We start from the raw sequence: 63061 nt of genomic DNA, 5'->3' as shown, positions 1-63061 counted from the left end.
ATTCAATTCTTAAATAACAATATAATATTTTTTATTTATCAATATTAATAACATTTTGAACTTCAGATTTATAGATGAAGAAAAACTAATTGGAGGAAAGACTACAATAAACATAATTAAATTGAATTTTTCATGATCCAAATTAATTATAGATAAAATTCATAAATATTTTTTTAAAAAAATAACATAATTATAGAGAATATATTCAATTACTTGACCTCTAGTGGCTAAAACAATTCTTAATATTATTTACTTACCTCTCCAATTTTTTATTATCAAACCTTATTTTCTTTCAAAATCAAAGGTTCAGACAAAAATAATATAATATGTTTTGCTTATGACATTAAATTTATAATTATTGAAAGAAAAAATTAAGTTATAAATTAAAATAGTTAAAATTTTAAAAGACTTTATAAAAAGTGTACTTTTAATTTATATATTAGTTTTGTGAAAATGAATTAAATCCATTATAAAATTTTAAATGATATAGAATCAATTGATTAAATTATCTACTATTTATATACATACATAAAAAATAGATGGGATTTTAAAAATATGGTATAATTATACGAGTTAAACTGCAATATAAAAAACTTAAAAACAACAATAATAATAATAATAATAATAATAATAATAATAATAATAATAATAATAATAATAATAATAATAATAATAATAAGCAGAGAGAACAAGTTTGTTTCCAATACCACAACCCCGTAGCTATCATCTTTGAAATTTTGTTGGTTTCGTTCATAGATTTAAATTTAACAGCGGGTGTTTATTTTTCATAAAAAAAAAAATTGAAAATTTAGCAGATCTTTTTATTTGATTAAAAAAAAGGAAAAGTGTATATGCAGAAAAGAAAACGAGAAAATTGACCACTCTTTGTCAATTTTGTACATAGATACATATGCCATATATGCAATTGGAGTGGTTTTGTTTGGAAGTACCAACTCTATCATAAAAATAGAACTTTGAAAACTACCAAAGCTTAAGATTCTCTCTCTCGTTTTTCTATTTTCCTCTTTTTACTATTGCCTCATATTATGTGTCTTATTAAAAAATAATTTTTGTTTTAAATTATTTATTAGTATTTTATAATATATCAATTACAATATTTATTATCTTTCCTAATATTTATTAAAGTGGGTTACAAGTATATGATAAACAATTAATAAAATATAAATTTAAAAACAATTTATAAAATATAATCTAAAATATAAAAATATAAATCTAATCAAATATAAAAATAATTAATAAAATTTGATATTAAACTTAAAAATAAAATATTAATAATTAATTTAAAAAATGTTTACGATTTTGTTATCTTTTTATATAGTTTAATAAATTAGTATTCAAAATTATAAAAATATAACAATATAACTAAAATTTTAAAATAAATATAATGTCTTTATAAGAATATTTTTGTCATTTACATATAATATATATCATATATTTATTTACTAACAAATAAAATAGAATTATGTGATTATTCGTGATTTTTTTTTAAATTTAATTTACTATTTAAGTAGACACAATAGATAGTGTTAAATATAAATTTATTTTATTTTTTATTTAATTATTGTTAATTTATAATATTTAAAATATAATAAATTAATTTTAAAAAATTAATATATAAATATTCACGATAATAATTTTATTATTTAAATATAATATATCATATGTCATATCATAATAAAATTTATATCAAATATATGATAAAATAAAATATTATTATTGTATTAATTATGTATATCAAATATATAATATAATAATATTTATTTTACCAACATATATTCTTATATAATTTTATGTTATATCATATATTTATCTTATCAATCATATGAAATAAGCCCGATAAGTTAATTACCCTCTTTCTTCACCCATTAACTTCAATGAAAGTATTATGTCATATTTTTTGGTTCCAAATTAATAATTAAATATTCGCTACATATTATTTGAAAGGTTTTGTAATTAATTTGGTGTCGGTTATAAAACAGTAAAGTATTATTATTATACTACTTATAACAAATATATATAGGTGATATTAATATTATATCAACACTGATACACTAAATTTTATCACAATTCTGCTGTTAAATGTGTTCTGGATGAAAATAGTATCGGATGAGTGATTTATTGATGTAGTAAATCACTTTCTTCTATTAAATTTTTAGTAGGTTAATAAAAATGATTTGTTGATTACACTAATACTAGTTAATTATTTTATAATATTTATTTAATTGATTATATATAAATATATGTAATTTTCAAAGTAATATATATTTTCTCAATTATTAATATCATTTTATTTATATTTCACAAACTCTCTCTTATAAAAAATTTAAATTAATATCCATAATATTTTTTTCACAATTTTTTATATTTACAAAGTCATTTTATTGTTCCATCTCATGTATATATGCAATATCATAGTTTTGAGAATTGTTTTTTTTAATCTTGTGTAAGTTTTTCACTATTTTGTTGCGAGTTTAATTGTTATGTGTACTAAATATAAAATATTTTATATTATCAATATATTATAATTATTTCTTAAAATAATATAATTGATAAATTTAATAAAATTTAATATTTTTAATAAAACAATTGTGATTGACTGAAAAAATATAAATAATTTTTTTTATTATTTATTTAATTTCAATTTTCTGAAATTTTAAGTTTGCAACAAAGGTAACATTATTTATTGAAAGCGAAATCATTGTCTGAAAGTATGCAATTACTAATCTCTCGTAGTCCCCAATTCACGACTACATTCAAGTCAAGTGTCTTTAAAAAATTATTAGCATATATAAAAACATTTTGTTTAAGCAAAAGAAGAAGTCACTTACAATAAAAGTAGTTAGTCTTTATCTTTTTTTTTCTAAGAGTATTTTTTAGGTAATATCACACTTGTAAACCTTGAAGTTAGGTCTAAATTATGTATAAGTTTTTGAAACTGTGTGTTTTTCCGTTAGATCATTTAAATTTCATTCCTTTAACAAAATTATCTTTTTATGCTAGAATTTGTTTGCATTGTCCTTTCTTTATATTAAAAAATAAATAAATATATTAATTTCATCACATGCATGATAAGATTGTTCAATCTTCATCTCTTTTCTCTTCAAATCTAGATAATTTGACTTTGTTTTTATCCTCTTCTTTTGTGTTTTCTTCTTCTTAATAATCTTCATCCAACATCATAGGTTTTATTATCTTCTTCTTAATGTCCATTCACAAATTGAAAACCTATGAATTTCAACTAGACTCATAAGTGGAAACCATAACAAATTGGAAATCTAATAATCTCACAAGGTTGATTACAACAACAAAATAGACTAATTGAGATAACACATATATTCATTGTCTCAAGGTTTTCGGTAGACATATAGCATCAAAGTCTCTCATGGTTCTAGAACATTTGACTCAATGCTCTTGTGTTTCTCAAACTCTCCTTATAAATGATATCAGAGCTCTGATTCAGTTTAATAAGGAATGGGAGTGGATCCTGGTGTTTCTAGCGGTGTAGTCAAAAGGCATATATCGTTGATAAGAAAGATAATACAAGTATAGGATGTGGGAGATTCACATTTGAGAGGAAATATTGAGCTCAAATGTGAGTGATAAGTCTCACATTGACTATGAAAGAACTAAATGTTGTATATATAATAAAAGTGATTTATATATCCATTGCCTTAAAATTTTGAATAAATATATCACATCAAAATCTCTTATATTCTTAGAGTATTTGGTATGTTGTCACTTTCATACTCCTCCAAGATTCCTCAACATAGTTAGAGATTTGGCGTCAAGGTTAATATCTCAATTTTAAAAAACTATTTCTTAAGAGAACTACTAAAAAGAGATCGAAAAACTTTTCTTTTCCTATTTTTTATTTGATTTTCAAAAAGAGAAGAAATATTTTTTTGTTCGTTTTGTTAATTTATTGTAATATATTGTTTTCATCTCTTGTGCGTTAGATTTTTGTTTCTGTTTGTCTTTGCAGAGGGTGTTAGATATATGATTTCTATTAAATGTCTAAAATTTTGAATTTTTTATGTTTTAATTTGTTTAAACTGATAAAAGTGATGAAGAAGAGGAATTTTTCTGGATTTCAATTCGTTAGCAATTTGTTTAGATGGATTTCAAATTTTTCTTTTTGACAAAATATATTAGAGACTTACATTATAAATAAAATGAAACTTAATTAACTTATAAAAAAAAAACGAGCATATCCGAAATTTGAAGCTAACTTAAATGTATTTGTTTAAGATTTTTTTTAAAGAATTTAATAGTATTTTTAGTTTTTGTTAGAATGTTTTTCAAAAAGAATTTCAAAAAATAAATACTCAAATGAAAAACTAACTTGAATAGTTTATTTTAAAATATCATTTTAAGTATTTTATTTATCTGCTACAAAATTTTTTAAATAATAAAATTTCCAAAAGTAATTAAAATTAAAAATCATTTTAAGAAGCTTTTCATAAAAATTATTTTCAAAAGATACATTTTAAAAAAATATATAATTTTTATTATATTAAAATATTTAATAATAAATATATCACTTATTGAATGTTAAAATTACTTTTTTAATATATAACAAATAAGTATAAAACAATTTCTACTATTTTAAACAATCATCATAAATATCATTTTTTTTAAATATATAGTAAAAATCAATTTTTTAAAATCTTAAACGAACAACGTGATAGTCTATTTTGTATTGTTCTACCTTTGCCCCATTAATTAGTGAAACGAAGAGAGATCAATGGAAGTTGGGGAAACCGCGTGAACGTAAGTGCAAGGATAGTAGTTAGTGATACTAATAACATTGTTTTGTGATGTATCCATAAAACTAATTGTAAACTTAAACACGACGTACGTAGAATTAGAGAAAGAGATAGAAACACTAATGCACGGTACAACATAAACAAGCAAAGCCACAATTTTGACATCTTCTAAATACGCAATCGAAACTGAAAATTCCTTCAGCCTCTGGATTTGCCAGCACGGCATTGCATTTGTAGATGGCAGATATGATATAATTAATCTTATAAACAAACACCAATACTATTCATACCACATTACATTTACCAATATTTACATCAATGTTTTTAGAATTTAATCAGCAGAAATCTGTTGAATAGTAAACCAACACTGTCTATGTTTTAGTTATTTGAATGGTTCAATTGCAATTTCACCCTATCACATTTATGACTTTTAATCATTAGGAGTTAGTTATACCGACATATATAGATAATTACACGTAGGCTAATATTGACTAGAAGTTAAATTAAGAGTTGTTAATTAGATTATGATCACTATGTAAAATATATGTATCATATAATCAATTTTTCTAATTAAATAAATTTTAATTCATTCAATTATCCTAATTAATCTTCTTTTTTTTTTTTGAGTTCGACCGTATTTCTCAAGTTGTAATTTTGTGGTTTATTTATTATAATATTCCATTTTTTTTAAAGTAATTAAAATATTCTTAACTCTATTAGGATATCCTATTTTTTAACTCTATTAGGATATTGAAGGTTGCATCCCGAGGACAAAATATATTTTTTCTTCAATTTAATATATATTTTATCTTCGAGTTAATGTATTTTTTTTATGTTATTAATATAATTTATTATTTTTAATTATAATTATTTTTATTTATTAGATCCAAAGAAAAAATAAGAGAAAATCATTAACAAAATAGAATTAAGTGGTTAATTTATCATCAAAATAGGAGAGATGTGTTATAATAATATAAATTTATTTATTATGGAGTTATTAAAATAATATAGCACGTTATTTGTTTTGACACTCTATTCCACCGTATTTTTTTTCAAATTAATGTATTTTATTTTATTAATAGCATTTTATTTTTTAAAATATTTTTTAATTATTAAATAATTCATCATTCAATTGTTAAAATAAGAAAAACAATTAAAAAAATATATAATTGCATTCTCGAAATATAATTTTCTATTATACCAAAAAAAATTTAAGATAGAGATGCGACCTTCTGAAGTATTTAAAAAGTAGCACATTTTAATATGTTTTTTTTCTTATAATATTTTGATTACTTTAAAAAAAAAAGTATGATATTATAATAAATAAACCTAATTGTGTACGTGCAATTCAACTTCTAATTTCAAGGGTATATTAAAGAACAAAAGTTAGGAAACGGAAAGAAAATGTCATAACCAAACAAAGTAGATGACATTAAGATATTGCAGAATTTGTGTGGGCCCTACTGTTTGAACAGTCGGTCGTTTCTTATGTGTGACGGTCTTTTGATGGCTTGAAGTTATATATGCTGAACTTAGTGACCATAAAATACTAGTCATATTAACTTTTTGTCTTAAATATAAGATTGACTCGTGACAAAAATTGCAAGAAATTTGATTTTCGTATTACAAAATAATTTAGCTTTAACACGTTATTAGTTTTTAATGATTGAATTATTAATGATTTTAAATTTAATTCCTATATACTTAACAGTGTTACTTCTTAACGATTGTAACTTTAAATTTAGTTTTCGTAAAAATTAAGAAATTTAGTTTTAGATCTTACAAAATATAATGAATTTGATTTTAATTTTTACATAGTATGAAAAATTATTTTACTCTTGTGTATTGTTTTTATAGTAAATTATAACTAGTGTATTATAATAATAATAATTTTAAAAAATTAATTTAAAAGATTATTATTATTATTATTATTTAAAAGATTAATTTTAACTAATTGGTTATTAAAAATGGAAGCTACTTTTAAATATCTAATAACTGCATTAATATTTAAAACCACAACGAAGAATAATTTTTTTTTTGTTTATAGATAAAAAATAAAATAATTTTTAATAAATTTTAGATTTGAATACCAAATATGAAATTCAACTTAACAATATTAACATAGTTGACTTAAATCTTACGAATAACAAAGAATAATTTAAATTGCAAAAACTCGTGACTATTACTACCAGTATTTATAAACGGGTAATATGCATACTAAAAATCCATTTTTATGACTAACTAACTTGCTAAAGATCAACAATTGCTTCTCTCGACCTAAACTTTAGGTTATGTTCTTATTTATCTACTTGAAAGCGATAGCTTAAAATAATATTTTGATCTATAATTACTCTTTTTAAATAGTTTTTATTTATTTAAATAAGTTAAATTACTCAATTAAAACTAAAGCCATAATTGTGTTATACATGGATTAATAACAAAAATAATACAAATAAAATAAATTATTAACTAAGTTTTAGTTTTTTAAAATTTTATTTTTAACCTCTATAAAAAATCATATTTTTTAATCATTGTAAAATTATTATACAATCAATTTTTTAATTAATTTATAAACTCAACATACATATTATACAAGAGAAATAAATATTAAGGTTCTTGATTGTATCAAAAATTATAATGATATATACATAATGATTTAAATACATCATATGATTATGTAGTGACATGTATCATGTCACTATTTCATTAGTAAGTAAAATATTTTTATTGAGATTTAGCAGCTTATTAAAGACATATCACATATTTCACACACTACTATGTATTGGGATTTTATTAAATGACCTAAGTCTAATAAGCTATCTAGCATATTTCACACACCACTTACTTCAATTTCATCCTATTTCTTTTAAATATATATCTCCATGTTACACTAACTTTCATAAATATATATTCAATTTTTTATAATCACCAAATTAATTTTAATTTGACTCAAATTAATATTTATTTTAAAATATATTTACATTTTAAAAAAATATTAATCGAACTTTTAATCCTATCTATGTTAGATATATGGTATACTAGATACGATTTAATTTGATATTCGATTAAAATTGATATTTATTTTATTTTAAAATATATTTATATTTATCAAAAATGTTAGTTAGTCGAATTTTTAACCCTGTACGTATCAAGTATATGGTATATTAGATACAATTTAATGAGATATTATCGATAATTATTATTTAGGACAAATATATATGTATTAAATATTATATTTTAATATTTAATTATAAAATATATATTTACTTTTTAAAAGCTATATATATCTCTAATTTTTTCCCATAAAATTGGATTTAATTTTATATTTTTTAATACTATTTCTTCATCATAGTAATTTTTATAAATATAGATCCAATTTTGTTTTCTTTCACTAAGATATATACTCAAATTTATATTAAAATATATTTGTATTTATAAATAAAAAATTAATCAAAATTTTATGTCCAGTAAAAAATTATTTTAAATTTTAACATGTGATTGACACAAGTTTAAAATAAAATAAAAAATTAAAGTTTAAAGACATGCCAATTGACATTAATAAAAATTAAATTAAATTAAATTAAATGATTGCATGTAGAAACAAAAACAATGACATATATTTTGAGTTTATCAATGAAGTCGATATGTTTTCTTTGACATTTTTTTCTTTTATAATAAGCTTGTTTTCTTTTACCATACTACAATTTATAAGTCTAAGAAATATTCGCAACTATATTAGTTTTAGATCCTGAACTAACAACCTTAATAAATACCTATGAAAATATCCATTTAGTTATTTATGATTTTGAATTCAATTAATGTAAAAATGATATTGATTATTGAAAGACATATAACTATATGTATTGACTAGATTTTTCCATCATACGCAACCATTCAACATAACCCGGAGGAGTTGGTTATGAAAATCGATTTTTGAAACTATTAGACTAACATTCTAATTGACCTTAATTACATTGGCTTCTTAGTATAGAAATCACTTTGCTACAAACAATTTAGATGCATGCAAAACAACCTTTTAATTAATGAAATCCTAATTGGTAAAGGAAAAACATCATAACTTTTGGGTGGAGTTCGCATGGTTTCAAGGGGAATGAGTAAAGTCATGGTATGAATTTGTTGTAGCGGTGATTAAATAGTGTTATGATTACTAATGTCACTAAGGTTTATTATGATGAGTGTATTGTCAATGTGCATGAGCGGCTATGAGCATTTAATATGGAAGTCATTCATTTTTTCACCATATTCGAAGTACATAATTTAGTATCTAATACTACATAGTCACGTGAATTGCACGCATGAGTATATATTTAGTGGGCTAAAAGAAGTTTGACGGAATTTTCACTTTTCATTTTTTAATAGGATTATATAGTAAGATATATTCTTATTTTGAATACCAAATTTGAGGAATTTAAAAAACAATGAATTTGTAATTAGAAAATTTTAGGTGCTACTAAAATGTTAAGAATTTGAAATTCTGATCTTTAAATTATTTCAAATTATTTTACAAATTGATTTCTGTATATTTTAAATCGTACATATTAGTTTATATTTATTTATCAAATTGGTGCTTATAAATTTTCATAATTTGTAAATTGGTTTCTCAATGTTTTAAACTTTTTCAATTTGGTCAAAATTTATAAAAGTGGTCCAACAAAGTTTAAGATTTATGAGTTTTAATGTTTTTTTTTTGGCACAACGAGTTTTAATTATTATATTCAAATAAAAAATTATAAATAAAAAAAATCAATTAAAACATTTAATTTTTTAGAATTTTAATTATAATTTTAACTCTTTTCATATATAAAATTAAAATATTAACAAAGATCAATTTCATCCTGAATTTCTAAGACATTTAAGTATTATGTTTTAAAAACAAAAATGAATGGTTAAACTACCAAAGATTTAGAATGGATGAGTATGAATAATTAAGCGTAGCCTATGTGAATACAAAACAATCTCATATCCCAAGAAAAGAGAAGAGATGTCTTAAACAAACGATCAATGCAAACACACTTGTAAATAAATCTTCTTCAAAAAAGTATACTTAGAGAGGCGTCAAAAGTTTGTTGAAAAAATAGTCTCTATCTTATATTATATAAATACTCTAGTAAAGAAATCATTTGACAAATTTAAAATGAATTAAACTTTTTTAATGAGAATATTGAATAAGTTGTCTTTTTTAAAAAAAAAATTGAATTATAATTAATTAAATTTTGTCGATAGTTCTTTTTTATTATTGTGATGATTTCTTATTATATAATTTATCAATCACCATTAGTTATAGTATGTTCTCACTCTAATTAATTTTTTATTTATAATTTTATTTCATGAAACTACTTTATTAGATATTTAATCTTATGTTAGAAAAAGAGCCTCCGTCAAAAGAGTTTGTTAAATAGCGAGAGCATTGAGTGTTGAAATTGGGTGATGAAAGTAGCACTACCGATATGACATATTGTATGAGATGACCCATTTAAGATTATAATTTAAAGGCAAGTATGAAAGGTTTGAACCAATTTATATCGAACAAGTGGAGATGAGAAACACCATATATGGGGGCAAAACATAAAGAAATATTAGGAAATACTAGAGTTAAATGTTTGAGCATTAGATTAGCTAGTATTCATTAAATTACTGATCAACTAATGTGGGGAACAAGCAGTGGTTGGATACGCGGATATTCAAACAGAATCATCCATCCTTTATGAATGTGATGTGAAGTCTATCTGCTATTGCTCCTTCTTTTATTATTATTATTATGACTAATAAATTTAGGTGAATTCAACTTCAAAACTTCACTACAATCATTAAGTACAGACAAATTTTTATGTGAATTTTTATCAACGGAAACAATTTATAATAGTCTTAATTATAGTTTTGGTTTCCTTATTTTAGTTGAATCACGAAAATATTATCTTCATTTTATTTATCTTCAGTTTTAGTTTTCAAATAGAATTTTGATCTAAAATTTGATGAAATGTCATTTTTAAAACACTATATGATAATAGATTTCAGGTACAATTGTTGCACCACGAGATTTTGAGATATGATGTGACTTAAATAAACGCAACAAAATAAAATTTTATCAAATTTTGGACTAAAATTCTGTTTGAGGGACTAAAATTAGAGAGAAATAAGATGGAAGAACTACTTTTGTGATTCAGCTAAAATAAGAGGAACAAAACTACAATTAAGTCTTTATATTAATTGTATTTAGAGATAGATAGAGAGAATGGCAACTAGTGGTCTGACTCGATCATCTCTTATACTTTAGTTTTAATATATATATATATATAACCGTTGACTATTATGATAAATGAGAATTATTAATAATAATTATTGGATTTAATTAGTGTATGAGATTAAATTCTTTATTAAATATTATGTGATTGTATCTCCACCCAATAATTTTTAGATATTGTATGTTATAATATCTTTAAATTTATTTTCTTTCTATTTTTGTAATAATTTGAATTAAAAACTCTTTAATGTTGTATTCAAAAAAATAAAACTCCTAGTACTTGTGAGATAAAATTTTATTTTTATTTTTTTATATTTTCTTAATTCAAGTGTTTTAATTTTAATTTTATTAAACTTGCGTTTTTATTGTTTATCAAAATAAAAACTATTCTTCAATCATCGTTTTTTTAATAAAAATAAATCTGAAAACTTTTGTATTTCTAAAAAACCCTTGAAAAATAATTTTCAAAATTAAATATAGAACTAATTAAAAATCGAATTTAGAATATCATAATTCAAACTAACAACATCCCTTGTTTTATTAAAATATACAAATTAATGAATTTATCAATAAATTTTTAATAATAATTAATTCTAAATTAATAATGCTTAAATAAAAAAAAAGTTGTTAGATTATATAAACTCCAAATAACATTTTCGAAAAAAAAGTTTGAAATTTGTGACAATTGAGTTAATAATATTACAATAAACAATAAAATGTAGGTTTAATAAAAATAAAATTCTTAAGTCAAAAAAATATAAAAAAATAATAATATATTTATTAAGAGGTTTTTAATTCAATTTATTACAAAAATAAAAAGAAAATAAATTTAGAGATATTATAGCATACAATATTCAATAATTATTGGATGGAGATATAATCACATAACATCTTTAGTGAGTAATTTAATCTTATGCATTAATTAAATTTAATAATTATTATTAATAGTTCTCGTTTCTCATAATAAATCTCAATCACCAGGTACACTTCTATATATATATATATATATTATTTTTAAAAGCAAATTATTAACTAAACTTTAAAGTGTATTTATCGAATTTGTGGTTGTAATTGATTAATTTATATCAACTAAAAAAAATAACGAAAAAATTTACAAAAAGAAAATTCATTTATAATTTTATTGCTAAATGTTAGATACACAGAATTGATGGTCGAATTTATATTTTATATTTCTGATTTATATTGCTATTTTGAATTTTTTTAATAAGATAATATATTATTAATTATTTTAGATAATTTATTATTAATTACTTTAGATAGTTTATTATTAATTATTTTGGTCTTCTCATATAATAATATGATTCTAGATCCGTCCTTAATTACAATCGCTCCAAACAATTCATCGAAAGTGTTATATCTACTATTTCTTTTAGTACAATGTTTCTACTTATTTTTCATTTCTACTTATTTTTGAATTTTAGAGTTGTAAATAATTTGATTAATAGATGGATACTAAGGAAAATCAAGCATTTCAAAATGGACGGAATCAAGGGAATGGTTCATATCATATATAAAATGAAAATTGAGCATTTCATTGAAGAAAATATAAAAATATAAGCCGGCAGTTCCGTTAATTTGGTCAAGCAATCACTTTTAGTTTTTATTTTATTTTATGAAAAGCATTGAGAAAACTTTTAGTAGTTAGATTTGCTTTAAATGTGTTAGGTAAATTTTGAAATGATTGACTTATTATCACAAACGTTTTGCTTTACTCCAATTTCCCCTAACGCCTCAATCAAAATTTAAAGCTATAATCTCACTTTTAGATAATGTTCTGACTAGTTAAGTGTTTGTGTAATTATGTGTATAGAGTTTGTAGAGTACAGGTATATTCCTAGCTAGTTTGAATATTTCAGTCCATATCAATCTAAGTTTTTGTTGAGCAGTACAAGTTCAAGTGTTTAATGATGTCGGTCCATTAAACGTTATGGCTGACAAATTAATGCCCATATTTAAATATGATTGGCCCATATATTGAAATGTTAGATCATTGTTAAATATTAATTCTATTTTTTTAATTATAAATTATGTATCTCACACACGTATTTGTATAGTTAACTCATCAAGTAGAGTAATTAATATCACATAAATCGTAAATTTTCCTTTGGTATTTTAATACCAATTAAGCTAAAAGATTTATTAATTATTATCTAAATATAATATTTGTTTATATTTTATTTATCTCATAATTGAAAGTTGAATTATAAAAACTTTTTTCTTAAAAATAGAAGAGCTAAAAAAAATTTACTTTATCTCAAAAATAAAATATATCCATAATGGCCACGATGGCAATAACTAACATGTAGATATATTTATAAACTTGAAGATTAGTGTTGATGACAAGGCCACGATGGGAATAGCAATCTCCAAAATTTTCCAAGTGCCCATGGTGTTGGACTCGGGAGGGCAATGTAACTTGTAAATAAAAGATTCAAGCAAAGAAATTAAGAGTAGAAAAAGACTTTTTAAATGTATTCATACTATTGCCTTCGCTCTTAATTATAAAAAATTGAAGATTTTTATTTTTATTTATAAAAAAGAATTATTGATTTTAAATGTATTTATTATTTAAATAAAATTTTATTTTTATTTAATATTTATCTTTTAAATATAGTCGATATGTTTAATGTCTTAAACTTCTCTACGAAAATACTATTCTTGAATTTGAAATAAAATATAATTAAAAAACATAATTGAAAAGTTAATTTATTTAATTTTAATTTTTAATTAAATATATTAATTTTTTAATTAGTATTTTTATTTATATTTCAGATGAAGTATATTTATAAAAATATTTAAATAATAATAAACAAATATTTTTATACTCACGATTTTTTCTTCTTATAATTGACATAAGAGGGAGTATACAAGAGCAGCCTATAATTATGTTTCTATAAAGAGTTTGGTCCTATTTGTCCATGTCTTTCGGCGGTAATTAGGTAGCATGGATTTATATTCTTTGTTCACGAACGTACGCAGCCTTAAAAAGAACTAATCTAACCCTTCGAAATGGACAAAAGAATTAAGAGTCGCTCTGTTAAATTAAGGAATATACTAGACCTTTACCAGTCCTCAATATGGTAAGTGACGATATGTTAAAAATTATTTGTTTAATATAAGTATTTAATTAAATACAAAACAAAATAAAAGTATGTGAATAAAAATGAAAGTTGCTTTAATATAATTCATAATCACTTAATTCTTTAAAATACTTCTTTATAAAATACATAAAAAATAATGTTTCAGTCTTTTCTTTTATCATCAACAATTAAAATCTTCAACCTCTCGTGATATGACTCTTGAAATAGCATCAAATAATTGTGGAAGATAAACTCTAATATGCTTTAAAGATTGACTTTTATTTATAATCATTGCAAATGAAATCACCAAAGGAAATTGTCTTCGTTGAAATTTGAAACAAACTCTTGGATCGGAGAGTATCAACGATAATTTATGTATAAACACCTTATTTCCAATGTTACTTCCATATATAATCAGTCCTTCAAGTACACATTTGTCTATTTTTGTAATGATGAATCGAGTACCATTCCACAACCCCGAAGCTTGATTTTTGCAAAAAGATGAGGAACATGTATGAGTGTGCTTATATGAGTAACAAGGGTCTTCGAATGTGTAATTCTTTGATCATAATTTTGATAGTTTTATTCTTCCTTATTTTTGGACTTTTACATTTCTATTGGTTAACATTGATTTCCATATTTTTTTGCTGAAACTTCCATCCCTAGCTGAAAGTCAAATGGTCCATTTTCAGCAAGTCTATCAACCTCCTCTTTAGTTGGCTTGGGTTCGGGGGTTTGGCCGCCTTGACAATAGGATGTCTTTTGCGAGCACTATTAAGTGCCGAGGAAATGGCTCTTTGGGGCCCTGTAGGCCACCCAATGCGTTTGGGCTTTCTTAACGTGGCTCATTTTACGACTCAGTACATGAATGTCACGAGTCTATTGGTATAGAATATCAAATATTTTCCTCGTAAGCGAGCTGGTTGTACAAAGTTTGTTTGTTCGACAGTGTGACTGAGGGAGATTTTGTTTGCTCTGCAAGGTCGCCAGAGCCAACCAATTTTTCATTAAAGAGACATGATAGAAAAGTAGTGCAGAGAACTAGCCAAAATTGTACCTGCCATCAAATTCGGTGACGCATGGTGGGATTCCTCTACCACTCTGTAGAGCCACCAATTGAAAAATGCAACTTAAATACTCAACTCTATTTACAATCTGTCCGAATGTGTTTTGATTTTGACAAGAAAAATTCTAACTTTAAGATACCTCTAATATTTAATGTTATGAGTGGGTGTAAAATGTTGATACTTGTTATGTCTGTGATAATTATAATCTAATTATGTTAGTTATAATAATTTAAGAATTATAATAAATATAATTTTCAAATTTATTTATATATATATAGGGAGGGGTGGAGAAATTCGACTCCATCAGAGACAAGAACGAAGATTGGAGATGGATTATTGGCAAGGAAAGGGCAGGGAGAAAGAGCCTAATTAATCGATGGATCACATAAATTTGTTGAAAAAGTTTTAGGGTGTGGTTCTTGTTGAAAAGCTAATTGTATGCTATAATTTGATAACAACGTGGTATTCTTTTAAGGAGTAATGTATTGTTACTCTATGTATTTGACAAACATCATAATAGGTAAGTGTTGAAATATATAAATCAAATTATTTCGTTAGTCACTTTTGTTGAAACAGCTTTTTGTCAAAAAATTTTATGTATTGGGCAAATTATATTACTAGAGTCTCATTTTTATGTGAACCAAATAATTAAAAAAAAAAATTTAATTCGTCACTATTTCATTCTTCCTAACAATTAGCATTCCGGATTAGATATTGTGGTGACTTTAAACAAATAGTGAGAAATTTTTCCATAAAAAATTCCAAGAAATGTTTGGTCCAACATGCATGTTACACCGTGGGCTTAATTATCTAATGACTCGTGAAAACATTGTGTCCATGATTTGCGGTTGCAACTATGGGCTGGGTTGTGTAGCCGTACAAGTAACACTGTCTTGTTAAGTTTTTTTGTTTTTTTGTTTTTTGACAGAGTCTCGTATTCTTATTCAACGTACGCAAGAGAACTTACCAAACTCACTTTGACTTTAATTGATCTTTTTGAATTAATTTACTTACCAGTATAAAGTAGTGTATGTTTAACTCCTAGATGAAAACTTGCATTGGAAGTCAATTTTGAATAAGAGTCTTTCATCAATTAATTTGTATAATGGAACTGTTAGATCAAATATCATTTTATCATATTTTTCTAATAACAATCAAAAACCTCTAGCCAACTATTGTTATATTGTTGTGAGTTTATATTTTTGGTTTTTTCAATCTCTTACTCTCTCTAATTTAAATGGGATACATTTTGAATGGATGATGAAAACAAGCTTTAGCACCAAAAGTTATTTATAGGCTTATTCAATCATCAAGAGGTGAAAATCACCGTTACTTGTATATTGTATAATAGTCATTGAAAACCATTAAGCAACAATTAAATTTGAAGTCATTCACCAACCAATTTTTTTAACCTATAGATCACCAAATAGTGAATTTTAATAGCTAATTAATTTTAAATATTAAAACTCATAATTATTACATGAAATGCTACTTTGCATTAGAGTTTGGTTTTTTTTTTTATTTTTTTTTTATTTTGTTTAAGTTTTTGTTGATTCCTTAACAAGTGTCATTGGACACTTATTAGTATTTTTCTAATAATAATTATATTAGTTATTTCTCAATTAACTAGTAGTTTTAATTGATTAATGATAAAATTAAGTAATTAAATTAAATAAATATAAGAAATGATATATACGCATTTGACGTAAAACAATTTACACTGATATCTAATAGCAACTATGTATTTCACCAAATTACATTATTTCAATCACTTTAACAGTATATCATAAAAATAAAAATAAAAATAATTTATATTAGTTGTCGGTGTAAAATTCTTTTACACTAACATTACACGGTTGTTGCACTCAATGAATATTTTGAGAATATAATTTTATAAAACGTGTATCTCATATTTCTTATCTCTAATGCAATATTAAAATAAAACTGTGAATGATAAAAATGAATTGCATGGATTAAAAATTAAGGTTATGGTGCAAATTCAACCGAAATCCATCATTTTTTTTAATAATTAGTGTGTAAATTTTGAAAGTAGTATATCTGAAGGGTGGTCAATATGGGACATAACCCCTTCTTCCTCAAAACTTAGTATGTATTGTATTTATATAATTACTATGTCCTTAATATTAAAAAAATATATAAAAGAAAAATTGCATTTATTTCTCTTTAAATGACAATAACACACTCTCTAATTTTGAAAAATCACTCACCTCCCAGCTCACTACAAAAATTGTATCAAATATTTTTGTCACACTTACATTTTTCCATATCATTTACTAGATGACACAACTAGAGTTTTCGCTAAGACTATTTTCTTAGTAACACAATTAGAGTGTCTATTCTAGTTTTTGTTGTTGTTGATAAATGACAGATAAAATTGAAATAGTAGCAAATAACAAATGTTATGCATAATATTTTTTTTAATCAACATAGGGGATGTGTGTGTTTTTTTAAAACTAGAGGGAGTGTTAGTGTCATTTATGGTGACATCAGGGGAAATAAATGCAATTTTCTCATAAATAAATCATCAACATACATATATATTATTTAAAAGTTCACAAAAAACATTATTTAAATTTGAAAAATACATTAATACATCTCTCAAATATTATTTAGATGATTAATATGTCTCATTTTAAGAAGAAAAAAAATACATTTTTAGTCTTTTAGATTTAGTTCAATTTTCTTTTAAATTTATTTTTTCTCAATTCGATCCTTTAAACTATATTCGTTTACAATGTTAGTTTTTAAGATATAATAAACTACACATGTGTAGTCTTTAAAGTTTAATTTTTTTCTTGAATTAGAATCATAAAATGTTAAATTTAATCAAAACAATATAACAAGTTGATTGTTCAACCTACTTTATATAAGAAGGAATTTAAATATATTGATTATGTAGATAGACATTTATTATCTTATTTTTAAAATTATACACATGTTTAAATTGTTGTAGAGAAAATAAAAAATATATAGACCATTTATAAGTTTTAATAAATGTTTTCAAAATGATTAGTGTGAGAAACATATTATTGCAATATTTGGTAGAATTTTAAATTATTAAAAAATTTCAATTAAACTAAATGATTAAAAAATTTCAATTAAACTAATTGTTGTCGATGATTGAGATAAAAGACTCATGATACAAACTTCAAAAATTAATGATGCAAACTAAATATAACTTAAAAACCTAAATCGATATAAAATAAACTTAAAAAATTTAAACAAAAATTGAATTAAACTTAAAAAACTATAAATATAATTTTCTCTTTTAAAGTAAAATTATCTCATTAATAGATAATGTGTTGAAACATAAATCAGTTAACTTCAACTCGATTTAAATAAAATAAAAAACTATTCATTCAAGATCAACACCATGTTTCACCTCAAACAATGTGAAACATAGAACTTTTAAAATAGCACTCAAAATCAATATTTTGAAAAACTAAACAGAAATTGGCAAAACTTCTGATCATGGTTCAAATGTTTTTAGTTGAACCACTCAAATAACCAAACCATAGACAATAACACAATGCTATAAAACACACACAATTAGTTAATTTCCACATTAAAAAAAACCTATTTTTAATGTATGCAATTATATGCATAATCTTCTCCTTTTATATTATTAACATAAAAAGTAAGCCTCATAATGTAATTTAAGTTTTGGATAGATACAACAATACAAAAACACCAAATTAAAAAAACAAGAATCTAAAAATAGAAACAGAGGAATGAAAACAAAAATTCCTTTCCTCCAAGTACACTAGCTGAGAGCATAAGTGGTTATTTTGTTATCTCCTTATCTTCCCCTTTTAAGTGATTTCTCAGCAACTTCAACTTCCTCCAAAATCCTTGCCCTTCTCTTAGCAGGAATAGGAGCCGTTGGTCCAAAACTAATATAATGACCCGAAACAGCATTTAGTGCAGAATACATATCTCTAAAAGAAGCTCTTGCAAGAAGTGCTTTTTCTCTCCTATACTTAGCAACCCAAGAGTTTGAACTATCTCTTAAATCAGCAACAGCAGAAGCAACATTTGGGTCAGTTTTATCCATTGTTATGGTTGTTCTCACCTTGCTTATTACTTCCTCTGTTTCTTTCACGTACTCTTCATCTGTAGCAGCAAATGCAGGGGTCACGTGGATGACAAATGTGGTGGCGATGATGGAGGAGGTGGTAGATAGGAATTCACGCCGGCGTTGGTGTACGGTGGTGGTGGTGGTGGTTGGTGTTAAGGTGACGGAGATGGTGGTTGGTTTGGTTTTGATGGGTGGGAGAGATTTGGGTGTGGATGTGGGAGTTATGAGTGTTGGAGAGGCCATGGTGGTGTTGAGAGAGAGAGAGAGAGAGAGAGAGAGAGTGGGAGAGAGAGATTTTGTGATGTGTTTGTAAGAATTGGAACAAGTATTGGGTTATTGCCACGTGGGCTTATCGTCTTATCTTTGGTTTTGGTTTTTGGATGAGAAAGCAACCAATGGTTTGTAAGGTATAGATCCATGTTCTAACGTGTCATCATAGACTTCTTGTGATGGAACAAATCAAATTCAATAATTCAACTCTACTTCTAAATTCAAAATAACATTAACTATGTGTAGATTAATACTTTAAATCGTTTGAAAGTGTAAATTTTTTGAATAATTTTAAGTTAATATTTATATTTTTTAATTGATTAGTTTAGACAAATTCTTTTGTTTAGTTTAAAGAAAGTTAAAATTGACAAAAAGAAATATTTATCTCAATATTATTATAAAGAAAAATATTACTTTTATTATTTATATAAAAATTAGTTAAACATAATTAATGTTTACAAATCAATTTTATTAAATTATTTTTTTAATGTTAAATGTTTGATTATATGCATTAAATACTTTTGAAATAAATAAATAATATATTAGAAATAATAACAGTAAATGATGTCAATTTTTTTTTATACTAATGATCAAAATTTAATTTTTTTTGTTTTTTTTTTATTAATGGTGACCCTATTTTTTAGAAGTTTTTCTTTTCTTTTCTTTTACTCTAAGTATTGGAGGAGTTTTGAGATTGTACCATATGATTGGAAAAACTCTCTCATACTCAACATTTTAGGAAATTTTATCTTGGGCTACCACCTTATATCTATACCCTACAAAAATTTTAGAATTTCAATTTTACCTTTGAAATTCTTTATTATTTTATACATTTAAATTTATCTTTTTTTCATCATTCGAAATTTTTTGGATCAATCAATCTAAATTTTTCAATATGTAAAAGATTTTTAGTAATTAGTAGAATTTTTTTTATAAAATTTCTGATATAAAATTTTGAAAAAGCGCGTATCAAAAATGTATGGTTTCAAGTTTGTTGGTAGTTATCAAAAATATTTTTTAAATTTTTTGATAGTTTTAAAAAATTTTAAATTAGTTTGAAGGTAAAGAGGTTTGTATCAAAAAAAAAAATTCTGGTTAAATAAAAAAAAAAGTTAACACTCATTTATGTATCAGAAAAATAAAATGATATTTTAAATAAAAATAACAACTTTTAATATTTATATAAAATCAAATATATCAATTCATTACATTTGTGGGGTAGGAGTCTAAAATGGGAGGTACATGTTATAATTTCCAATATTTTATAGACAGAAGAAGGCCCAATTGTTGCTTCCCTCAAATATTTATTTATTGGGTCCACTTAAAAATATAGCTTAAAACATTGAGACCTATTAGTATCATATTTTTAAAATTTTGTATCTCATACCCCACTACCCCACATTTTAGTTAAACTACTTATTTTTCTTTTTATTAAAAAAAATATAATATGTTTTTTCACTCCACCAAATTCAACTTTGTATTTTTATTATTTTTTCAAAATACAAATTTGTATTTAAAAAATTCAAACTTTACGTTTGAATTTTTTTTTAATAAATTTTTACATAACACATTGTGTTTTGAATAACTTAAAAAAATTCAGAATACAAATGTATTTTGAAAAGTTTAAAATTTGAGTTTTTTAAAATTAAAAATGTTAAAATTGAATTTATTTTTTAAGTGGGAGCAAGGTATAATTTAGTGAATAAGAGGTAAAACTTTCCATTTTTCTAAATGTCCTTTTAAAAACTCCGAACTACTTTACCTCAAATTAAATACCAAATATTTATCACTGGAATCTAATGCAAGTAATTGACATGTTAACAAAATTAAGTATTTAGATTACATTAACAATCTAATATTGAACTTTGTTGGGTAAAAAGTGGTTTGTAGGTTGTGTTGCAGCTTCTGTTGTTGGTGCATCAATCTGTCCCAACCGTGTGTTTGCCCATGATGCACACATTCGATGAGAAAGGTAACGTTGGGTGGCGATTGGCTCAACTGGTTCGGAATTAATATAGTGATACCAAAGGTAACGTTGGTTTGTTTTTACAATGGATCAAACCATCTATGAGTCCATTGAAATATAATATTGATGCTCTTCTCTCGCCATACAAACTATGTTGGTTTAGGTATTTGAATTTGGGACGAGATTGGTAGTTTTGATTTGACTAAAATAAATTAGATATTTATGAATTTTTTTTGTAAAAAAACCGATATAACATTGCACAAGTCCTCTAATTAGGAATTAATCAGTTTTTGCCTTCTACATAAATCGAATTCATAACTAAGAGAAAAGTAATCTCCATTCATTTTTACTACCAATTTCAGTATCATGTAGTATCTTATATAAACAAAAAAAGTGATTCACCATCTTTTAAGAAAATTAGTTGAGTTTATCTATTTTTCTCATACCCTACAAAAATTTTAGAATTTCAATTTTACCTTTGAAATTCTTTATTATTTTATACATTTAAATTTATCTTTTTTTCATCATTCGAAATTTTTTGGATCAATCAATCTAAATTTTTCAATATGTAAAAGATTTTTAGTAATTAGTAGAATTTTTTTTATAAAATTTCTGATATAAAATTTTGAAAAAGCGCGTATCAAAAATGTATGGTTTCAAGTTTGTTGGTAGTTATCAAAAATATTTTTTAAATTTTTTGATAGTTTTAAAAAATTTTAAATTAGTTTGAAGGTAAAGAGGTTTGTATCAAAAAAAAAAATTCTGGTTAAATAAAAAAAAAAGTTAACACTCATTTATGTATCAGAAAAATAAAATGATATTTTAAATAAAAATAACAACTTTTAATATTTATATAAAATCAAATATATCAATTCATTACATTTGTGGGGTAGGAGTCTAAAATGGGAGGTACATGTTATAATTTCCAATATTTTATAGACAGAAGAAGGCCCAATTGTTGCTTCCCTCAAATATTTATTTATTGGGTCCACTTAAAAATATAGCTTAAAACATTGAGACCTATTAGTATCATATTTTTAAAATTTTGTATCTCATACCCCACTACCCCACATTTTAGTTAAACTACTTATTTTTCTTTTTATTAAAAAAAATATAATATGTTTTTTCACTCCACCAAATTCAACTTTGTATTTTTATTATTTTTTCAAAATACAAATTTGTATTTAAAAAATTCAAACTTTACGTTTGAATTTTTTTTTAATAAATTTTTACATAACACATTGTGTTTTGAATAACTTAAAAAAATTCAGAATACAAATGTATTTTGAAAAGTTTAAAATTTGAGTTTTTTAAAATTAAAAATGTTAAAATTGAATTTATTTTTTAAGTGGGAGCAAGGTATAATTTAGTGAATAAGAGGTAAAACTTTCCATTTTTCTAAATGTCCTTTTAAAAACTCCGAACTACTTTACCTCAAATTAAATACCAAATATTTATCACTGGAATCTAATGCAAGTAATTGACATGTTAACAAAATTAAGTATTTAGATTACATTAACAATCTAATATTGAACTTTGTTGGGTAAAAAGTGGTTTGTAGGTTGTGTTGCAGCTTCTGTTGTTGGTGCATCAATCTGTCCCAACCGTGTGTTTGCCCATGATGCACACATTCGATGAGAAAGGTAACGTTGGGTGGCGATTGGCTCAACTGGTTCGGAATTAATATAGTGATACCAAAGGTAACGTTGGTTTGTTTTTACAATGGATCAAACCATCTATGAGTCCATTGAAATATAATATTGATGCTCTTCTCTCGCCATACAAACTATGTTGGTTTAGGTATTTGAATTTGGGACGAGATTGGTAGTTTTGATTTGACTAAAATAAATTAGATATTTATGAATTTTTTTTGTAAAAAAACCGATATAACATTGCACAAGTCCTCTAATTAGGAATTAATCAGTTTTTGCCTTCTACATAAATCGAATTCATAACTAAGAGAAAAGTAATCTCCATTCATTTTTACTACCAATTTCAGTATCATGTAGTATCTTATATAAACAAAAAAAGTGATTCACCATCTTTTAAGAAAATTAGTTGAGTTTATCTATTTTTCTCAAAATAATACAAAAAGTAATTGAGTTCACTAAATAGTCTCTCATTAAAACTTTTTTCTTTGAGAATAAAAGAAATTATTGAAAAATAAAATTTCTATAAATTAATTTTTTTATACAGAAAAATTAGCTTTATTCAAATACTAAGGTAGCTCATTTTTCTACCCTGAATGCCCTCTAAACTTGTCAATGAGTTGTATTTTATGGGTTTTTGAGAACATACAGAATGAAAAAAAGAAACCATCAAATATTATAAATGAAAAGAGGACAATCAAATTCATCATGGTTTGAAATATTTCCCATTCATATTTTGAAATCAATAAGGAAAAAAAAAACAAGCTAACTATATACATAAATGAAAAATTACCAAATCAAATTTTAATCCAAACAACCGAACTAATTTCTTTTACATATGATCAATAATAAAAAATAACGTAAGATTTATAATTTTTAATCTCATCTATTTATGAAAAAATATTTTTTAATAATGATTCATGTTGACTAGATATGGTATTTGACTTGGCCAATTCAATTACTTGATGACAAGTCATATGTAAAGTCAAGAGGATGTTGAATTTGTTGATAACCTCTACAAGTCACTTATTCAAAATACAATATCCACTAAATATTCATTGTTGAAGATTTCAACAACCACATGAAATAAAAACTTAAAAAAAACTAAAATATTGCGGAAATCAATATGCTACACTAAAAAGTAAATTGTTTAAGTGATTTTATACCCAAAAAATAACCTTAAACTACCCTTCAACAACAAATGAAAAGAAAAAGAATACTCTACATAAATTTAGAGATTTTAATATTAAATACGACACAACCAATTAAATTTTATTTATATTTAAAACCATAATATTTTTGTTAATTATATTAAAGTAATAATAATACTTTATATTTTTCAACACTAATTCAAACCTTTATTTTATTTCTATCTTTCTTTTTATGAAATCATCCATGTGTCACATCTATTCTGTTCCAAAATGTATAGAAGAGCAAGAGTGTATGAGATGAGACAGTAGAGAGAGAGATAAGGAGTATTTATTAGTTTTTCTACTTTATTATCACTCACTCCTACTCCTGTCTTTCTCACTCACTGCTTTTGCAATTAATAAATTCACACAATTTTGTTACTCTTCTTCTTCCACACAACACCCATGACCCACCACACACCTTATTACTAATACTAATTCTGTCTTCCTGCTCCCATTCCCTTACTCTCATCTTCATCCTCATCCTCTTCCTTACTTTTTCTAACCAATGTACTTCTACTTCTACTTCTACTTCTCCATCTTCACCTTAATCTTTCCATTTTTGAACCACCATTCAAATCATTGTTTTCTTCTACACTATAATATAGTGCATGTTTAATATTTTCTATTGTTGGTATGTTCTGTTAAGTTTTTATTAAGACAAAATCCTAAATATAATCATATGTGTCAATCTCATGTTATGTCAAATACTGAGACACATGAAGTGTTTTGTACTTAGATTCTTATTATAAGTCATTCTCTTCTCAATGTATTGAAAGGTTCAGTTATTGGAGAGTTTCTTAAATATTTCCATTCATTTGAAATCAGACTTAAATCCTCTACAACTGATGTAGGGGATTCATACATTTTCTTAAACTATTTTTTACTTCATTTTATCTGATACAATATGTTATTATTATTTTTGTTTTTGGTTGATTTGATCCTCATCTTTTTTTTTTTTTAATTTTTTTTTTATCACTCATTCATTGGTATACTATTGCGACTTTTGTTGTTTTGTTTTGTTTTGGTGGTTAGTTAGTATGATGATTACGTAACACACTTACTTGATTGATCTACCAATGTTGTTTGTCTTGTCGGGTACCTCTTTGATTCTCGGTTGACATTATCATAATCACACATTTTCTTTCGTCTTTTTCTGTTTTTGCTTTTTCACTTTGTATTTCTCTGCTACACGGAACTAGAGTTTGTATTTTGTGCTACTTTGTTGCAGAGATTAAGCCAGGAAACAAGAGTTAGAAAGAAAACAAAAATTCATGTTTCAAGTTTGTTTTTAACTAAATAAATAAATGTTTTTTTTCTTTCTTTTCTCATAGCTATTATTTATTCCATTTCAGATTTCAATCTCATTTGGGTTAGTTACTTTATTCAAGTGTATTAATTAATACTAGTTTTGTAACTTTTGTTCTTGTATGTTTTCTATTTTCTAGATGTTGTTTCTATGCAAGTGTTGAATGGTAGATAGAAGAAACACTTTAGATACTTCTGTGAGGAAACTTGAATATTTCAAATGTGTGTTTTTGTTTTGCATTTAGAGATTCAATGACCTTGATATTAATTTGATATTGGATTCCATAAAGGTATATATTTGTGTTTTCTTTCTTTGTCTTTGTTTTCTTCAAAGTTTTATTGCACACTTCAATGATTTAATTTATCTCAAATTCTTCATTTCGATGAGGTCAATGTCAATTCTAGGGAAGGACAAATAATCAGACAGATTTTTAGTATATTCTATTGCATGTTCACATGAATAAGACTTTTATATTCATATAATTGACCATTTTCTTATCTTGTAATTTGTTTATTACATTTAGATAAAGGCTTGATCCTTTCATATACCTAATGTATTAATATTAAATTCATGTATCTTTTTCTTTCAGCCGGTTTCCTTATCCATTCATGTAGCTTCCGGCAAATTGTGCATTTGACCAAGCAAGAAAGATTCTAGTTTTCAACAGCAACAAGGTGAAAATTGTTTAATACTTTCTACAATGAAAGAATCTTTGGAATCAAGATAGCTTACTCAGTTGACTATACTTGGAAATTGGAATCTCATAGTTTCAAGTGAGATCTATAGTGAAAAAGCAAAGAACATGGCATGATTATTTTCATCTAACGTGTTATTCATTTTGGAACTGATAAAATGGGGTGTTGTGTCTCAACAAGTAATGAAGACACCACTTTTGATCATGTTGTCTCTTTGCAAAAGTTACAATCTTTACCAAACAGAATATGCAGCAATGGAAAAAGTCGGTCATCTTGTATATTTACACAGCAGGGTCGTAAGGGTATCAATCAAGATGCCATGATTGTATGGGAAGTAAGTATTTTCATGTTATGGTTGATCTGATGATGTTTGATTCTCATTGAATGAAATTAACATCCTAGTTTTGATCTTTGTTTTCTTTAGGATTTCATGTCAGAAGATGTTGTTTTTTGTGGTGTATTTGATGGCCATGGTCCACATGGACACCTTGTCGCGCGCAAAGTTAGGGACGCCTTGCCAATAAAATTACTTTCGTTTTTGGATTCGAGGCGAAATGGCTCTGGTAAAGCTTGTTTTAAGAGGGATATAAAGGATGAAAGTGGAGAAGTTGAGAAGGATTTGTCTGCTGAGGATGAGGTGAATTCTATGTGGAGAGAAGCTTTCATGAAGTCATACAAGGCTATGGACAAAGAGCTGAAGTCTCATGCAAATTTGGATTGCTTTTGTAGTGGGAGCACAGCTGTGTCTGTAGTGAAGCAGGTAGTTCAAAGAGAAGCATCTATCCTCTTGGTTTTGTTTCTTTTATGAATTTTTCTTCTTTTATGAGTCAGGTTGCTCGAGCAATTTAGGTAATCTTGTAAACTAACTCGTAGTATTTAAACACATGTTATAATTTGTAATCCTAACTTTGAACAATAGCACAAAGGTATAGTCATTCTGCAATTGGAGACATAGGCACAATTGACCAAACTCTACTATAAAATCTTGTGTATTCTTTGTTTGCGTTTTATCGCATGCATTTGTTTTCATTTGAACCGGGGTTTCTGTTCTAACAATTTCTTATTTTCTTCACTTTTCAGGGTTTAAATTTGTTCATGGGAAATATTGGTGATTCGAGAGCAGTCATGGGATCCAAGGATAGCAATGACTTGATGGTGGCGATTCAGCTGACCGTTGATTTGAAACCTGATTTGCCAAGTTTGTCATACAACATCATCATTCATCCTATCTATGTTTTTAAGCTTGTTGTTAATGTTTTCAAATTTTGATGTAAAAATGTTGTTACAGGAGAAGCAGAAAGAATCAAAAGGTGTAAGGGTAGGGTATTTGCATTGCAAGATGAGCCAGAAGTTCCTAGAGTGTGGTTACCTTTTGATGATGCACCTGGATTAGCAATGGCTAGAGCATTTGGAGATTTTTGCTTGAAGGAGTATGGTGTGATTTCTATACCTGAATTTTCTCACCGGCTTCTCACAGATAAAGATCAGTTCATTGTTCTCGCCTCGGATGGAGTAAGAAGTTTCAGTTTCAATTTCAATTTCATATCTATTAATTATTTGGCTGTTCAATTTGTTTTTGGTTATTTTGGAAACAAAGGACTAATTTGACACAAAAAAAGATATATGATTCGTTACAAACTTTAAATTAAATTAAAGGACAGGGTCTTCTTTTAAGAAGTTTAATGTTAGTGTTCAAACCTCGTGTCTTCTTTTGGTGTTTGTGCAGGTTTGGGATGTTTTGAGCAATGAAGAGGTGGTGGAGATAGTATCATCAGCGCCGAGTCGATCATCAGCAGCAAGGGTTCTGGTGGAATCTGCAGCGAGAGAGTGGAAACTTAAATATCCAACTTCAAAAATGGATGACTGTGCTGTTGTGTGCCTATTTTTGGATGGTAAAATGGACTTAGAATCTGATTGTGATGAACAATGCTATTCTTCCGCAACCTTCCAAAGCAACAACCATTCGGGTAATTCAGTTGAGTCAGGCGATGGTCAAAAGTCCGAGCCGTCACTGCAAAGGAACTTCACTGTCAGAACCTCAAAACAAAACGAAACATGTGTAGGAGGAAGAGGAGAATCTGTTGATGTTGAAGATGGAACATCATCAGCTGAAGATCAAAACTGGTTAGGTCTAGAGGGTGTCACCCGAGTAAACTCATTGGTGCAACTTCCTAGATTTTCTGAAGAAAGGCCTAACTTTTGAATTTTGTTTATTCATGTTGGAACTCTTTGTTGTAATGCCTATAGCAACACAGTGAATTCAAGAAGGAATTTTTGGGGTTAATTACGTTTAGTAAACGATGATCAATTAAAATCAAGAATGATATAATATAAGACATTCTTTTATAGCCATGTTAGTGATTAGTTTGTTAGAGATCGAACATTGGACTTCCGTCTTAATTTGCAGCATCTCACCACTGTTCTAAAAATGAGACAACATTAAGAATGAAGTAGAAGCAATTCATAGTTTTCTTCATATAGATTTACCATGTGAAGGCTTCATTTAGTAGCCGCTATAAAATTGGTGAGTGGTGACACCTTGTTTTACAAATAGCATGTAATTAAAGTTAGGCCAAAATAACACTTACCATTTTAAAGAAAGTACTGTACTGCATTTCACTGAGCCACAAAATATCAACCACCATATGAGGCTGCATGCATACAAGTCATTTTGCCAATGCAATGCTATTGGCATTTGTACAAAAACACTTAACTCACCGCAAAATTTCACACCAAACTCAACAGAACATTTTGGAACTATATAAAATGCAGCCACTATCTTCTAGTTTCAAACACAAAATCTCATCTCAATATTCACAAGTCTTGTGAAAAAAATGGCTTACAAACCTTCCTCTTTCCTTACACTAATTCTCATCACCAAAATCTTACTTTCCATTACTTGCCAAGCACGCAATATTATTCCAAATAACTCAAACATCAATGACAAGAAAGAGCCTCAATGGTTTTTCCATTTTGATGGTGTTCCAAACTTCGGGGGAGTAGGGTTGCCGCCTTTGTTTGATTCTACACCTCAAAATCCAGACAATGGTAGTGGCGGTGGAGGAGAAGGAACGGGAGAAGGATCATCACCACCTAGTAGCAGTTATGTTCCAGGTGGTGATGACACCTTTGTCCCAAATCCTGGTTTTGAGGTTCCAGTTCCTAGCAGTGGTGGTGTGGTTCTGATTCCAGTTCCAGCAGCAGTTCATCCTTGAATTTGCTCAGTTATGAGCCATCATGCATTACTGTATTAATTAGGCCTAGTTTCTAAGCATCCTTATGTTTTTGACAAATTTGCATATTTTTACTCGGACTGAGTTTGGAAGTACCATAGTACCCATATTGTGATTTTGACAAAAATTACACTTTAGAGTTTTAATAAAATCACGATATTAACGTGATTTCGTCAAAGACACCGTTAATCCAAATATGTACTGAATACCCATCAATTTCGATTTGCACCCATTACTAAGTGCTCGGAGTACACTATTTGTTACATGATATGCAAAGCCATTGTGTGTAGCCCCCCCTTTTTTTCTAGTTGCTGCTATTGTTTATGTGGAGCCTCCGTCATAATTAAATATTCTCACAATCTCAATTGATAGTGTTACCTCTATAGAAAATAATCATATTTAAAATTATGAAAATTTGCTAATAGTGAATATTTTTCAAGTTGATTTTATGTTACTAAAAAATTGCAAGGTAATATGCTTCTCACTGTCCCACAAGTCAATGTAGGGAAAGGTTCCAAACGGCATAAATGTTATGTAACCTTGTAAAATATAAATTAAATACTAGAGTATTGTTGGTGCAACAATTAATGGAGTTGCTAGCTACTAAGGTACTACCATGTGAACAGTATTATGAATTTTATTTTTGGAAATGAGAGATATGACCTACAATGGTCCTTATCTTGTAGAAGGAAAGTCTTGGTATAGCAGCTGTAGTTGCTGCCTTGTGATTAAGAGGTCACATGTTTTTGGGTGCATCTGCAATAGTCAATACACCCAATATGGATCTGACTCTTTCATGGACTTTGCTATGTGGATGGTTTTTGTAGCACAAATTTGTCCTTCTAAGAAATAATTAATAAACACATTTTTTTTACACTCTTGAATACATTTTTCATAACTGGTTTGTTTTTAAAAAATTAATTTATTTGTTTCCTAAATTAATCACATTTTAAGTAATGTGTTAACATTTTGGGAAACATGGTTATCCAATGAAGATTCATATGGTGTATTTTAACAACTATTTTCAAAATTGTGAGTAGAATCTTACTATGAACTGCAAGATACATAACTAGTAAAATCTATTTTTAAGTAAAAATTAGTGACATAGCTAAATTATAAATTGATATTTTATATTCAAATCTCGGAACAGTTTAAACTTCAAATCAGAAATTAAATGACAAAAAAAATATTTACTATACAAAGTTGACAAAAAAGTAATTGGCTACATTAGTTTAGATAGTGATCATTAGGACTCAATATGATATTTATGTCTAAAATAAATACACACTAAGAATTTGTATCTATTGAATTCGATTTTGTAACAATTCATATGAACAAATCCAAACACTTCCCTCTCCTTCACATATCACAATGAACAATAGAAGTACTTCACATAAATGCAAAGTTGGTGAGCAATCAATATGCAAGCAACCACACCAAACTACTACAAGTCTCACATGCAACATAGTTGTTTGTGGTCTTCATCTCTTATACCCCACCCCAAACCACCAACCAGAAAACAATTAGTAATTAAAAACACATACAATCTTTATCTCCTAAAGTCCACTCCAAGAAAAAAACATTTTTGTGTTGAGTAATGAAATAGATAACAAAAAACAAAGGAAATTTGTTCTGCTATCACTATCAATTTTTAGTTTCAGCGATGTATTGTTATCTTGATTTTAACTATCATCCTTTTTTTTTTATCATTGTCAAGCAAAAAGGTAACGAAATTATGAAAGCAAAAAAAGAGTATGGTAACAAGAGATCAAATGTAACACATAAGAAAAAATGAAATCAATGTAGTGTAAATTTTGTAATTTCAGAGCAAAAGATTCTCCACACAGAAAGTTGATAAATTCAAGCATTACTCTTAAGATACATAAATTTTGGATGGGCACGCTACCTAGTTCAGAACAAATTAGAAGAATCATAATCAAACACCAACTCTCGAACGTTGTTTTGGAATTTTTTTTATAGGAGATTATTTCCATCACACTTTTTTTAGAAATCACGGTGATAATTCATTCCATTCTTACATAGATTGTGCATTTCATTTTAATTAGAGTTATAGTTCGATAACTTTTTATTTGTAAAAAGAAAAAGTACTGTATTTTTTTCATTCTAATTTTAGTTGTATAACTAACTTTTAATTTTGGTTTAGTTCATTTAACTAATAACCTTTTTAGTAAATTTAGTGTTCTTTTAAAGAGTTAAATAAGTTTTTATTTTTATTTTTATTTTGGTATAATAATTACATTATTTAGTCTGAAAATTATCATACAAATAGTTTTGATCCATACTAAAATGTCAAAACATATTTTTCAGTGATTTTTTTCATACATGTTTACAAAATTTTAAAAATTTCATCTACAAAAAATAAGTTCAAAATTTAATTTCTGAATTCATATTTTTGTTACTCCTTTCTTTAGTTTATGACGTTTAAAAGAATTGTATTTAAATTATTCTTTAACTCTAAATTTTTTTGGAGGAGCTTTTCATCATATTTTAGCGATACATGCAAAAATTCATTCAAAATTTTAAAAATTGAAGAACAATTAAAATACTTTTAGAGAAAATAAGATTTGCCCTGTCTGATTAAAAACAATTACACTCACATCCAATATGATTCATGTATTTCACCATATTACGTTATTACACTCCATTTACTCCATTTTTATGATAAGGTATGACAAAATGAATTACTCACATTGAATGTCATTGTGAATATTTTACATCCACAACACATAAAAAACTTATTTAATTGTTTTTAAAAAATAATATCCTCATTTTTTGTTACACAAGTAATCACATAGCACTATTGAAGATCAGTATCCTATTATTACCCTAATAATCTCACATTCCAAATACAGCTGTACCATATAGTACATGAGCAGAATATCATCTTTGTGCTTAGATTGATTACTTTCTGGTTATGTGCAGAAAATTAAAAATTGTTGAGAGACTGAAATTGTAAATGTAATGCTTAAATATATATTAATTACATGAGCTTTTTCACATTTTACAGCATAGTATGTTCTTTATACAGAATTACAGATAATAAACGAATTGTATTATGTATAAAGATCACAACCTAGACTTGTATAATTTTGTATAAGGAGCCAAAGGATGCACAACTAGTATAACTGTATTCTGTATCAGATTACCACCAAGACTTTTAACCCTACTTTTCTAAGGTTGTTCAATATTTTGGACCATCAACTCAGATTGTTTGAATTTTAAGCCAAGGAATCAAATGCTTTTGCAAGGTTGACGATCCTCGTGACTTCCACGAACTTATATAGTTTTCTCCCATATGTTTTCTCGTTTTATTCCTGGAAGTACACCAAATATAGTAGACAGAAAGAAAAAAAGAAATAATTAGCTCAATAAAAGAGACAAACTTCATGGTTTGGATGAATGATTTACCCGATCTTGTCAAGCACTGGCAACTAAGTATGTTTGAATCGGTGGAATGAAGTGGAATAGAATGTAATGGAATAACATCCATCTTTTTAAACCTAACTACTCTATTCCAATCTATTTCACTTCATTCCCCAGTATACCACCAATGCAAACATAACTTCAGAATCGTATTTGTAGGTATGCAGGCACTGAAACAAGTATGAACTATTATTACTGCTCAAATGTGCTGATTAGTGTTTTCTCTTTACTTAATGATATAAGTATCATAAGGACCCTCTGAAACCTTAAAACATTGGAGAAGAATAATACAATAGTCTGCTTAGTTCTTACCTCAGAGTTCTGGCTTGAAGTAGATGACATTGTTTCTGACACTTCCTCAGATTTTCGGGATTGTGAATTCTCATTTGAATATCTAATAACAAAACAAGATGGTGTAATGTTGCAAGGATTAGGATTAGAATCTTATTTCCAACTTTTTAATTATGACGATATGTAACACAAATTTTATGCTGTTTATAAAGTGTGCATCCATGTTAAAATGTCGTGGTCATGTTAGATAACAGGACTTCTATGTCTTTATCTACTCTACTTAAGGATAGTTACTCTTTCGCTTATTGTGTATTTATTTATTATATTGTTCTGTACTCATTATTCTAGTAACTGCAATCTTATTGAACCCTAGCAAACTCCTTCCCCTTTGTTTTGCCCTTTCTCCTCTTCTCTATGCATTATTACTTCTAACAAGTCAAACATCCTTTCTGAAATGAGAATTAATCACATGCAAGTATGAGATACTTGGCATCCAAAAGGGCATGAAAACACTAACACTGACTGGAAGGAAAAAAAAAGGTTATGTAATAATTCAATGATATGACAAATAATCCTAGAGAACTTACGTTGAAAGTATTGTGACCCAGATGAGCTCCACACAGTCCACCCAAAGAAGCCTTTGTTCCACAGGAACCACACCATAAGTAATCAAATGAGCAAAAGGCCAAAGCTTCCAACCTGCCTGTGAAGCAATATTAGTGTGAAATTGATAGGTACTAGGTTTGTGCCCTAGACCAATAAATGGGCCAAATAGAGAATTGGTTACAAATTACAATTTGTTTATGAGGCAAATATGTTAGTGAGGAAACATAAAGATATTAAGGACAGGGTAGCAAGGGTCGAGACATTCAGTATATTTTCAGTTAGAACCATATAGGTTGGGCAGCGAGATTATCATCTCTTCTCTGAGGAGCAAAAGCTCCGGTGCTACATGGGTTTTCTCTTCTGTAATACATCTTGTTTTCCATTAATAATACAGTTTCTATTTCACTTAATTTTCAGGGTCCTAACAATTGGTAACCTAGTACCTAACAGAAATTGTAGTCATCCAATCAAACAGAACAAAAATTGTTATTCAAACAATTGTCTTGAGGGGGGCAAAAGTATTATATAGTTAATTCATCCTTGAATTGTAGAAATTTTCTGTGTTCAATCCTATCGGATCTTTATAGCACCAACAAGTTGCCCTTACTATTCTTAACATGATCTTGATGTGTATCTCCAAGACATTACAATGAAATTAAGCTATGTGAACAAAGATGCGCGAGTAATTACAGATAACATCCGAAAATAGCATAAAGAAACAAAAACAATATAGCTTTGTACCGTAAGCATGGGCCAAAATGTTGATTTTAGTTCACCATATATGTCAGTGAAAGAGTCTAAACGCAACAAGCCCAACACTACAAAGTAGATGCTGTTCCAAATAGCTGACCACACAGTTTGATCAAAAGCAACTTTAGCAGGGACAACCCACCATTGTTGGAAAGGAAAAAGAGCCTGTGAAAACAATGCAAACAATTTTAACCCTTCACATAATAATAACCTAACAGTTCCAAACCAAAGATTTACAATAATCACCTCACACAGTTGGTAGTAATAGTGAGAAAGAGATCCATGAAGAGTAAACCCAACAAGACCTGATCTGAATAGCCGTGCTCGATCAAACTCGAAAATAGGCTTTCCTCCATAGCACTGTATATTTTGGTTAGTGGGAGTTATAAAAACCCTGAACAACATGAACATAGGCTAGTAAAAAACATACCTGAGCAATCCAATCTCCAATTGAGTAAACAACTCCACTTATTGCCATTTTAGCTAAAACTGGATTTGCTTTCAGAGATTGTTCATAGGCAATCCAATTGTGTTCAGGCACATACCTCAGTATCTCATAAAGTGTCCAACCCTGAATTATAAGACCCTAATTAGTTTTCAACTTCTTCCATATACAATACCAAAAATACACTAGATTCAACCATCTTCCCCATCTGTCTTTACTATTATCAATTGTAAAAAATGACTACTTTTGCAACCAACAAATTGAAAAGCTTAGAAGTATCATGTTTAACTATAAAGATCATGTCAGATTATAGCCATGACCAAATTAAAAAAACACGCAGCCACAAATTCAAAGCAAAGCAACAAGTTAAGAAGACATATTTATTTGTATAGATAGGATATGATTATAGTTATGATTATCTCATTCAATATCATTTGGTACAACCTATGAACAATTAACACATACACGAATATCAGACATGACACTAGCACTAACACTAACACTAACATGTACACACTCATAATAAATTAAGAAAATATAAGTGATGGAATCTAACTACACATGTCAATAATGTTGCATAGAGCACAACTCTACGACTAATAAATATTTTCTCCATCACAACATATAAACAAAAATTAGTGAATAAAATTGATGTATTTAAAAACAGCAACAATGAATGTGTTAATAATATTACTATGTTTATCAATAAATAGATAGATATTTTTAATTTGTTGGATATAAAATAGAATGGTTGATGACACTAACATGCCAGTAATCATGGTCAATAGTGAGCAATTTGGTGACAGCAAAAGCCCCAAATCCCAAAACGATGGTGGCATTGATGGCACGGCCGGTGAAGATATCATCAGAATCACGAGCAACATCTATGTCAGCTTTGGAAGAGGAAGAACCCTCCTCAAGGACTCGTCTGTTTTCTGACATTGAAACTGCTTCCCGATCCTCTGCAACGGAACGGACGATACGACATCGTTTTTTGGTTCGGGAGGAGAAGGAAGGTACGGAGCTGTGGGGCTTCGAGAAGGTTGAGGTTGTTGGGAGGGGAATGAGAGTTGGAGTGAAAAGAGAAGCAAGTGCCATGAGATGAAAGGAATTAAAGAAAGAGAAATTCAATTTGGATTAGGTGTTATTTTTTTATTTGACTTGATTGTATAGAGAAAGAAGATTCGAGTAGAGAATAATTTAATTATGTGGTTATTACATGGTTCGCGAAATCAATATTTTTCTTGTTACACATCACATATGAACCGTGTGAATGTGAAAGTGAGACTGGGAGGTGCAAATACAAATACATGTTAGGTGGGTGGGAACTCTGTCTCAACTGGAAGTGGCGTGGTGTTGTGTTGTGTTTGTGTTCATACATTTTTCCAGTCAACTTCAATTGGTATATCCCTCCCACTATTTCTCTCTTTCCAAACGAAGTGTAAAGGAGGAGGAAAACAAAGACGCTAAAGTTCACAACTCCGAATGAAATTTCTGGATCACTCTATCATGGCCCAGCCCATGTTAGGTTAAGGTACTTTTGGACTTGGACCTAGTTCAACTGGATCAAAATAAATTCAAAAAAGGTTATTGTTTATCCACCCTCAATATCTATTGAAAAAAATGAAAAATATTATCGAAATTATGTTTCTGATCGTGTTACAATCCAATTTTAAACAACTGAATGCTAAGCTTTTGGGAAATGCCATGTTTTTTTCTTATAAGAAGTATTGCTTTTTGAGAAAAAAAAAATATGTTGAAAAACTCAATTTCAAGTTTTTAAAAATAAAAAATATTTTGAAAAAGCCAATATTTAAGTTTGAGGGAAAAATATATTACGAACTCAAAATTTAATTTTTCTTTTAAATCTACATATTTGGAAAAACTCAATTTTTCAGTTTTGCATAATAATATTATTATTCTGAAAAACAAAAAAACATTAATACTCTCACAACTACCTCAAGGCAAAATCTAAGGTGGTTCCCACCTTTATAAATGGTCTATGACCTCGAAAAAAACATTTGAAATTTCATCGAAAATTAACTAGGAATCATAATATAATCCGCATTCGTAGATATCCATCTGAATCCGTTTGATTTGAGTGATGAAAATCCACTTTGGTTAGATGGGGTGCAGATTTCTCCAAAATTAAATTTCGAGGGTGGGGACGGGTTTGAGGTGATAATATCCACCCGGCACCCAAATTTGCTCCGCAAATAGTAATTTTTGAATTTTCGATACATATACATATTAAATATATATTTAATATTTTTTTAAATATTAAAAATTATAATCTTATTTTTATAGAAAATAATTTTTTATTTTATTATTGTCTAATAATAATTATTTTATTATATTAAAATAATATATATGATTTTTAAATTTATAATTTTATATATATAGATGGGTGCGTGTGGGCGGGAAAATCTGAAACACGTTGCGGACGGGGACGGGAATTTAAATTTCACATCTGCTATGAAACGGATGCGGATTTTACTCGATTAGTCGGATGCGAGGGTGGAGGAGGCAAAATCCGCCTCCGACCCGCCCCATTACCATATGCCTAAAATTAACAACATTATTTAAAGTATAAATTAACAAATCTTCTCATTTTTTACGTTTGAATTTTAATTCGATAAATAGAGTTTTGATAAATATATTTATTTTTATTTAATTTGATTTTAACTGAATTATTGTCTCAATAATAAAAATAAAAATTATTTAAAAAATATTATCGATCTTTATTAAATTTTTAACAAACTTTTAAATATTAATTTAAAATAAACCACCAATTAAAATGATCCCTGTAGCATTCACCTTAAGTCAAAGTAAATTAAAATATAACATCATTATTATAAAAAATTGAAATAGAACATTTAACTCAACTTACAAAATAATTAATATCGCTGGTCCTTTGGGGTCCATAGGTCACATCATAATGAAAAACCTAGCTGCCTTGCACTGAATTAATCAATCCATTCTTATGTCCACAAGAGAAAATCCATAATGAAATAATGAATACAAGAAAACAAATCAATATGATGCATCATGGTTGGGTTGAATCATAAGCATTACTACAAAACGTTTTAATGGTGCATGCATTAAGAATTTCAAGTAGCATGGGGTTGTTGGTGCACCTAGGAGTTTTGAACTGGCCCAATGCTCCCCCATTTGCAACAAAATGATCTAAAATCTTCTTAAATGTTCCTTTCTCTACAATACAAAGCTTCAATGGCCCTATTGAATTGGTTTTCCTCGAAACGACGTAGCCGTGATCGACAAAAGCCGCGTCGATTTCGGTGCAACACGCTTCGAGTACTTTGTCCTCTGCCTCTCCTTTGATTTCCCAAAAAATGACATAGAATCCTGGTTGATTTGAGTTTGACATGTTTGCATAACTTGTGAAATCAACAAGCTCAGTTTTGGCCTTGTTAAGAACTTGTGAACCTTTCTCTACCACTATTTGAAGGTCCTTCTCTGTATTCTTGTCTACATTAATTGTTAGAATAAGTTTTCTTCTACATATAAAGTTCAATTTTGGTGTCCCATTGTGGAAACCAGTCACTTCCACCACATCTCCTAATCTGTATCTATATAGCCCTGCAAAAATAAATTTTTCAAAAGCTTTAAATGTTCAAAATGTTAGGAATAAATAAGAGAAAATAAAGTTTTAAATGAACTGAAAGTGAATACCGAGATATTAGTGAGATCAATACAATATGTAAAATTGGATTTAAATATTAAAATATTAGTGATTTGATTCGGTTTGGATAACAACTTACAAAAAATCGATCGATTTAAATTAATTTGTTTAAATTGAATATTATAATTTAAAATATATTATTTTTATAATAATAATATTATAAAATTACATTAATTTAAAAAATTTGAAGCAAAATATTATATATATATATATATATATATATTAAAAACTAATATTACAAAATAAAATATATCGATTATATTAGAATCATACGATATAGTAATAAAATATATATATCAACTTAAACAAAAAAAAATACTATTAAAAATTAATTCAAACTAATAAATAATAGTTTAATGCAGTATCAAATACTAGTAAAAAATAAATATTAAAATTTATAAATATGGTTTGATTCGGTATGGTTCTGTTTGATTTGGTTATTAAAAATGAAAAGAAATTTGATCCGATCCGAAATATTTTTTTAAAAAAAATATCTAAACTCATCCAGTGATATTTCGTTTTGTGCAATATTTTATTTTTGAATTGATTTGAATGTGCAAAAAATAAAAATATATATATTGTTAGGATAAAAAAATTGTAACATTTAAAATATATTATTACATTATTTAATGTGCGTGATTAAATATTTATGACTCGTCATACATTATTAAATAGAAAAATATTTAGATACACTGACATACTTATTAGATATCATAAGAGATATAAAAAAGAGAATAAAAAAATATATACGATATATTAGAGATGTGATACAGAAAAAAAATATTAAATGAGTATAGAAAAATTATAATAGTTCAAATATAACAATTTTTATTATATATGCAGAATCGTTAGATGTATGAATAAATTATTATACAAAATTCTTATATAAAAGAAAATACTATACAAAATGTTCTTATGTGTGTGAATAACTTAGATCAATATCAAAAGTATACTAAGAAATATGTTAAATATATATACGTACTATTAGGACACAATATAAAAGTATATAGATATGGTACAACATGTTTAGACGCTTGTATAAATTAAAATTATATATATCTATATATTTAGATTGGATATATATATATATATATATATATATATATAAGTGTTATTAAATTAAGTGTATATTAAATAATTTACGCTGAATGTGGAGAATAGAATTTTGAACACAAATACTAAGAAGTTTGAGGAAAGACTGAAATTGACATGTACATAACATGAATGAAATTAACAAAACGACGCAAAAGCCAAAAGTCATAGACCAAGGCATAAGAATAACCGCGGGATTGGGACCGTGGCTATTATACGGTCAATTTGTGTACGTACACCATACACAAATGCCCATCTTTTTCTACCTACAATTGTCAGTGTACCGTTAGCCATTTCATACCTAATTCAAATGTTCTATCTTAATTAAACCCTTTCAATTATGCATCCAACCTCTCTAAACCAACTTTTAATATCAATCTAATAATCTTTTTTTTTTTTAATTTATATTATTCCTCTAATAGGTTAGGATTATATTAAACGATAAATATCTCTTTTAAAAGATTTAACATTTATTATAAATGAATTCGAATTAAGAATTTTTAATTAAATTAAAAGAGACTTTTATCATGTCATCTAAATGTTTTTGAATTAAAATAATTGAAAGAAAAATTTAGACCTAGCTGGATATTTTTGGCCCCACATAGATAGTACATTGAGAGATATATGACCCGTTACTGTTGACATATTTGATACCAATTAATTAATGTCTTCCCGCTCGGTGTTATTTTATGTCGACACGATCATATATATAAATACAGGCGGGTGAGGGTGACTGAAAGTTTTCAGATAAACAAGACAGACACCAACTTTAATATATAAACTCAGCACAACCTAACCTATTCATTTCCTCGTAGCATCTACTTAGCACAATGTTGAAATTTACTATAAATCACATGTTGGTGGTTTCAAGAAAAAATATATGCAAAGAAGATCAAATTAAGATCACTCATTTAATTAAAAGAAACCGTTCAATTAAAAATTATTATTGTATATTATATTTATAAATTTAATTTAATAATTTAAAATTATTTTATATGTAAACATAAATTTGTAAATATAATAATAACTTTAAATTCAATAGTTAATTTAAAAAAATATTTTATTTGATGGCATATAATGAAATCATTAGTATATTTCGAATGTATAATGTGATCTCTCCTATATACGATCATAGAAGAGAAGAAGAATGAGAATTTACCTGTGAAAGTTGTGAGAACTATTTCGTACTCTTGTCCAATTTGAACCTTGGATAGTGGAATTGGTTTGTCTTCCATGAAATCATCATGAACAAATGAGAAATCTTGTTTGTGTCTATAAAGTGGTATGAACTCAAAGTAAGAGAAAGTGGGTACAACAGCAAATGTAACATTCTCTGGAGGCAAAATAGGATCCACATTAACACCAATCCAGCTCTCAGTTGAACCATAATCACCACTTACTAATGGCACCCCCTTTGCATAATGCCTAACTTTTTTCAAATATGGTAACATAGAACCCGTCATTATGGAATATATGTACTTTGCATTTGGCCAAAGTTTTGGAACCAAACCAAACCAATCCACCAATTCTAACTCCTTACAAGTAGCTTCTAATTTCGAAGCCAAAAACGGGTTCGAATTCGATGAGATGATACTCAAAACACCTTCTCGCATTTTAGGTAATTTTATTTTTGAACTTAGAGTACCATATCTAATGTCATTGCATATTTCCCTCCAAAGCTCTTCTAAAGTGCAAAAAGCTTGTACTATCCCATACACAAAAGCTGAGGAAATAAATTCAACTTCATTAGAGAAAAAGAGACCTAGAAGAAGGTGACAATATGTTGTTTGTTTATAGTCACCACTTGAAATTACTTGGTAAGGGCTACAATTAAATAACTTTGTTTTCTCTTGTTTGATTTTGAACTCTTCACTTGCATAATAGTGTGTTGTGGCTGTTCCTACTGTTAATCCTCCTTTTGTTTTGTATTGATTGCTACTATATATGAATTCAAGAATCCTTCCTCCTTCTTTTGTCGGATAAATCCTATTCAATAAAATATAAAAAGTTAAAAAATTAGATCCATATATAGTAAATTTTCTTCCTCCTTCTCTTGCTCATGTATCAAATTCACACTAAATTTTTTCTCATTAAATGGGGTTTGATATCAAATCTCAACTACTTTAATATAAAAATCATATTGTATATTCACTACAATAATTGTTGTTTGGCAACACATTTTTATATAGATGTGTAAAGTGTTGCTTAAAATTAGGTTAACCAACAATTTATGTGTGCCACTAAAGCTCTTTTCACAACACAAAATAAACATTTTCTAAAATTAAAATAAAAACAGTTTTGAATTATCACTATGATATTTTTTCGCAATTATTGATTATTGTCCCTTTAAAAAAAAATATTGTAATGATTAACTCTATCGTTTTACAAGTCTCTTTAAGACTAGGTTAAATTACATCTGTGGTCCCTTAACTTAATTTTAGGTAACATTTTAGTCTTTTATTTTATTTTTTTTCGAGTTGGTCCTTTATTTTAATTTTAAGTGACAATTTGATATTTTATGTTTTAAAATGTCAACAATGTTGTCCTTTTTTTTACAAAAATTCAAAAAAATCATCAAAATTTTCAACCAAAACCCATAAAATTAATAATCATCTTCAATATAATACAAATTTTATCAAATCCATAACTCAAATATTCAAATACACTCATATTTTCATCTCCAACAACAACAAATAAAGAATGAAAATATGAGTTTATTTCAAAATTTAAGTTATGAATTTGATTAAATTTGTATTTTATTGAAGATGATAATGAATTTTATGGGCTTTGTTTGAAAAATTTGATGATTTTTTTGAATTTTTGTAAAAAAAAGGACAACATTGTTGACATTTTAAAACATAAAATATCAAATTGTCACTTAAAATTAAAATAAAGGACTAACTCGAAAAAAAATATATATAAAGGACTAAAACGTTACCTGAAATTAAGTTAAGTGACTGCAGATGTAATTTAGCCTTATGACTATTTAAACATATAAAAAAATATTAATAAATTTTGTTGTTTTTGATGAAATAATTTATTTTTCTTATTTATTATATATCATTTTATTTATTTATCTCTTTGTAATAATCAATTAAAGATACTTTTTATAAAACATTAATAGTTAAGGAGAGCAGTAGAGGCACACTTTGATCTGGTGGCTGCTGCTAAAGTGAAAATTTGAAGGGTAGTTTGTGCGCTATGGCGGGTAAAGGCCACGAACTTTTGTCTTCCTTCTGTGGTTCCAGAGCTACACATTAAGAGAAAATTTTAAGTTTTTTTAATATCAAAATCACACATACTAAACAATTATCAAATAAAAAGTTTAAATTAAAAGTCACCCTACATGTTTTGGTTTTTTTGGATTTAATTAGAATTTATGAATAAAAAAACAGCTTTAATTTATTCATCTTAAATATTTTCATACTTAATGCCCATGAAAATGTTACCTTAGTGTTACTTAGTTCACTTACATTGTTATTATCTATAAACCACTTACTTTGACACAGACACTAAATACTTAATGATTTTAACAAATACGGAAACACCGTTAATGTATAAATATAGAATACTAGAAAATATTATATACAATGCAATCCTTACATAAATAATTCAAAAGATAAGAAGCATATATATTTTCTAAGAACTAGTTAATGATATATGATAATGAACCTAAAAAAATTATAAGAACTATCATTTTGTTATTTGTCTAAAAATAAAAGATCTAATTTAGGGTTTTGAGTGTTTGAGAAGTGTTCGACCAAGAACAAGTGTGAGCTCAATTTCTTAATTAGACATCTCTTAGGGTTAAGAGGTGTCTAACACGAATCAAAGTTGTGTCTCAAAACTAATTGCCACCAACAGCCAAAAACAAGCATGAATAATGAGGTAGAACAAAAGGAGAAAGCCATATAAGGACTATTTATAATTTAATACTATAATTTATCTTGACTATTAATATCATGGTGAGCATAATCATCATAAAAAGTATAAGAAATTTCAATAGTGAGTCCCATTTATCTCCAAAAGAGGAAAGCTATAAAGGAATAAAAGAATTATAGCATAACACATAAAGGTACCTTAAGGAAAGAGCAATTCTTTGGATAAATGGATCAAAATCAGCATGAGAAGCTAGAGGAACCACACTAGTGAAAAGAGATTCCAATGCACATGCATCCATATCTTGAACATTGTAGCTCCCAAACCATTTTTTCAAATATTCAACCTCATTGTTCTGTTTCAAAATCTTGCATAGTATTTGAGTTTGGACTGAACTAGCATTCTTTGATACATCTTCAAACCAAGTAAGGATGTTATCACATTCAATGTTGACATTGCTGCTTTCCATGTTGATGTTGCAATAAAAATGAATGAAGTTGTTTGTTATGAATGTTTGTTTCTATAAGGCAACTTCATATAAGAAAGACAGAGTAGGTACTGAGCCCCCACCGTTGAAATATTACATCCTTAATTTATTTTTGTATTTATATCTATGTATCATTCATACAAAAAATAATTGAGTAGTGACACCATTTTTATACAAGATTTGGAAGCACACGTATACAAATATTTATCATTTATATATTTAAAAAATTCTTTATCCGTTTATTATTATAAATAAATAAATTATTTTCATTTAGTTAATATAATTAATTTTTTAAATTTTATATAAAATACAATTTAAATTTATTAAATGTCTTTTTTATGTCAAATGTTCAATTATCCATATTAAATATTTTTAAAATAAATAAAAATATATATTTAAAATAATAACATTAAATAAATTAATAATAATTAATTTTTATTTATAATAATAATCAAGATTTTAATATATATTTTTGCGTATAATAATCATAAGAGAGTTTCTCCTATCATACAATTAACAAGTATGTTTCATTTTCAAATTTGGTCCAACGAACCTAATGTTGCACACATGGTACGATCAGCTATAGACCACAGGAAATGGTGTTACGTGATTTAATAAGAGAGAGAAAATGACAATTCTTCAATGTTATGACATGACATGAGGACTACAACAACCCGAATTTAGGATTTAGATTAGAGTCAGAGTCATTATTAATCTTGATCTATTGATCTCAAATCCACTTTGATGATTATTTAAGATGATTTGTTGAGATGTAACGTGACAAAATCAATTAATTTGTTTAAATATATAACTTTTTAAATATTTGAATAAATTTTTAGTCTATCAAATATTAAAATTTTGTTTTTAGTATCGTAAAAAAAATTATATTATTATTTTTTATAATTTTATCTTTGTTTGAATGAAATATATTTAATTGTTAATTTTTAAATTTATAAATAATTTTTTATAAATATGTTTAGAATATTTATAAAAAATATTCGTTTATAAAAATTTATAATTCTTTAACTTTATTGTATGAGTGAATTTCACCTTATTTACTATTTACTTATACTTGATTTGTTTTACTTTATCATCAAAATGTTTATACAAGTACACTCTTTATTTAGAGTCGGAGCATACGAGAATAATAAGTTCAGATTAAAACATCACAACAACAACAAACTTGAAATTCACTCGTACAATAACATTATCTCTTTATTTCTTTTCTTAATTTTCGTTTTTATGAAAGAATTTTATTCCTATTTATTTATCTATGTTAAAGTTTAATGCTACATTAAAATATTTAGTTCGTTGATAGTAATTTTAACTATTTATTGCATAAAGTAAGTGATATGGCAATTGAAGAACCAAAATTGAACACACACTGTTGTACAGGAGTCTAGTCTATTATAGGAGCCCTTTAAATCTCTCATTTTCATCCCAAACAATATCACCAAGTTGATATACTTGTTGATTTTCTACGAGAACCGTCGATATTAATTTTAAAGTTTCCAAAAAACTTTAATATTTGTCTCAGGATAAAATGAATTATCATCAACAGTATAGAAAAAATATATTTAAATTTAATTATATTTAAGGTCATGTACCAAATATAAATACATGATTTTTTGAAACAGTTAATATTAGTAAGTTAATAATTAATTTATTAATAAATATTAAAAGTGATAATTAAATTCAATGTCATCTTACCACTTCACTCCTATCACGAAATCAACTTATATTTTCTAATATAAATACACATATTTTGTTTATATTTGACATACAATGGAGTGAGTATCAAATAACTCAAGTTCTAATAATAGTTTCAATTCAAGATCTAGTTATGGACCACTACATTTTCAGACGCTTATAGCCCCCTCACGTGCATACATGGAGAGGTAAAAGAAGCATTGTCTTTCCCACCCACCAATCCATAAAGTAAAGAAGATGCCCTATGTCGATGAAGTGGTTGTTTTGATATCTGCTCTGTTTTATTCCTCCTAAATTAAGTAAGATTATTACTAGTATTTGTTTATTTTTTTTTTCAGAAGATATGAGAAATACTTCCGTCTATTCACAACGAATACTCTTTAGAAAAAATTTAAAAAATTGTATACATATTAAAAAAAAATAATAATTAAAAAAATAATAATTAAAAAAATAATAATTTATTTTATTAAATTATTTATCTTAATTATTAATTATATTATTATTATTAATGTAAAGTACAATTATTTTGTAAGTTGTTAACTTAGTAATTACTGAATGATATTAAAGTAAAAATAATAATTAAACTTTAACTAAAAATTGAAAATGATATTTGAAAGGAATATCATTATAAACTCACACACAACCTTGAGATATCGGATTTAAAATTATAATAAGATATTTTTACCTAATAATATCGACATTTGTTAATTGAGATAAAACGTTAGTAGTGTTTATTTATTTAGTTGCAGTTTCAGTTCCTCTATTTTTATTTTTCATATTTTTAATTTAATTAATGACATATGAATAATTAATGCTTCTAGATGGTTCTATATCATATAATTGTATATTATGTCATTAAAAATATATCAAATCGTCATTTTTTTAGTTCAAAAATATGATAGAGGGATCAAAATTGTCGATTTTAAAATAGAGAGACCAATGTCGTAAATTGATAATAATGGTGAGACTAAATATGTAGATAACCCTATTTATTTAATTAAATTGATTTTTGTGTATTTGTACATGGTAAGTAGTTTTGGTGTTATTTAATTAATAATTAGTTTTAGTAATACATGGTAAGTAATTTTTGTCTCACTCGTGTACACGGTTATATCTCTTTGAGTTTAATTAGAAGTTCTAATTTTGAGTTCGGACTTGAAATGTAACAATGTAATAGTATTAAATCTTTTGAGAGACAATTTTGTCATTTATTATAGTCTTATCCGATTCAAATAATTAATCTCTAAAGTTGTGGGCAAATGATATTTAGTTGCACACCCAAAAAATAAAAAGTATTTTTGATCTCTAAAATAGAAATAATTTTTGTAAGATTATAAGAACTTAAACATATTATTTGAACACACATAAAAGCAAAAGAAAAACTAAAAAACAACTAATAATTTAGTGATATATAACTTTTAAAGGATCAAATTACACCAAGATGTCAAAGTAAAGTTTGAGGTCTCAGCTTGTCTAAATATTTATTAAAAAAATTATATTTAAATAGTGTGTCTAAATTATTATAACCATGCAAGAATTATTTAGGTAGTAATATAATATGATCATCCTTTTGATTTCTAAGAAAGATAATTTTAGAATATGCTTCATGTTTTAGAATAAATTAATTTTTGTAGTGTTGCAATTAAATATTTAGATGAAAGAAAAGTGTGGTTTTAACCAAAAATATATCCTAAATAGGTATTTGTTTAAATATGTAATTAGTTGATGGAAAATATAAAAAATTTGATTTTAGTTCTTGTAAAATAAAAAATTTGTTTAAATTTCTATAAAATATAAATATTTTTGTATTAGTCTCTAATATCTTAGACCGCTAATTTTTTAATGGTTAATTAATTTATCATTTAAAGTTTTAATGTACAATTAGTCTTTATAAAATACAAAAATAAATAAATTGGTGTGAGACATTAGAAATAGAAAGAAACTTTTTCATGGACTAAAATAAAAACGATTATATTTTACATAAACTCAAAAATTAAAATTAATTGACAAAAATTAAAATTAAAATTATTATATTTTGCATAAATTAATTAGATATTTTTACTTAAGTATTTTTGTAGAAATTAAATACATGTGTAAAATAAAATCACGCTATTATTATACAAATTAATAGAATGTGCGTAAAAAAGTTGTAAAATTTATTTTGTAATCAATAGAATGGTTAATTTTCTTTTTTATGTATAACGATGGTTAATGTTTAATCACAGTCCACCGATTAAAAATGATAAATTTGATTTGCAAAATTTTAACATTCTTCTATTTATCTCTGTAAAAAATCCTAAACTATACACTTCTACATCATAGAGATAGTAATCTTTAAAAATATTTACAGTAATTAATATAAAAAATAAGAAATATTAAAAACTCTATATAAATGGTATTTTATCGTGCCATGCAAACAAATTACAATCAGCCAATATTAGAGACAAAGAAGAGAAACAAGTACTCAAATTCAATAAAGAAAGGAGGGTAAAAAACACCTTTTAAGATTTATATTAATATTTAGGGAAACAATTGATGTATTTGGTTGAAATTAAACAATAAAAAGCCTCATGTTGTTTATAATTATACGGGAAGAGAAAGATCAAAATTATATATAACTCAAATTTTTTTTTTTGCAAATTGTACTAATTAGAAACATTTAAATTTATATATTTAATTATATATTTCTCTTGTTTTAAAGATTTGCTAGATAGTTAAATATTCTACGTAAAAAGTATGATTGTATTATAGATATCAAGTATTTGAAAAAAAATTATGTGTTATAATATTTTCATATAATATTATTCGTTGATTATAATTTTTTTCTTCTTCGGTTTAAAGTTTCATGTTATTTTTTTGTGTGTTTTTCATTGTTATTTAAATTTTTCTTCTTGTTTATTTTTACAAACTCAATTTTGTGGGGAAAAGACCCACAAGATGAATATGTTGTAAATTTTGAGGATATTTCAAAAAAATTAAATAAGTTATTATGTAAATGTGAAAAATTATTTTAAATGAAAATATTATTATTATTAGAGTAAATTATTATTATTATTATTATTATTACTATTATTATTATTATAAAAATAACTCTTGACTTGTTCTCTGATTTATTATTATTTAATTAGTTATAGTCTTGGTTTTACCCCACTACTTTAACTACTTTTTTTTCTCTTATAATAAATTAATCATTCTCCGTATTAATACGTGAACATGATACATTTTATATGAATATGAAAAACCCTACCTTCTATCTTCTTCTCCTTTTTCTACTTTTCTAAATTTTTACCAATAATAAATTACTTATATATGAGATTATAAATGTTGTTTTGTTATCTCAGTTTTATCTAAGAAAAACATGTCGAATAATGGAGATTTGTGTCGTTAGACAAATAAATCCTACTATTATCATGTCTCTCATAGTTTGGTATTTGTTTATTATTTTTCAGGTTTACTCAAAATTGGTAATAAAAACATTGATTAAATTGGGCTCGCAACCAATTTTTTACAACATAATACCCAATTAAACTCAACTTATCGTTCTAAATTCTAAACAAGTACTTTAAGCTTTTATGTGTTTTAGTTGTCAAAATTGATTTTAGATTTGTAATTTTATTTAACGTGAATACCATTCATTGATGAGAGAAAGATCCTTACAATAAGTAGAGAGAAGCATTGATCTTGGACACATCACACCCAGCTATTACATCCAACAAACTTAGATAAATTAGTAAGACTATGTGCTACATAATTAAACGTTGATTATTTTTTAGTATAATTGATTGTTTTTTATATTAATATTTAGAATTCAACTCACCTCTTTGTAGATATACATTTAACCATAGAGCAATTTTTACATGGTCACAAGAGTTCGACGCAATATTTAGACATACTAACGAAAAGAATAAAGTGAAAAAAAATAGTTAAATTACATGTATTTTTAATTTTTTTTTGGTTAATAATATTTTTAATCTCTATAAATATATTAAATTTAATTTTTAGTATTTTATTTTTTTTTTTCGAACTTTGATCTTTATGAATTTTGGTTACCAAATTTTAGTTTAAATTATTTTACAAAAGTTTAGGTCACTTGTTCTTATTGATTTTTTTTTATGACATGTCATGATCAAGACTTTAAAATATTATTATCTCAACAATTTAACTATTTAATATTTGATTTGAAATTATAAATAAATTAATAAAAATTTAAAATTAAATAGTTAAATTATTAATCTAATAATATTTTAAAGTCTTATACAGTATATCATAAAAAAAAAAAATCACTTAAAACATACGACGTAAAAAAATTTCTAAGTGAAAATTGATATATATTTAAAAAAATTAAAAATATATTTTATTCATATTTTTATGGGTGTACACCCAAATAATTTTTAGACATAATTGCTTCAGCGGTTTTTTAATTTAATTTCATGTAACACTTCAATATTTTATTTAGTCTTTTATTTTATTTTAAAAAAAAAATTAATCTTTTATATCTTAAAATATCAACAATGTTATTATTTTTTTACAAAAAATCATCAAAATTTTTAAATAAAATCCATAAAATTAATTACCATCTTCAATATAATGCAAATTTCATCAAATTTATAATTCAAATTTTCATTCTTTATTTGATGTTGTTTAAGATAAAAATATGAATTTATTTAAATATTTAATTTATGAATTTAATGAATACATTAATTTTCTTGAAATTGGTATTAAATTTTATGGATTTTGTAAGAAGATTTTAATAAATTTTTTAAATTTTAGTAAAAAAAATTAAAATTATTGACATTTTAAGATATAAATGATCAAATTATAAATTAAAATTAAATGAAAGACTAAATCAAAGAGATAAAAAAAAAAATAAAAATTAGAGTGTTACTTAAAATTATATTAAAAGAAAGTTGGATGAATTGTGTCTAATTTTTTCTTGAAAAATAAATAACCACGTGAAAATGGCTTCTACCAGTCGAAACCTTGAAAACTAAACGTGCTTCCGAAATTCTATAGGAAAATAAAGCACTCCAAAGAAACATGCGGATTCACAAATGACTCCTCCATACAACCGCCGTCGTTTCTCTCTCCACTCTCACACTTACCCGGCGGCGGCAACCTCCGTCCGACCCTTTCCACCTGCCTGAGCTGACTCCGGCCAGTGCCATCGCCCATCGTTCTGTGACACGACGGCGACCTCGATGGCCGGTGGGGACCCTCGCCGACATCACGGCGAATCTTATCGGAAAATTCCCTCCGACGAACCGACAGTGAACCCATCACAGCTTTCTGTGGCGGACTCTCCGGCATCAACGCCGGAGATTTTGGCCGTCGCTCTCTCCCTCCAATTTGATTCCCTTCCACACGCTTCCTTGATGCATCGGATTGATTTCGATTCTGGTTTCGAGTTCTCTCTCGGATGCATAGCTTACTCGTAACTTCATCTTCTCTCATTTCCGGCACGGTGGATAAGCCCTCTCCTACGCTGCATGTTTCTGAGAAGAAGGATACTTCTTCAGAAGCTTCTTTCATGATGGAGTCTTTTGTAGTTTTCATATCATGCATTTGGGTGTTTGTTTCCTGTTTCAAAATTGAAACTTGTTGTGGTTTGGAAATGGGTGTTTCAGATAGAACTTCTTTCACAGTTTCCTCTTCAACAAGAAATTGTTGTGGAATTCTGCATTTTGCTTCTTGGGTAGCATTTTCATTTTGCTGGTTTTTGGGGGCATTTTGGTCATCTTTTGGGGTGCTGATACAGCAACCCATTAGGAATTGGAGGAAGTTATGAAGAGAGTTTAATTTTTGATGGCAATGGTTTAGTGGTAATGGAAAGAATAATGCGTTGGATATTGCATGGCTATCTTGGTTTTAAAATTGTTTGATGGGAAAATTAAAAAGTGTTAACGGCTATAGAAGTGAAGAGTAAAAGAAGAACATAGAGATAACTAATGAGCATGAACCAAAAATATGTTGAACCTGTTTAAATAGCATTAATAATATTGCTATTCATAGGTAATGCAATACAATCTTAAGTTTGTTTATGTAACCTAGTGATAGTTTGGTTACCCAGTAGCAAAATATAATTTTAAAATAATTGATTTTAGTTAAAATAACTGGAATATACTGTTATTTATATTTGAATACATCAATAAAAGTAATTTGAATAAATTTATAAGATCTAATTTAATTAATAAATATTAATATTGTTAAATTGAATAATATATATCGAATTTAAATTTGAGATGTCTTAAATCTTTATAAATTTATTTAATATTTCATCTACCAACAAAAAAATTATTACTTTTTATTTACTAAAAAAATGACTTGAATAATCAATTCAGTGTGAAAGTTAAAATTAAAGTAAAAAATTATAAATTATATTTTCAAATTAAAATCAATTTTTTTTCATCTTAGAAATAAAATCAATTTTCTTTGAACATCACTATGACAATTATATATATTTAGAATTAATTTTATTTTGTCCAAAAGTGAAATTAAACATACTTTGATTATTTAGTAAATTAAACAAGAAAATTTCATGTAAATTTCAAGTCAATGTCACATCACTAGAATATGAGATGCTACAACTAAGTTCACAATTATATCTATTTATCCAAATTATATTACTATTTACCACTTTACTATAAAAGAGAACGTTTCGTAACTTTATTCCCCGTTGCAATCATTCTGATATATTTCATATAAGAAAATTGGAAAGATGAATTCAAAAGAGAATTCTTAAATTTTATGCAAGAAACGGAAAAAGAAGAATTCAAAAGGGAAATCTGAAAGTTTATGCAAGAAATAGGAAAAGAAGATTCAAAGGTGAACCATGCTGGACAAGGCTGTCAATGTCATGCTAAAGAAAGTAACAATGTAAAGAAGAGAAGGGAAAAAGATGCATACCTTTTGAATTGTCAATTATGAAAGGTTGGTTTCATTTTAAATCAACTACAAGAATCGATTAAACTCTAAATGGATGCTGTTTGCGTAGCAGTTCAAAAATATTCTAGTAGTTTTAGAAATAATTTTGTAGAAGAATAGCATTTCATATAGCTTTGATGAAATGACACAAGTTTCATTTAATTTAATTAGAGGTCTCAAGTTTGAACTTTAAAAATGCAACAACAATATTATACCAAAAAACAATATGCAACAATGATAAAACACTTGAAGAAATTTGTTGTTCGTGTAAGAAAGTAAACTTTGTTGTTCATTTAGTCCTATCTAACTAGAGGTTTACATGATATGCAATTTATACTAGAACAAAAAATGTAGATGTGTATATACTGCCACTGGCAAAACAAAACTTTGCAATAAAACAAATATAACAATTGCATATATGTATATTATTTTTTATGTCCTCCATTGTTTTCAAATATCATCCTCGCATATTTTATTGCGAAATCAAATTCAACTTTTTCACAATATATTTACAATATCGAGATCAAAAATCTGAAGGTAGTTTGGAAATTATAAGATTAAATTATATTTTAGATCTTTTAACTCTTTTTTCTTTTTATATTTTACTTTGGTCAATGTTTTTTCTATTTTATTTTGATCTCTTAAGTTATATATTAACACTTTAATATTTTTAATTTTAGGAACCAAAATATCTAATGTTTGTAACAAAGGGCTAAAATGTCTGATATTTATAATTAAAGGTACCAAAGTATTTAACGTTTGTAATTTACAGGATTAAAATGAAATAAAGTTTTTTTTATGAACCAAAAAATATAATACTTAACAAAAGTGAAATGAAAAAATACTTAAGAGGCCAAAATAAAATATAAAAATAACTTAAATGACAAAAAAAAAGTAATTTAATTAAACTATTATTTTAAATTACATTTTCCTAAAAGCAGTCCTGCTGCTCATTTATTTATAATTAGTTTATTTGTATGCAAAAAACATTAGCAAAATATAAAGTATAGTGCAGAATTGTTGTATGTTAAACAAGATCCAGATTTATACCTAGTACTAGTAAGTATCTTAAGCATATAATTATTATAAATTTAATATGTAATATCTGTATATCGGTAGTTAAAACTTTATTATGGTGGAACATAACATTGATGGGAACTGAACCCGGGTGAATATTTCAACATGTAAATACACAGGATCAACAAACTCAATTATGACTCAAGCAAGACCAGAGCCCCACCAAGATTTACCCGACAATATACCGCAGACACCATATAGTACAAATGGACCACCAAAGTTCAAAACCAAACTTTCCACATTTTAGTCTGGAACTCTGGATTTAGAGGATATATATATCATGGTCTAAATAAATTTTACACTAACATCTAATAAAATTTATTATTTTACTCATTACTTCAGTTTTGTAAATTTATTTTGAATATATAAAAATGGGAGTCTCATTAAATGTAGGAGTAAAACTGATTTGTATGCTCAATATTTTTTTTTTTTGGCATACAAGTGTTTCAGCAAAAAATAATAACTCGAGCATTCGAGCTTTCAAGTGTTTCAGTATCACCAGCCCCCACAAGATGTTGAAAGACAGAGACACTAACCAGCCTGTCACAAAGTTACAACCTAAAAAAGAATACCTCACAGCTCTACACGGCTACCATCTGATGATTGTAACGGTAACACTAATCATGGCTTCAGGACAAGTTGCCATCATCATTATATACTATATGCTCTTGCTGATACACTGATAGTAGTCCCATTTTCACTTTAAATTTGAAGGTTAGTTAGACGGGTAAGAATGATAGTTATCAAATAAACACAAATAGTAACACTTTGTAAAGTAAACACTTTGTAAAGTAAACACTTGAACTCAACCACATCAAAGTCAACAGTTTTACATGATTTTTCAAATAATAGATTCAGCCTATATACTTTTCACAGACAATTAAAAGTATATATTGCCCGGGTTTAAGAGGGAAAAATGAGAACACGTTATTAACCTCTAAGATTTGCATTTTCCAAATAAATTTACCCACTCATTGATGCTTGCGGTGTGAGTGTTGGGGTGGGGATGCTGCGGACATCATAAGCCCATTCAATACCATTTTAAGGATAAATTACTTTACATGTGGTATGGGCATCAACAGAATGAAGTAAGCCTGTGCCTCTTCTTATACATAATGCACATTAGTAGTGTGTAAATAACAAAAATGAATGAAAAAAGAATGATCAACTGGCGCTCAAATTTGAGGAAGATGCAGCCCGATCTGAGTCAATCATGGATTTTATATAGAATTCACCTGCTTTGTATGATGACCTTACCATGGGCCCAGATGCCACATATCGAAATCCCTATCAAATACGAAATAGAATTAGTCCATCATTCATACCACACAATCAAGTTATGATTACTGCTTCAAGAAGCTTTTAATATTAAGCTTTTTCAAAAGTTAAATGATGAAGGATGCAACACTTAAAAGCAGAGAAACATGCCATGATTACACTTGCATGGTGATGTATAGAATACCAGTTACAGTGCTACAATTAAATCTCTACAGGAAGAAGGGTCACCAAGGTGTTCTAACTGCTAAGTATGTGATAAACAAGGCCAAATTTACTATGAAATAGCAGGATGCAGGACATTGTTTTATACCAACTGAATATGCAATGATGATGCTAAACACAATTTTATCTGCATAAGCTTTTGAGGAACATATATAAAATTATAAATACTAGCAAGAAGCCCAAATGTTTTATGTCCTACCCTACACACAGAAAATATAGCGAACCACCACCAAAAGATTTTAGTAAATGCTGACTAAAATTATGATTATGAGAATGCCAGCAAAAGTGCAAAATTATGACAACAGCTCTGGATGCTAATAGTAACTATTTCTCATTCAGCAAAATACATTTCTTTCACCCACAAATAAATAAAGTATAAAGAATCAGAACCACAGGAACAAATGCTATAGACATACCATTTCCATGCCAAGAGTCTGATACTTCTCAAAGGCCTCAGGTGTAATATATTCTGATACTGGCATATGGCGCTTCGAGGGTCTCATATACTGACCAAATGTCATCACATCAACACCAGCTGCTCTCACCTTCTCCATTGTCTTCACAACCTGATCAGGTGTTTCCCCACAACCTAACATTATTGAAGTCTTGGTGAGGGTTCCCGCTGGGGCATATTCCTTGGCCATCATCAGGACATCCAAAGACTGCTTAAAATTAGCCCGGTGATCCCGCACAGCACTCTGAAGCTCTTCAACTGTCTCGATATTATGTGCAAAGACATCTAATCCTGATTTGGAAACCTTCTCTACACACTCAGCATTTCCTCGGAAGTCGGGAACTGTTGCAACAAAATTAGCGCAACAACTGTCACATGGAGAAATTTTTAAGCAAAGTCCCCTTAATTATATAACTTGCCACTACTCAACCATGTAATGAATATATGTAAACACAAACCAAATTTTCAGCTTTATTCCCTGTGCTCAAAATTCCATTGAACATGAATTCTTTTATAATTCTGATAAAATCCATACTATTTAAACAGTACTAATTCATTAATAAACAGCAATGCATGAGAAACTCACCAACAGAAACCGCATGGGGAATTTTCATTTTAGGTAACACCAAATTCACCTCTCTATCAAAAAGCTCTAGTTGAAAAAGAAACTTAAAAAATATAGCCCTTCCTTTCACATTCACGATCCACTAGCTCTAACTGAGAACCATACAGATGCTCATTTATTTAATAATAACTCGTGCCCACCAACCAAAATAAGGCTTGATAGAACAAGATGGTTGTTCACACTAATTACCACGTGAATCTATTTTCAGGAACTACAAATATTCAAAATGCATACCTAACGCTTCTATTAGCATGCTAGGTTTCAGAATCTTCAACTTCTGCACTGTTTCAGTAAAATGACCACTCCCTTGATCAGGTAAATCATCACGGTCAACACTTGTTATAACCACATATTCCAAACCCCATGATGCGATTGCCTCAGCCACGTTGGTGGGCTCATCAGGGTCAGGCGGTGGAGGAGTCCTTGATGTTTTAACATTGCAAAATCTGAAAAATAACATAAATTCATTATATAGAAGCATTTTAGTAAAAATATATCCCACATACAACTTCAACAGGCTTTAGGATTAATTGAAGACTTTCCCTAGTTTGTTTCAAGTCATGTAAATTCATTCCCGTGAAGAACATCCTAAGGAAACTAATGGTGAGAATCATAATCCTGGATATTTATTTTATAAAAAAAAGTGTAGGCATAAATTTAAAAAAATTCCATGAATAAGGTAGTTATACGAATTAATAATAATTAAATAAGTTACATACTCTCATGAGAATCTTGTAACAGATATGCTAATTTGATCATATTTACTACATGCTTATATTGATCAAAAAAATCTACCACATGCTTAGCAACAATATGAAAATGCAACCACTCAATTCAACTCATCATTGTAAACTTTTGAACTGGCATCATTTCATTACATCAAGCCAGTAAACAACCAAAGTATTACAACTAGCTTATAACTACTTCCGAATTTCCCAGGATATGCCCTGACCTACATGTCCATACTACATATCAACTTTGCAGTTCCACCCTTGAGTCAATTCGAATCTATTTAATGTAGCACCAACACTTCAATTCAGATTGAAGACGTCTTCGATGTCAGACAGCATTTAATCACTTCCATTTCTTCAAACTATTACCTGTGTCTATACTGTGCCACGTGTCGCATGTCCTGAGTCTGTGATAGTGCTTCATAGTTTAATTTATCTATAAAGCTACATTCCCTCATATTGTAGACTAGTCTCCTAAATTCACAAATAGTATCCACGTTCTAAACACAAAAAATCCACAGCAAATACTAAAAAAACAGATACTACGAAAATTCCACAAAAAGAAGAAGAAGAAAAATGATCGGTGTATATAACCTGCAACCTCGAGTACAAGTGTCTCCGAGAATCATTATAGTGGCGGTAGCAGTGCCGGTTTCACCACCGGACCAACACTCACCTAAGTTAGGGCACTTTGCCTCCTCGCAAACCGTATGAAGCTTCAATTCGCGAAGCTTTTTCTTGATCTGCACGTACTTCTCACCACCGGGAATTGACTCCTTCATCCATTTCGGTTTCGGGAGCGGTTTCTTCTTCGTACCAACCTCCACAGAGTACGCGTTGTCCGACTTCAGGGAAATGAAATCCGACAGCGACGGCGACTCCACCGCCAGCCTAGCTCGAAGTCCCGCTAGATTCTGCGGGAATTCAGACGCTGTTGCGGTGGTTGTGGAGGAAGATGAAGAGAAACGTTTCGTGGCGCATTTGAGGTTTCCGGTAACGGTTCTAAACCGCGAATACATCATCTCTCTCTTTTTCTGACAATCACAGATCGCGTGCTAAGATAGATAGAAAAAGAGAGGCACGAGCGAAGAGAGGACACACACCAACCCCAAACTTCACCATTCACAAATATGGGCCTATACACGATCTTTTTATTAGGCTTATTATTGCTTGATACTGGGCCAGCATTTATTGGGTTAAGATAACAGCCTATTTTCTATCTTCTATGTGTGTTTGATTTGGCCAATTTGAATGTGTTTTTTAGATAAAAATACATGTTTAAATTAATCAATTTTGACTAAATCCACGTCTGAATTGACAAATCTGAATATATATTTAAGAACTATGAGGGGAAATAAATTGCCATACCGGTGGACTTCCAAATTTAAAGCAAGTCAAATTAGAGATGACAAACAGTTCAACTGAAAAATTGATAGAGGTGGGAAACATGTAGGTCTGCAAATGAGTAGAGTTTAATCAAATTTAATTCAACTCAATTAATAAAAAACGGCTCAAGTATTCATATTTTCCGATTCAACCTCAAATCAATTCAAACTTGTGATCAGTCCAGTAACTCGAATTTAAAGAATCGAAAGACAAAAAAACTTTAATAAAAAAGAACCACATATTTTCCTTCAACTTCAAATCCAAAAAAAAAAAAAAGCCAAGTTTCATAATACACATAAGAGTTATAAAAAGTAGTTTTAGTTTTCAAATAGCACAAGTTTATCTCAAAAGGATATTTATAACTCAAGATATTATCGTATAAAGCAATTGCTCTAAGGAGCAAATACAATATCACGCCCCAAATTTGTAGCAAATTTTTTGCATTTGGATCATCTACCTTTTAGACAGAAAAGGTAGCTTTAGTCAATATCTTAAAGAAATATATTAACAAAATCTTGACATTTTGTTCAACACATTCTTAATAAGTAAAGATTCGTATATTCAACCAAATTTATGAGGCCTAATATATGACAATACATATATTATTACAAATTAATGTCTTAAAAGGAATGTGTTAAATAGTATTCCTATATTACTAAGATTTCTCTATTTTAAATGTGGTTTTGCGACAGTAAAATTGCATCAGCCACAAAAACTTCAAATAACTTAATGTTGCAGACACAAAATCATAATTTAAAACCACGACTTAGGGTGCTAAGAAAAACAGTGATAGTCTAATACACTCTTTGCCCCTCTATTAGACACCTATATCATATGAAATATGATGTCCTAACTAATCTGAGCTCACTATTGGGATCAGCATGTAGTTTTACCAATTGTCAAATTTGTCGAAAAAAGTATTGCCAAGCCCTACGAATCACAATAAAGACTTATTCACTATCAATCCCCTTCACACGATGAATCAATCAGCCAATGCCCTTTGAAGGAAATTAAATTATATGCTTTAAAATTATATGCTTTAGTTCTCATACAATATACATGAACATTTCCCTAATGAAGTCTCAAACCCAATGTTGTCATGACTTTGATCAACCAAACTTATTGTTGGAATTTGACAGAATAGGAACCAGTGGCTGGATCTTGGACTGCTTTAAAGTTGTCAACGCTCATCCCAAAGCGACCCAAGAGAGAGTTGCCCATTTCTTTCAGTTTTGCTGCATCAAAAAATACTTTTGTCTAAGCAAATGATGATATTGAAACATAATATACAAAGGGTCACTTGAATCGAAATTGAATATCAAGTACATACAATACAGTATTAAGAACTGATGAAAGAATATCTTAACAAGGCATCGATAGATTCAACTGATGAAAGAATATACTTCAGAAAAGGTCCGTCTCATTTGACTAAACAAACATTGGAATTCACTTCACCCTATGAACCACTTGGGAACAAGTTAATAATATGAATGGACATGAAACTAAATGTATTGAAACAAAGATAGTATTTACAGTCTTCTAACACAACATGACTACTATAAATAAGCTGAGAAACAAACAGCAACTGTGATTAAGTGTGCATTATATAAAGTCATTAAGTAAATACACATTGCAACAGCTTGATCTTTTAGGTGAGTACAAGGTTGTCAAACTCAAAGAGTCTATGCGACCGATAAGAGTTTACTTAATATACAAAAATAATAGTTAAAACATCAATCATCGTAAATAGTATCTAAAAAAATTATTACAGCGTGCATAGTAAATAGTAAATATTCAACATTCTAACTTAGGAATGAGGCAAACCACAATAACAAAAGGACAAAAAGATTTACCAATCATTTCTTCTTTCATCTTTTCCCGTTTTACTGCAGCAAGGGGCTCCAATCGGCGAATGGTTTTCCCAGCTTGATCATTTGAGGGATCAATTTCTAAGATCTTTTTCATATCTGTCAATTAGTGAAAGAAAAAACTTGGTGAAGTAAAAAAACCTGGTTATGATTCTTATGAATGAAGAAGAAAACTTGGAAGAATTCAAATGCTATTAGTTTGCAAAACACAAAGTCATGCACATTAAAAGCAAAAATAAAAAAGTTATCACATTAACCACCCTGAGATTAGCAATTATTATTACAATCACCTTACACCCTTCTTATGTAATAAATTACAACTCCCTTGCTAAGTAACTCACAAAAGGAAACAGAATGCCCTCAAACAAGGAAAAATGTCAAGCAAAAGGACAGTATATAAAGTAAAGGTTGCAGATATAATTCACAAAGACAAAAAGTGTCAGATTTAAGAAGTGAAAACCTGAGAGGACGTTGGTATAATTACCCCGCCCTATTATAAAATTTGAACTCACCAGCAATGGCTTCTTCAAAATGCTCAAGCTTTTCATGGGCCTCTCCTCTTCTTACCAAAGCTTTGACATATGTTGGATTCAATTCTAATGCTTTAGTGCACTCTTTAACTGTGTTTTCATATTTTCCCTGAGGTACGTGTCAAAGAAAATAATAAAAATCAACTCAGTTAATAACAAACAAAAAAACACAAAGGTGATGTTAGACTCTGTACCACAGCAGAACAACTTAATTTGGAATGAAATTATTAAAATGTCAACATGTATTACTAAAAAGTAAAAACCAAGGTAAAAATGAAGAAAAAGGTGTCAATGTAAAATGGTTTAAACAGACGTCCAATCATATTTATATTCTTGTTACATGAAAATATTAATTCATTAAGACTGTATAAAATGGTGAAATGTGATTAGAAATTTGAGTTTGTTTATTAAATTCAATTTTAATTAAATATAATTTACATTGACCAAAAAAAGTTTTTTAATTAAACAAATAATAGCACTTAATGTTTAGTTTTTCATTCTTCCCGGTTAGTATGTAAGAAAAATTGTGGCCTTTCAAATGAATTCAAACATAGAAAGGTCAAGAACCAACATAGACCACTAGACAGAGGCTGTCATCAAGCAAAAACAATTAGATATTAATAGCTCGTCTGGTTGACATGTGTGAAAGACACAATATACAAATGTGCTGGCAAGAGCTATTCCCATTAACAGGACAGAATGCCATACCATTTTCAGAAAGCACACACCACGGTTTGCATGGCATATTGAGCGTATTTCCACAGAAGAAGGCATGTCTGGCGCAACTTGTAAAGCCAGTTCATATTGTGATAGCGCCTCTTCATACTTTGCATCTACAAAAAGTTTGTTCCCTTCTACCTTTGCTTCATTTGCTTGAACCAATGCTACCTGTTGTATTAAACATAGCACTCAATATTAATACAGCTCAGCAAGTTTAATTTGAAAAAGCACACGCACAATCACATAAAAACTAGTTGGTTTTTTAATGCTTCAACATTGTTAGAAACCTATCCAAATATACATTTAGTCAATCAAAAGGGTAATGTTTTAAGTAAACCTTCAATTTGGTTCATAAACTGCTGTTCTCACTCCTATTTGATTCCTCAGTTACCTTCAAAATAAGTATGCAAGTATGTAAAATTTCTGGTGGAACCAATTACAATCAAATGATTAAAACTGTATCTAATAGTATAGATAAGAAATACTCCACTATGTAGTCAAGTACTATTGAAGGAAAATTGGAGCAACCACCAAAAAATAATTGTAGCACTCAGAAGAAAAAGAAAACGTAAACTAACAAAACCCTAATTTTCGGAACCTGTTTCAATTCCTCATCGTCGATCGAAGCCTCGTCGGAGGAAATGATTCTTCCAGGATCACTCTTCTCCTGCTGTTGCTGAGGATGCTCCTGTTTTTCCTCTTTGATTGTTCCGCCGTCATTACCGTCGCCGTCGCTGCCAAGATCGGTATCACTGGCGGTTTCAAAGCCGTCGGAAGCATCGTTGTTTGTACCGGCGTTGGAGGGATTCGCGTTTCGATCCTCAATCTCCTGCTGCCCAATTACTACCATCTTCTCGAAGGGTTGCTGTGAAATGATTCGTTTGGATTAACAGCAACTAGAAAAAGCAATTCTTAAACGATTTTCTCCCATTTACTATGCTATTTACATATATTCGTATTAAACAATAACGCTATGGCAAATAATTCATTTTAATTCATTCTTAAAAAATTAAAAATCATTTTAATCCAAAGTTTTTATTAATTTAAAATGTTATCAAAGTTTTAATTTTTGAATGCATTAACTCTAATTTTCAAATATTTAGATGTATATTTCGTCAAAAAAAAAAAAAGAATTTAAATATACATTATAATCATACAAATTGTGCTTAAATATATATATATATATTTTTAAAATTTTTAAAATTTGTCATATG

At 27.3% G+C, this 63061-nt stretch overlaps 8 protein-coding genes across 13 annotated transcripts; 2 read left to right on the top strand and 6 right to left on the bottom strand.

Annotated features, from left to right (window-relative positions):
• Positions 1-18869: 18869 nt before the first annotated feature.
• Positions 18870-19623, bottom strand: LOC101500783 (photosystem II repair protein PSB27-H1, chloroplastic). The gene has a single exon (XM_004487249.4). The coding sequence runs from the start codon at positions 19557-19559 to the stop codon at positions 19038-19040; it is 522 nt and encodes a 173-aa protein (XP_004487306.1). The 5' UTR covers positions 19560-19623; the 3' UTR covers positions 18870-19037.
• Positions 19624-24718: 5095 nt separating this feature from the next.
• Positions 24719-28679, top strand: LOC101501099 (probable protein phosphatase 2C 52). Its single transcript, XM_027337552.2, has 6 exons — positions 24719-25025; positions 26290-26729; positions 26820-27155; positions 27476-27593; positions 27684-27907; positions 28122-28679. Exons 2-6 carry the CDS (start codon positions 26553-26555, stop codon positions 28596-28598), a joined length of 1332 nt encoding a protein of 443 aa, XP_027193353.1. The 5' UTR covers positions 24719-25025; positions 26290-26552; the 3' UTR covers positions 28599-28679.
• Positions 28680-28876: 197 nt separating this feature from the next.
• LOC101501414 (putative cell wall protein) lies at positions 28877-30059 on the top strand. The gene has a single exon (XM_004487251.4). The coding sequence runs from the start codon at positions 29230-29232 to the stop codon at positions 29608-29610; it is 381 nt and encodes a 126-aa protein (XP_004487308.1). The 5' UTR covers positions 28877-29229; the 3' UTR covers positions 29611-30059.
• Positions 30060-32599: 2540 nt separating this feature from the next.
• On the bottom strand, positions 32600-36582 carry LOC101502057 (protein SYM1). Of its 6 annotated transcripts, none has more exons than XR_012162332.1 (7): positions 35930-36582; positions 35150-35290; positions 34966-35079; positions 34711-34884; positions 33951-34062; positions 33385-33466; positions 32600-32963 (listed from the first exon to the last, which is right to left on the bottom strand). XR_012162332.1 is itself a non-coding variant. In XM_004487254.4 (7 exons), the coding sequence occupies exons 1-7, from the start codon at positions 36260-36262 to the stop codon at positions 32958-32960; spliced, it is 966 nt and encodes a 321-aa protein (XP_004487311.1). In that variant the 5' UTR covers positions 36263-36576; the 3' UTR covers positions 32600-32957. The 6 variants fall into 6 exon arrangements, 4 of the variants coding, with proteins under 4 accessions (XP_004487311.1, XP_027193451.1, XP_073222178.1 ...); XM_004487254.4 differs by having other exon boundaries at positions 33951-34066; positions 35930-36576; XM_027337650.2 differs by lacking the exon at positions 32600-32963 and adding an exon at positions 33057-33242 and having other exon boundaries at positions 33951-34066; positions 35930-36581.
• A 1415-nt stretch (positions 36583-37997) lies between these two features.
• LOC101501729 (indole-3-acetic acid-amido synthetase GH3.10) lies at positions 37998-44442 on the bottom strand. Its single transcript, XM_004487252.4, has 4 exons — positions 44039-44442; positions 43108-43209; positions 41119-41945; positions 37998-38764 (listed from the first exon to the last, which is right to left on the bottom strand). The coding sequence occupies exons 1-4, from the start codon at positions 44305-44307 to the stop codon at positions 38211-38213; spliced, it is 1752 nt and encodes a 583-aa protein (XP_004487309.1). The 5' UTR covers positions 44308-44442; the 3' UTR covers positions 37998-38210.
• A 6600-nt stretch (positions 44443-51042) lies between these two features.
• On the bottom strand, positions 51043-51798 carry LOC101496463 (uncharacterized). Its single transcript, XM_004487323.1, has one exon. It carries the CDS (start codon positions 51796-51798, stop codon positions 51043-51045), a length of 756 nt encoding a protein of 251 aa, XP_004487380.1.
• A 3011-nt stretch (positions 51799-54809) lies between these two features.
• Positions 54810-58470, bottom strand: LOC101502689 (lipoyl synthase 2, mitochondrial). Its single transcript, XM_004487255.4, has 4 exons — positions 57938-58470; positions 56847-57058; positions 55950-56329; positions 54810-55320 (listed from the first exon to the last, which is right to left on the bottom strand). The coding sequence occupies exons 1-4, from the start codon at positions 58363-58365 to the stop codon at positions 55198-55200; spliced, it is 1143 nt and encodes a 380-aa protein (XP_004487312.1). The 5' UTR covers positions 58366-58470; the 3' UTR covers positions 54810-55197.
• A 1194-nt stretch (positions 58471-59664) lies between these two features.
• On the bottom strand, positions 59665-62776 carry LOC101503984 (uncharacterized). The gene is made up of 5 exons (XM_004487260.4): positions 62446-62776; positions 61836-62015; positions 61110-61236; positions 60583-60696; positions 59665-59964 (listed from the first exon to the last, which is right to left on the bottom strand). The coding sequence occupies exons 1-5, from the start codon at positions 62695-62697 to the stop codon at positions 59849-59851; spliced, it is 789 nt and encodes a 262-aa protein (XP_004487317.1). The 5' UTR covers positions 62698-62776; the 3' UTR covers positions 59665-59848.
• Positions 62777-63061: the final 285 nt, after the last annotated feature.

This window comes from Cicer arietinum, chromosome 1 (assembly GCF_000331145.2).
Source record: "Cicer arietinum cultivar CDC Frontier isolate Library 1 chromosome 1, Cicar.CDCFrontier_v2.0, whole genome shotgun sequence".
NCBI lineage: Eukaryota > Viridiplantae > Streptophyta > Magnoliopsida > Fabales > Fabaceae > Cicer > Cicer arietinum.
Note: the sequence above shows the minus strand (reverse complement) of the source record. Positions and strands in the feature narration are given on the sequence as shown.

Excerpts from the sequence above, each read along its gene's own strand:
- LOC101500783 (XM_004487249.4), bottom strand. The coding sequence starts at position 19,559 with ATGGCCTCTCCAACACTCATAACTCCCACATCCACACCCAAATCTCTC.
- LOC101501099 (XM_027337552.2), top strand. The coding sequence starts at position 26,553 with ATGGGGTGTTGTGTCTCAACAAGTAATGAAGACACCACTTTTGATCAT. Across the intron at positions 26,730-26,819 it reads ATGCCATGATTGTATGGGAA|GATTTCATGTCAGAAGATGT; the intron begins GTAAGTATTTTC and ends TGTTTTCTTTAG. Across the intron at positions 27,156-27,475 it reads CTGTGTCTGTAGTGAAGCAG|GGTTTAAATTTGTTCATGGG; the intron begins GTAGTTCAAAGA and ends TTCACTTTTCAG.
- LOC101501414 (XM_004487251.4), top strand. The coding sequence starts at position 29,230 with ATGGCTTACAAACCTTCCTCTTTCCTTACACTAATTCTCATCACCAAA.
- LOC101502057 (XM_027337650.2), bottom strand. The coding sequence starts at position 36,262 with ATGGCACTTGCTTCTCTTTTCACTCCAACTCTCATTCCCCTCCCAACA. Across the intron at positions 35,291-35,929 it reads TTGACCATGATTACTGGCAT|GGTTGGACACTTTATGAGAT; the intron begins GTTAGTGTCATC and ends CTTATAATTCAG. Across the intron at positions 33,243-33,384 it reads CTTCAAGCCAGAACTCTGAG|TGCCTGCATACCTACAAATA; the intron begins GTAAGAACTAAG and ends TACTTGTTTCAG.
- LOC101501729 (XM_004487252.4), bottom strand. The coding sequence starts at position 44,307 with ATGGAAAGCAGCAATGTCAACATTGAATGTGATAACATCCTTACTTGG. Across the intron at positions 43,210-44,038 it reads AGAATTGCTCTTTCCTTAAG|CTCTGGAACCACAGAAGGAA; the intron begins GTACCTTTATGT and ends CTTAATGTGTAG. Across the intron at positions 38,765-41,118 it reads AGTTCTCACAACTTTCACAG|GGCTATATAGATACAGATTA; the intron begins GTAAATTCTCAT and ends TTATTTTTGCAG.
- LOC101496463 (XM_004487323.1), bottom strand. The coding sequence starts at position 51,798 with ATGGGTTGCTGTATCAGCACCCCAAAAGATGACCAAAATGCCCCCAAA.
- LOC101502689 (XM_004487255.4), bottom strand. The coding sequence starts at position 58,365 with ATGATGTATTCGCGGTTTAGAACCGTTACCGGAAACCTCAAATGCGCC. Across the intron at positions 57,059-57,937 it reads ACTTGTACTCGAGGTTGCAG|ATTTTGCAATGTTAAAACAT; the intron begins GTTATATACACC and ends GTTATTTTTCAG. Across the intron at positions 56,330-56,846 it reads CATGCTAATAGAAGCGTTAG|TTCCCGACTTCCGAGGAAAT; the intron begins GTATGCATTTTG and ends TTGTTGCAACAG.
- LOC101503984 (XM_004487260.4), bottom strand. The coding sequence starts at position 62,697 with ATGGTAGTAATTGGGCAGCAGGAGATTGAGGATCGAAACGCGAATCCC. Across the intron at positions 62,016-62,445 it reads ACGATGAGGAATTGAAACAG|GTAGCATTGGTTCAAGCAAA; the intron begins GTTCCGAAAATT and ends TTAATACAACAG. Across the intron at positions 60,697-61,109 it reads TTTTGAAGAAGCCATTGCTG|ATATGAAAAAGATCTTAGAA; the intron begins GTGAGTTCAAAT and ends ACTAATTGACAG.